Source organism: Lucilia cuprina, chromosome 5, assembly GCF_022045245.1.
Source record: "Lucilia cuprina isolate Lc7/37 chromosome 5, ASM2204524v1, whole genome shotgun sequence".
In the NCBI taxonomy this organism is placed as follows: Eukaryota; Metazoa; Arthropoda; class Insecta; order Diptera; family Calliphoridae; genus Lucilia; species Lucilia cuprina.
Window position 1 is genome coordinate 65,271,373 of NC_060953.1, and position 61,159 is coordinate 65,332,531.

Here is a 61,159-nt window from a genome sequence, read left to right on the forward strand (position 1 = left end):
AAAAGGTCCCCATCAGAAGTTACTTTAGCGATCAGTACTGGGTTAAATATTCGAGTACAACAACGAAATTCCATATAATATTCATAATTATCAATATTCATAATTATCAAAGTTACTTATAGTAGGGTGACCGAATCTAAAGCAACTATCAACTATAGAATGCTGTCTTCAAACATTACTCTTGGGTTCGATGTGAGCTAAGTCTCTAAGTAAATTGTAGCAGAATCGTGCATAAAATTTATGATCTAAGCAAAAATATTTTACAAAGTTAAAGAACTTCACATTTTTGTACAAAAATCTCTTACAATTTGTTCTTTTTTTAAGCATTAAACTTTTAAATTAAGCAAAAACTTTTGAGCGGAAGCATTATGATTTACTATTACCACATTTTAACTCCATTCAAATTATCAGATTAACTTTCATCTCTATTCATACAATTTAAGAACTTATTAGTCGATTTTGGCCGGAAAAAGAGAACAGTTTTCAAGGTCATTATTACAATTACAATTTTACATCGTTTATTTATATTCTTCATGTAACACAGTTTAATCATGGGAAGTTTTGTAATGCAAATAGACATTTATAATTTATTCAACTTTAAATTAAATATATTGTCTGTGTGGAAGTCTAAGCTATAATTTATATTAATTTATACTCGAAGCGTGTCAAAAATCTATTATATTGTTTGGCTATTAAAATTATTCAAATAAAAAATATGCTCGATTTGTTCTCAATGTTTTAATTTAGTATTAATTATCATATACAGTTTAAAAATAATTAGTTCAATCACCTTTACACCGTGTGAGTTATGGTTGGTGTTGAGTGTTATAAAATCTCAAAAAATATCTGAAAGACAAATACATAATAACCGGATGTGATCCCTAAACAAGAATGAGTTGTTTTTTTTAATTTATCTTTGAGATATAAAATTAATTTTTTATATACATACATAAATAATAAATGTATACTACACAGAAAGAAAAATCTCAACATTAATTAATCTTAATTTTACATAACTTCAGATTACAAATTGTTCAGTTATAGTTCAGTTCAGTTCAATTTCAGTTCTAGTTCAGTTTTAGTTCAGTTCTAGTTCAGTTCTAGTTCAGTTCTAGTTCAGTTCTAGTTCAGTTCTAGTTCAGTTCTAGTTCAGTTCTATTTCAGTTCTAGTGTAGCTCTAGTTGAGTTCTAGTTGAGTTCTAGTTCAGTTCTAGTTCAGTTCTAGTTCAGTTCTAGTTCAGTTCTAGTTCAGTTCTAGTTCAGTTCTAGTTCAGTTCTAGTTCAGTTCTAGTTCAGTTCTAGTTCAGTTCTAGTTCAGTTCTAGTTCAGTTCTAGTTCAGTTCTAGTTCAGTTCTAGTTCAGTTCTAGTTCAGTTCTAGTTCAGTTCTAGTTCAGTTCTAGTTCAGTTCTAGTTCAGTTCTGGTTCTATTCTAGTTAATTTCTGCTTTAGTTGTTGTTCAGTTACAATTTAAAGATTACTTTGGTATCAAAAATGGTTAAGAGCTGAATTAAAAATTGTCAATTAATGAATTGTTACGAAAATCTTTTATTTTGTAACTTGTTTCTAGAAGTTTGGATAACTTAATCATTTTTGTAGGTGTTAAAAGATCTATTGTAGCAGTTTTAAATTAGTACACCCTTACTATAAATATTTTCTGTGTAATATAGTATTTTGAAACCACCACAATGGGAATTAGTTAAAATTATTTTGAAAGTAAGGTTCATAACAACTATCTAAATCTTAACTAGGTATAAGTTAGTTGTTTGAATGGATATTCTAGATTTCTTGCACCCTCCATGATTTATTAAGTATTTTTTATGTTTAAAGAAGATTATTTAAATGATTAGAAAATAAATTTTGTATATTGTGGGAAAACTACAAATCAAACTTAGCATCGCATAAATTTCCTAAATAGCTTCTTTCGTGGAAAAACAAAACAAAGAGTTATATTATATAAATTATTTTTTAAGAACATTAGAAAGCAACAAAAAAATTAATTTACACATTTATATGCAAGAGAGTGTTAAAAATATTATTTCATCACAAAACATGTATCTATAGTATAGGAAAGTTTAAAAATGCCGTTTCCGGATCTGTTCATTTTTTTACGAATTCTTCAAAAGTTATTGAAATATTTAGCATATGCGTAATAACATTTGAAAAAAAAAGTTATTAAACAAATATTATTAAAAAATGCTAAAAAATAATCTTTATTTAATTAATTTAAAACCACTAATAAAAAAAACTGTATCATGATGCATTAAAATTATTCATCTCATCACAAAAAACACACCGCAATATAATAATAATAATAGTGATAATTGTCAAGGCTAGAAAGAACGATATGTTAAATGTATAAAAAAAACCTGTGGGTAGAGTGTTAATAATTAATATTCAAATTAATTTGTTTCCTTTCGAAAACACACACCAAAGATGATTTTAAATTAGATCACTGGGAATTCTGTATTTTTTCTTCAAATACAAAAATAGTTAAAGGAATGTTGCTAAAGACAATTATGATATTTAGTTGATGTTTATGAAAATTTAAGATTTCATTTGTCATTCTTAGATGACATTTGCAAAATGTTAAAATATAAATGTTTAAGATCAAATAAGCTGTGATGTGATTTATGATTTTGTTCGTTATACTGAGTTATGTACGAATGTACAAATATTTTAGTTGCACTATTAGGTACTTGTGTACATTAGGGATCCGACATTTAGTTTATTATTTTTTTGGTTGCCTTTTATTTATTTTAAAAATTGAATCGAAGAATTTTGAAACACTCATCTCATGTTTAAGGATTAGTCTATTAACTAATCTATGGGCTAATTTCGTCACTTTTTTATGGACTAGTCTATATACTATAAAATTGACTAGCCTACTGCTCTATCTATTGATCAATCTATAAAACTAAACGTCTATAAACTCGACTACTGACTAGTGTTTTGAATACTTAGTACATATATTGACTAGTCCATAAACTAGTATATTGGAAAAACCAATATCTATCTTATGAACGATTCTAGTCTATAATTGATAAGACTATGTAATAATCTATTGACTAGGCTATAAACTGGACTCTAGTTTAGTCTAGTATATTGACCAGCATATGGACTAGACTTTTGATCTGTTTCTGCGCAGTTTCATTTTATTAGTCCATAAGCTATTTTACTGTTTAGTCCATAAACTAGTATAATATAATCTCTATCGTAGTTTCTTAACTGTTCTTTTGTCAAGTATATTATCTATCATATGGACTGAGTATTCTACTAACTTATACATTAAAGAGTCTTTGAAATAATTAATCGACTAGTTTATTAGGAAGTCTATGAACTAGTCTACTGACTGGGCTATTCACTACAATTAAAAACAGAATACAATGAAACCAAAATGGGCTTGATTTAAGTACTATTCGTACTTGATTTTAGAATTATGATTACAATAAACTTGCACATTTAAAATCGCCCGGTGCATAACTCAAGTAACTCAAGCCTGACTCTAGTACAAACTGGTATTGATGAAATATATCATCGGCTATTCAATGTAATGAATTCACATGGGATTAAATCAGAGAGTCACATAATTTGTTGCCACACATGTTATTTGAGAGGATTCTTCGGAAAGCACGTGGCAGCAGTTTACACGGTCTCTAAATCGGTATAAGTTTGGTGCTGTTGCCGAATCAACAGATACCCCACAGGGGATTAAATGTAAGCATAGTTTTAAACTTTCACTTGTCCCTGTTTTTTGAGAGGTTTCTTCGGAAAGAACGTGGCAGCAGTTTACATGGTCTCTAATTCGGTATAAGTTTGGTGCTGTTGCCGAATCAACAGATACCCCACAGGGGATTAAATGTGAGCCTAAGCGTTTAGGGGTATGTAAAATTAGCTATCCGAATACCTAGAGTGAGTATGTTTTTCTCAATGAGAGTGTCGGATGAAAAAACTTTACTTAATCGGTATGCAGGCAAGTAATAAAGAAGCAATGTGTAAGTACTTACTTTTGGGGTAAATAACTAATTATTTTTGGTCGACAAAGTTCAAAAAACAACTGGTTACAAATGTGCTTACGCGACTCATTCGGGATTTAACCTGGCTTTACATTTATTTTTTGTATTTATAAGTTTTTTCACTTACTTAGTGCTCCATTAACAAGTAATTTTATAGTATTCTTACGAACAGTTTTAACATAAAATTATAAATCGAAGTTTATTATAAAAGATACTGATATCAACTATGATTCGAAGAACAAACATTGGATATATACTTTAGATATTTGGACTGATTCTCTAGAAAATGGGCTACAAATCCCTTTCAAAATTATATAATGTTATTGATAACGACTACCAGGTAATGTATTAAATTACTACATTATCTAGATAACTCATTACCAAAATTTTAAGATATTTGCTGGGATCTAAGGTAGCTTATACAAGTGAACCGATAGAACTACGTCTTTCCTTGTCCGGGTACGTTTAGGGTTTACTGTGTTCATTATAACTAAAGTTTATTTTTTGTGGATAAGAACAAGTCCTCGTCTTATGCCATTAGGTGCTGTTGACCACTCAACAGATCTGCGTTGCTCTAAACGAAAGTGATGTTTTTGTACATGGGAAGTTAGGCAAGGGGGCAGCAATGATCAGAGATTAGATAACTCGAGTACATGAGCAAAGTGCTTGTATATGGAAAGACAGAACTATGGGCTAAAATTGCCACCTGCGTGTAAGATACACAATAGGGCTGTGGTCAGTCGTCTAATCAACTGAAGAAGTGGTTGTAAAGGACCACCGTAAAATGACACCAACACATCAGGAGTTCACGTAAAGTACTTTGACTTCTGGCTGAATGTTGCTAAAATCAGTCCTTTTTTGTATTGCATCAGAGAAATTAATTCATCGCTGCATCACGAATTTGGATTCAAGTAAATGTTCGGTATTTGGTCTATCTACATTAAAAACTGCTGACATATAAATTACATTGCCGAATTTTCTCCATTATCCTGAGCGTAACTTTATGAATGTATTTGGCTCTTTTACAGTGCACTACGGTATTTGTCCATTTTTATATTAACCCTTTTCACATATTTGGTAGTAACTGAAAACACTCAGTTTTCTAGTTTAAGTTTCGAATATTTTTTAGAAACGTACACAACCGTTAAGAACTGCTTTAACTAATTTGATTCCGATTTACACTATTAAGCATTACCCTAATGTATTATTGTGGCACGTGTATATGCAGATTGAAGAGTAGTACTTATTTTCATCTATTCTTACTTTCAAACATAAAATGATAATTTATATTGATATAATTTGTTAAAGAAAGTCCAAAATAAATTCTAATGCTATTAAAAGATTGCCAAACAAGTTTGAGAGTAAACAGGAATATATCACAGTATATCATAGAAATATATATTGTTGCAGATACCATGACATATCGGACACTTGTTTCAACTGAGTTTAATTGAAATATCATTTGAATTTTAAACATTTATGTATGTGAAATGTGCTACTTTATAAGGATATTTATATTACATTATAAGGTGTGATATTTATTTTGTATAAAAAAATATTTTTAACATAAAGAATATTTGTTACTGTAGGTTGTTTAACTACAAAGGAATTTAACATTTAGAAGAAAAAAAAATAAAGATAATTTTTGTTAATTTATGCATTTTTGAAAAATTCGTTTTAATTTGCATTAAATTATTTAAATAAAAAGTTGTTTTTGTTTGTATTTAGTCTTAACCAGTTCTAAACTAATTAAAATGATGATGGTGTTAGTGATGATGATGATGAAAAAAGCTTTTTGTTCAATTTGTGACTGTTTAAAATTTTAAGTGATGCTGTCATCCCAGGGAAGGTAATAAAAGAGAAACCAAAAACCAACAAAAATTAGATAAATAAAGGTACTATTGAAAGCGAGAATCGTAAAAATTCTATATAGTTTAACACTGTTGCTAAAATCACTAAAGATCTATAATTTGTTTTATTCAATTTGCAAAAGCTTGATTATTTGCTTTAAAAAAATACGTTTACAAGATTCTTAAAAATGTATCTATATCTCAAAAGTTTAATTGTTAGGATGTTGGGAAGGATCTAAAATTAAAAAAAAAATTTTTGATAATTTTTTATTAATTTTAAATCAAATTGGAAACAGTGTAAGACACGTAGGAGAATGTGTTTTTCCCAACGTATGGTCATATTTAGATGTGGTAGTTAATTTCGCTCGCATTAAAATTCTAATATTATATAATATTGAAACATTTTAGATCATTTGTTTTAAGCGAATAAGAAACAAAAAATTTAAATATTTAGAATGTTAACATTAGAAATCCAATAAAACAATGTGGTTTATGAGATTTGTTTTTGATCTATATTATTATGTAATACTGTCACAAAAAGGCAAAGACAACATAAATTATATGTTGTTTTATTTTGTTGTTTTTGATTTTTTAAACTAATTTTTTATAACAGAATTTTTAATGGATTTAAATTCTTAGACAAAATGGTGATATTTTATTAGAGGAAATTAAAAACAAAAAATATGTTTAAAAAAATTGTAGAGCATGATTCAAAATATTTGTTTTTCTTGACGTCAAAGAATTTACACCTACAATATTTTAATTGTTTTCAGTCAATTTATGACTAATGCTTTTTAGAATTTATGACAAGTGACAGTGTATTGGTATTGCAAATAATTTATTTCCTAATTTAAAGCTAAATTTTTATAAAAGTAAGCTAAGGTTATATTGAAATGATGATATTTACATATATATTACTTTATATAATAAATAAGACACTTAAAGCGCTATAGGGACCATTGTGAACTACTTTCCCTGCAATATTTTAATGGAATATTATGTATACTTTTTTAATCAGAAACTCCTAGATATGCATGGCTTTGAAAAATATCACTTCCAAAATGTTTGATTCTAATTTTTACGTTCAGCATCTTCTGCACTTTGCCTGATCTATATTCGTTTAATTTCTTTAGTCGAATTATTTATATAGTAAACCCTCTAAACCTGTGTATCCACTATGATAATGTCTCATCATGCTGACCTCAGAGTTTTTCATTTTAAGCTGGCTTTTTGATTTCTTAAACATTTACCTCATGTCTCACGATTTAAAAGGTTTAACTAACCATCATTGCATCAAACGGTTTTGCATACGTCTAGTCTTTTTCTATACAATCAATTACTCCCGTGTAGTAGTAAAAAGTATTTTTTTATATCTCTCTCTTACGATTTAATATGATCTTAGATTTAAACTTATCAACTAATATTATAATAATGCTTTTCTAGCTCTCAAAAATATATAAATATCTGTTAGCATTATTTGATCAAATCCATTTTCCATAATAGAACGGACTTTCGCTTGTAAGCTATAACAACAGAGTTGTGATGAGCTCTACCATCTTATAAGTATTTGGCAACAATGTCACACAGTTTCCGTCAATTTCAGTTTCCGGTAATGGTTTAAGTATGCTTTTATTATCCTATTCCAAGCCTGTGTTTTCTCCTTTGTTGATTCTATAATAAGTGAGAATAACACATTGCCCGCAAGTTCATGTTTGGCCGCCAATGTTCTATACCCTTTGTGTTATTTATCCTTAATATTTTTCTTAAGGACTATGTATATTTCAATAGCAACCCCGAGTTTTCGCCTTGTTTGCGAATGACAATTTTTTGTTTAAATTGAGCTTATATAACTATATATCACAACAGCCCAGCCGAAAGCTGTATTCAGGATTAGTAAAGACTTCAACTGCGTAAAAATTTTAGAACTTTTTCAAAACGCTTAAGAAAATAGCACTTTTGTATTCTAAGAAGAGAATGAAGGCGAATAGACTACTTATAAGGTCATTTCATTTTGCAGCGAATTTATGTAGTTTGACAGCATCGGGTTTGAGAGAAAAAGCGAAATATACTCCGAAGAATATAATTATGGCTATGTAGGCTTTCATTAAGAGTACCGACATCGAATGAATCATGAATTGTATGAAGTATATGTTGACGCGAACATAGCCAAACGCATAAAATTACAGTGATTACATTGGCTCGAGCATTTTCTGCGAATAGATGACAATGTTCGTGCAAGAAAATCACTTCGAATATGTCCCAGAGGTTAAGGTCGAAAATGGGCCAATTTCCCATGAAAATGGGAGAATAAGTGCTGAATATTGAAGCTCATGGATACTTTACAGTTTATACGAATTCCAGTTTATGTCATTCGTTTCTTAAAGATATGGATATGGAATAAGGCTTAAACGAAGATAACTAAATATATGTTCAATTCACAATCGGTGTTGTACAGTTGTATCGTAGTACGTGGCCATTTGTTTGTTATTGATTTGTTTGAAAAAATGTTATTTGAAAATTTTTTTATGACATACAACGCTACAACGATACGACATCGATTGTGAATTGGGAAATAGTTTTTCATAAACTGTTTAAAACTTTATGATCCTTTAAAAACTACATTTAAACAATATTTTTAGGAAGCACTCAGCGAAAACTTTGTAATGGTTTGTACTTACAAAAAATGCTAATAAAGATGTAATGAAAAGCGTTTGTTTTTTGCCTTTGTAAGTTTTTGCTGGGTACATGAAGTAACTACATTGTTTAAGAACTTACAAAGCTGAACAAATATTTCGAAATATTTTTATAATTCTTTTTAAGTTTAATGAACTTTTAAATAGAGCACATATTTATAAAATGATTTATACATTGAATCAATGTAAAACTGGTTCAGCAGTAGTAAATGATTTAATTACTATTACGAAACACCGATTAAAGTTATTGCTTATTTATAGACAACATTTGAATAATATTGAACTAAAATAGAAAAAATGTTTTTTTTCAAAACTGGATGTTATGTAAAAGTCAAAGATCTTTTTTTTAGCCGATTATTTTTGGTGGACACGCATTTTGTTTTTAATTCATACATGTTCTTAGACATAAGAATTCTATTAAATATTCAATGTTCTTTTAAATCAATAATTTTTTTTTTGTTTTTCATATAAATTTTAAATAGAATATTTTGTGTTTTTTTTATCGATAAAATAAAAATAACAAGTGGATTTAGTGGTTAATCTCGTTTTTTTGTTTCAATATTTAAAAACATAGATTTAAACATAAGTATACCTATGTATGGGTGTATGTATTTGTAGAATAAATGTACATAAATAAATATGAAATTAATTGGAACTTTTAAATGGCTTATCAAAATTCCTTTTGTTTAATTTGAAAGTAGTTTTTGTTATTTTTGTTACTAATACTAGTATAATTTAAAACATATTTATTTATGTTTAAAATGTAGTTAAAATATATTTTACGACCCTAAACTAAAAACTAATCAATGATTAGTTAGAGTTCTTAATGCAAATATTATGAGTATAGATTTTAATTCGCACTAATTTAATCATTAGAGCGAGTATTGCCAAAATTGGGCAGGAAGAATGTTCACCTTCGCTAAAAATTAAAATTAATGACTTTATTTAAAAATCATTTTTTTTTAAAGATAAAATTTGTATAATTGATTTTTATAGCAATATTTTAACTAAATGGAAATTAAAACTTTTAGTTTGCATTTCCCATTATACAAAATAATCAAATATGCCTGCAGTTTTAATTTTTATAACCAAAATAAGTAATTTGATCAAGAATTTTTTAAGAATGTTTTTTTTTCTTATTAGATTAATATCAATCATTTTTGGTTCTTTATTTCTTCGTTACCTGTGTAGTAATTTAAATAATTTATACAGCTATTATATAGGAACTACTTACGTATGTTATTCTATTCTTAGTTTATCAAAAATAAAAGTTAATATATAGAAAAAAATTGTATGTTTGAAATAAAACAAGAAAATAGTTAATATAAAATATCTTTTTTGTAGTTTAACTAAATCATCGGAAGGTCGACCAGCAGCGGTCAACGACTTTGTCATTCTTCTTAATAAGAAAAGAACCAAAGACAATTCATCCTATAAATATGTGCGTTTACCATTAAAAATAATTTTAAATACGTCTGTATGTATTTGTGTTTTTATGTATATTTATTTATTAATAAAAATATGAAATAATAAATTCTTATTAAATATATTAAAACATATTTATGCATAATTAGATTAATAAATATGCAATTTCCTATTATAAAAAGAAAATTAAAGTAGCTACTACATATGTTTATATAATTATACCAAATAAGTCAATGGACTTTATTTAAATTTAGAATACATATTTTCACTTAATAAAACATGTATTTTCAATTTTAGTAAAGTTATTTTAAATGTTAAAAATGCTACTATAGTTTTAATGGAAACACTAACTTTGCACCGTCTGACAACAACACTATCAACTAATCTACGGTTATTATTTGATATCGACAAATATTTAAATACTTTGAGTAATAATGGAGTGAAGTATAAGTACTTACTTCTGAGTGAATAAATACTAATGACGATAATTGGGTAAATTATCCCTCTTTCGAGGATTCAAAACATTATTTCCTGTGTTTATTAGTATATTCAGTTATACCCCGTTCACATGATTATATTATTCGTCATTCACTCTCTCAATCTTCATTCAACATCCAATTACGAACTTATCTAGCAAAATATTTACATAAGTACGCAAGTGATGTCGGTGCAAAGCGTAAGTACTTACTTTTTGGGCGAATAATCACTTATTTTGGTTTAAAGATTACTAAAGAATAACTGGTTAATAATGTGCTTACCCCAATTTCAAGGATTTTATACCAGCTTTTTTGTTTTTTTATGTTTTTATTAGTCTATTCTCTTACGCGTCTCTCGTACACTTACTCATTCTTTATTTAACACCCAATTATTACATGTTTCGTCATACAAAATATCAGCTGCGAATTACACAAGCAGATGAAGTACGAATGAATGAGTGTCGTCTCTACTTTTTTTATCGTCTCTTATTTTTATAGTTGTAAAATAACAAAAAACTAGAAAACATCCCAGCAAAAACTTTTATTAACTTGTAAGGTGCTAACATGCTAAAATGCGCTTACACAATAGTATTTTAAGTTACCACAAGCGCTTACAAGTAATTAGAAAAAGTAGTTGCTATAAATCACACGAAAAAATTCTACAGCTAACTAACTAACTAACTAACTAACTAACTAACTAACTAACTAACTAACTAACTAACTAACTAACTAACTAACTAACTAACTAACTAACTATCTAACTAACTAACTAACTAACTAACTAACTAACTAACTAACTAACTAACTAATTACCTAACTAACTTACTAACTGACGAACTAAGTTACTAACTAAATATTGTCGAAACAAATAATAGAGACGTTCTGAACTGATGTCGTCAAAGACAAAATTATGTTTGTGAGAAAAAAATTTAAGGAAATCAAAATGCAGGAGTCACGTCATTTTCATCAAACATTTGATAGATGTGAACGTAGCTAAAGTAAGTATGACATACATGGGCGATTTCATATCAAGTAAACCAACGTTTAAAACGGCATGTTAGTTTTAAAATATCGGTCAAGAACTTTTGAGTTATAATGGGTTAATGTTTCGCATTTTTGGCAAATATGTGTCTCTATTTAAAATTGTTCCAAATAGTTCAGATACTAATTTCTTCAGTCCTCTTGAAATTTTTTTTAATTTATGCAATTTTTAAATATTTTAAAATTAAACAAAAAAATAGATTTTTTTTTGGTCGCTTGGGCAAGTTTTTCTGATAATGATAATCTTCATTCTTTGGTTAAACCTGGTTTAATATAAGTTTGCAATTTTCTGATTTGTTTTATTAGTTATTGTTTTAAATGTTTATTTAACATTTTTCCAAAATTTTCCAAAAGTATTTTATAAAAGTATTGTTTGCATAAAACAGCTGTTCATTGTTTATGTTTTTGAGTGAAAACTTGGCAGTACTAACAATGTTAACTGAGCTTAAATCTAAAACTGAAAAACATAATCATCGGTTAACAGTAAGTTAAGCCTAGTTTAACAGTAAGTTAAGCCTAGTTTAACTAATGAGTAAGAAACCCGCCCTTAGTGCGATGTAAGTAGAATATGTATCAAAATCAAGTTTAGCAATCGTTACCGCTAAAATATCTTTTTAGAACACATCAAAATACTGATAAATTATCACTATTTCGAAATAGTTGTCAACCTTGATGAAAACAAATTGTGTCTTACATTGCTGTAAATTGTATTCCAATCGGAAGACATCGATTTTAAAACTTTGTATATTTGTGCTATATAAGTTTGACATTTCGTTTTTGAAAAAATTATAAAAAAAATAGAAAATTTTAAGAATTAGAAAAAATTTTAAATTGAAAATTTAAGAAAATAATATTTTTTTTATGCAGTGAGACATCGATTTTTTAATTTATTTTTTTTTTAAGCTGGAAGTTGGTCTTGATAAACGTCATATTTTAAAGAAAATTAAATTTCTTTTGAATAACTTTATTATTAAAAAAAAAACAAGTTCAAGTCGATGATTATAGAATTTTTAAATGTTATAGTTCATATAGACTTAACAGGAAAATTTCAAATTAATACAAAAACATGTGATTTTTGCATAACAAACTGCTATATTTCGTACATTAAGTCTAAATGTTATACATAATTTGTTTCGGTTTTATTGGGTTATAAAAAATCTACTATTTTAGTATAGAACAACTAACTACTAACAGTAATGTTGAGATTACTAGATAAGCGCATATTTAATATGCTAATAAGTATCAATCAAAATCAAGATACAAATTGCAAATAAAATTCTTATTAAGCTTGAGTAATAGTTAATAAGCCCCTTAAATTATACAAATATATTTTTATGTATATGTGTGTATGAATGTTAGATATGTATGTATGAATTTTACAATATGCTCGTAAAATGTAGATTATAACTGTATACTATAGAATTTTAAACAATGTTTGTTTTTATCGATAGAATTAAATACAAATTTTAATTTATATGTTTATTTTTTTTATTAAATATCGGAAGTAAGCATTAATCAATTTGAAATAAATAATTTTATATATACTTAAAAATGAATCAAACTGGATTTAAACTTAAATAAAACACACGTCCTCAGAAAACTTATTTAGAGAAAAAAACAAACCTGCCAGATTTTTGTTAATATACATATTTGTACCTTCTTCTTCTTCTACTCATTATCTCTCTATTCTAGTATGATGTGGTTCAACCTTCGAAATATATATTTATTTTTTTATTTTTAATTATATTATAACGGTTGAAAGCAAAATAAAACAAGAAAAACAACTTGTATTTAATAAAAATATATAAAAACAAATATGTGATTTATTTAAAACAAAAGCATAAGTAAGAATGTCTCCTGTTGGTATTTTTTTTGTTTTTTGAAAAATTGTTTTTAATTTTTTTTTTTGAAAAGATTGACATGTGTATTTAAATACCATTTACACCAATTATAATGCTATTTGAAAATTATAATTTTTGTTTCCGCCTTAAATTGTATAAAACGTAAAAGATATAAAATATTTTTATATATTTTTATTTATTTAACTTACCACATGTTGTGATCAGCAAGAAGTTGATGGCTACCAATTTTTCATAAATTGTTTTAGTTGAGCTGTGTGACTGTAAATTATAAAAAAATGATTTCATGAGAACTGAATGAAATGTTAAATATACAAATAAATTCTGTAATAGTTATTTATTAGTCAAACAATTTTATATTACATCAAAGGATTAAAAGAAATATTTTTACATTTCTAGACCCCAAGGCGTATGATGGATGTTTAATTACAAATTTTTTACTAACTTTTTTGTTAATAAGCAATTTTGTTTTTTCTTAAAATTATGATATTTTATTAAAATTTTGATTTTTTCCAGAAATAAGATTTTTAACATAAAATACGATTTTCTGCAAAAATAATTTGTTTTGTTTTACATTTTTTTTATAAATTGTCAAAAAAATTAAAAATTACGCATGAGTTTTTCATGACAGTTTTCAATTTGTTATACAAATAATTTTTTCGCCAAGAACTAGTACTCAAGAATTTTCAAGAAAAAACTTTTATTACTAGGTAATTGGTTACAATGCATAACTTTGCTCACACAATAGCATTTTAAGTCATTATTTTAACATGCAGAAAGTAAGTACTTACTACAATCGCTTACAAGTAATTAAATCAAAGTAAATCATTGTAAATCGCATAAAATACGTATACAACTTTTTGTCTTTATCATGAAGCTGAATAATGAATTAACAAGTATTAATATATAGTAGGACATGAACGACCATATGATAACCTACACCAGTCAGTATGTTAAAAATGTGGATTATTTTTTAATTAATAATAAAGCATTTAATTTCAATTATTATACCCTTCACCTTCGTGAGAAGGGTATATATAAGTTTGTCATTCCGTTTGTAATGTCTGTCTGTCCGTCTGTCTGTTGAAATCAGTTTTCGGTGGTCCCCAGATGTCGGCGAGATCCGAATCTTCAATAATTCAGATAGACATGCTTTCGAGAAGATCGCTGTTTAAAATCAGCAAAATCGGTCTATAAATAACTGAGATATGAGCAAAACTCCGAGACAACTTCTGAAAATTTCATCAAAAAAGCCACATTTTTTCATGCTTTGTTATAAAAGCAACAACAACCCTGTGAATTGGATAAAGATGTACGTGTGGAGATGTATTTGGTTTTATTCAGCTGTGTATTTTTTTGTATGTTTGGATGCTGTTCTGTTCTCACGAAGGTAAGTGGTTATAACAAGAACAAGGAGATAAATCAGTAATATGTTGGTAATACATCTGATATTTGTTTGAGGATGGTAATACAGTTTGACGGTGGTATTACAGTACCACGGTTAATATTTCTTTCTGTTACAGTTTATATTTGTTTGTGTGTATGTTATGTGTGACATGTGTGCAGAGATACAAAATAAATAAATACTGTTTTTTATCACTTACTTGGTGAAGGGTATATAAGATTCGGCACAGCCTAATATAGAAATATTACTTGTTTTTAACTTAATTTCTTAATATTCATAGGAGAGTATGAGCCTATACTAAAAAATATTGGTAGAGCAATGTATGTCAACTTCTAAGATATATATAAGGGGTCAAATGAGATCTGATAATTACCAAAATTGGCAGTGTCATTTACACTTCTATCAGACTAAAAAGCGTTCGTCCTTAGGCCAAATAAGAAGTATGTCTGTGCCAGATCTCATCGAATTATCTTTGTAGAGTGCGCATAAACTTTACATGGACACTCAGTAAGTGATTCTGAGCCGATTGATAAGGTGGGTGTAGAACCAAACCCATAATACAGTAGTGGTGTAGGATATAAAAAGTATTTATATAACACATTATTTATATGATATTATTAAAGATCTTGTATGTAATCAGAATGCTATATAGTAGTCACTGAATAATATGTTAATAGGTAAGTAGTTACACTTAGTTAAGTAGTTACAAAATTTTTGCTGGGGTGGGATGGAAAATGCCAAAATTTCCCTTCCAAAATAACATTTTGAGTCATTATTTTAACACGGTGATGTCATCGGAGTCAATTTCCTAGTGAAATCAAAAGACTAGTCTATAGAGTAATCTATAAAATGGTCAAAAGTTAATATACTAACTAACTTTTGACCATTTTATAGATTACTCTATAGACTAGTCTTTTGATTTCAGTATTGACTGGGTTATTTACTAGTGACTGGTCTATTCTTTAGGGTGCTGACAAATCCTTTGAATAGTCATTTGATTAATTCATTGATTGCTTCATTGACTACTAGTCTTTTGACCAGTCACAAGTGAATAACCTAGTCAATGGTGAAGTCAAAAGACTAGTCTATAGAGTAATCTATAAAATGGTCAAAAGTTAATAGACTAACTTCTTGACCAGTCACAGGTAAATAGTCTAGTCAATAGAATTATTAATAGTCTTACATAGAGACTTATCGAGAGACTAGTTTACAGACTAATCAATAGACTAACTAGTGAATAGGCTAATCAATAGAATATAGTTTATATATAGACTGTAAAATATGAAATAGTTAATAATTTAGTCAATATATAGCATTAATTATAGTTTTATTTAAAGACTAGTCTATAGACTAATCAATATAGTGATTAATATGGAATGGTCTATAGGCTATAAAGTAGACCGGTCAGTAGACATATCAATAGACTAGTAAATGGATTAGACAAAAGACCTGCTCGTAAGAGTAGTCAATAGATTAGTAAATAGACTAGTAATGGAATAGTCAATAAACTAGTTTATAGATAAGTTAATGGACTAGTTAGTAGATAAAGCAATAGAAAATGGAATAGACTAGTCAAAAGATCATTTAATAGAATAGTCTATAGGCTAATAAATGGACTAGTTAATAGTTTAGTCGATAGAATAGTTAATAGACTAGTCAGTATACAAATCAATTGGTTGGCAAATGGAGTAGACTTCAAGACTTATCAATAATTTAATTAACTGACTAGTCTATAGATTAGTCAATGGTGTAGACAATAATATAGTCAGTAGACAAGTCCACTACTAATGGAGTAGTCAGTGCATATTTCAATAGAATAGTCTATAGACTAGTTACTGTACAAATCAATAGACTAGTCAGTATACTATTCTATAGACTTGTAAACTAGGTAATGAACTAGTCAATAAACTAGCTTATTGACAAGCCCTTTAAGTACTACATTGATTAGTCAATGAATAAATAAATAAAAGGCTACAAATTTAGTTTTTCACCTACATAATTATGACTCAATTCATAATCTCACTTTTATAAAAAAACATAAAAATTCCGGTTAGGTAAGACTGTAATTGAAAATCCTTAATAGGATTTATAATACATTTTATATATCAATTTAAGCCTACAAACAAACAAATAATCTTACTGTGTCACAAAATGTTATTTTAAGCTGTTTTGACATTGAAATCATGTAACCGAAAATAATGCAGTTACAGATAAATATACAAATTTAAATAATACATAAAAATAAAAAATAAAACAAGATTTGTACAAAAGTCAATAACTTAAAGAACTCCAAAAGAAATAACAAAGATACGTTCTCAAGCTGTGAAGTATTAAATAAAAAAATATTAATCTATATATTATATTTATTCAACTCTTATTTTAGGAAATATACAAGTACCATTCACACATTTCGCAACATTTACTTATAGGGACCAACATGCATTACCCTTTTTACCTCGAAAGTTCAGTTTCAAGGCAATAACAAAATTATAAGTTTCCTGCGTATTTTTGGTGTTTTATTTAAAAAAAAAAACATGTAAATACATATATAAGTTGTTGGAGAACACATTGTCTGTTGTTGAGAAGTTGAATGACTCACAATGTTGCAATACGTGTTCTTGAGGTGTCTTTGGAATTTTAATTTTACTTTTGTTACGAATCGAAAAGTTTGTAATTGTCCTTGATAATATGCACAATTGTAAAGTATCAACGGCTTAAAGAATTTTTAGTCAGTTATAGTTTTTTTTTTTTTAGTTTTGATACAGTTGAAGATAATATGTTGAATTACTCATGATTTTGTGTTTTTTACTTTTTTTCTTTATTAAAAGTCTTAAGGAGTGCTTTAGGAAACTTTTATATAAGAGAAGGAAAATAAATATCTTTTGCATACAATGCAATGTTTAACTAGTTGTTAAAACTACAAAAATGACGATGTTATTTATACAATTTTTTTCCTTTAAAACTGGGGAATTTTATGCGCCACAACTATTTGTCTTTAATGAGTGACAGAACAAATATTTAGGTAACTATTAACGTATTTTATAAACTAAATGGCAAAGTTAACTTATAGGAAACAGTTATAAGGCATAACAGACAAACTTTAGATAAAATATCTTAAAAAGCTATTTTCATCAAATTTTTATTAAATCTTATCGGTTGTATGGAACATCAAACAATTCTGTTTATATCTTTCTAGTGAAACTTAAATAATGTGCATTTCTTTTGATCACACTTATTTCACCAAACATTCGATCAATATGCATGTAGTTTAAGAATTCTTGTTGCCAGTTTCTTCATCTTAGTGCATAAGCTGAATCATATGATAATTTATTAGGTTTAATATTTTAAAATATTTATTATAATTAGTAAATACTTATTTCTGTTACAATGAACTTTTATCCAAAGCGTTGCGATTTATTGATTATATTCTTTTTAAAACCAGAATTTTTGTGAGCAATGACAGAAAACGTTTTTTTTTTTGTATCAATTCAAATGCAATTTTTTGTTTTCATTTGTCACAAACGTTTTTTTTGGGGTATTTTTAAAAATTAAAAAAAGTGAATTTCTATTTCTCAAATTTCAACGGGGTTCTTGAGAAGTACTCAGCAGAAACATGGTAATGATTTGAACTTACTCAACAACTTACTTATCAATAACTACTTTATGCAGTACCCAGAAAAATCTTTACTTACCCGGTAAGTAGGCAAGTCATATTGGAGAAAAGTGTTACTTTTTGGTTGATTAACTACTTACACTACATTAAAAAATAACTGATTACAAATGTGCTTACCCAATTTTAAACTGGCTTTACAGTTATTTTTATATTTACTAGTCTATGCTCTTACTCAATGCTCGATTAAAAAGTTATTTTATAATTCTATTTAAAATGGTTTCTACACATTTCTTTAAAAAACTTCTAATATCGATTAGGGTTAGAACCACAAACTAATTCCTTACTAAATACCGCTATAGACAATTGAGCACAAATCCTATTTAGAAAAATCAAATAATCTTATGCATAACGACCACTCATACCAAGTAATGTATGAAATAACTACATTCATATCGTACTGATTACATAGAAGTACATTAATAATGTCTTATATAAATACTTTCTAATTCATTAGTCAGTTTCTGATTTTTCTAATTACTTGTAAGCGGTTGTGGTAAGTAATTGCAAATACTATTTGTAAGTAAATTTTACATTTTAACCTCATACTTGATAAGTAAAATTTTTGCTGGGTAATAATAGACGCAGTGGACGTATACACTGTGCGCTCTTTAACAAATTTTATGGAGGAACAAATAATAATGCTTTGTCTGTCTAAATAAAAAAAAGAGTTTTCTAAATATTGACAACACTTGCCTTGAAAAACAGCTCAAGTATGCGCTATATATTTAATGACAATATTAAGATCATTTTTGAACACTTTTCAGAATTTATTTGACATATAAATGATGTTACAGGTTGTTTTAAATAAAATATATTCCCACGACACAGTTTTTTGACATTTGACTTGGGATACTTTTGCTTATTCGAATTAGTCATGCTTTTGGGGATATTGACTTGAAAGTTTACCTACCTGAAAATGTTAATATACTCAATTGTAGGAGACTTTTTTTGCATATGCAATATGGTGGTAGAGAAAAAACGAGACTTATTCTCAGGATATAGTACATTCTGAAAGATACTTAAAATTATATGTTCAGACATTCAAACGTATTATTTAATTAAAATTAGAAGGGAAAGCCATGTTTCATAATGGTTCTAAAGTTCTAAATGCTCTTCATAGACTTATACTCTGAATACGATTGGGCGAATATGTTAGATTTAATATAAAGGAGGCTCGAGGTAGTTAACCTGACAAATGCAAAAGAATCTAACGTAATTGCATAAGACTTCTTGAAATACATAACAAAACATAACAAAAGAAGCATTCTCAAAAATAAGGAAGTCGGAGGTTAGTGTGAAGATACATGTTGGGCACACATGATTTCGGTCACAGCTACAAAAAATAGGACATTTGAATTTATAATTTTTTTGAACTATTGGAATTCTTTCTCTTGAACTATTTCAAAAATAAAATCGCTTACGTACACTGATTGTCCATAGAACTGATTTTTTGAGCATCAGAGAATTGTACATTCAGTGAACACTGTATAGGATTATTATTTTATTAACAAACATTTTTCATGAAAAAAAAACTCATAACAATAGTAGGATACGGGCGACATTTATATAACTAGAAATAGGAGGTGTGTAACTTCCCATGTAAATACCAAAATTTGTATATCTGGGAAACCATAGTAGTTTCCCTTACTGAAGACTTTCATTAGCATGATATTTGGACGAAGGTAGAAACTAGAACGAGCCGAAGTAAATATTGACTTAAAACGCTTGTGACGATGTATAATAGGGCCTTGATTTTTTGAGTTTTCTATAATATTACATGAAGGGCCATATTGAATGGAAATCTATAAAATGGGACTTTCCGGTTTTTCAATTAGTTATTTTGTTTGTAATTTTGAAGTTGTTTAAAAGCAAATTAAACACTGATTGAATTAGAACCTAAAAGTGTGGACTGGGGAAACTTAAAATCTTTCATACAATTTCCTTATTCAATTGTCATCTTTAAGTGTAAACTTTTTGGTTTTACAACTGGTAAATTAAAGTCTATACCATTAGTCTTTTCCGAATGTTATTGTTATTCAATTATCTGCAACATTGTAGCAATTCGGTCGGATTGTCCTGAACTAACTATTTAAACGACAATTTAGGGTTACTCTTAACCAACCGCTAGTGACTAGTTATTTTAACATGTGCTTGTCCTATACGAAAGTCAATCGTCACTCAATAGATTACGAAGAGACAGACAAAAAGCTTAAGTTTGTTTTTTAAGTCTTTCTTCACTATCTGGATTACAAAGGTTACTCTTAATTGACGATTATATTCACTCTCGTTCATTCGCGACAAAAGACGAATGAGAGCCAAGCAAGTGCTTAGACGTTATAGGAAATCACTTTCTCTTTTGAATGTATTTACTCTTTGTTGATCTGCTGGGATTGATATTTGTTTTCTTTAATTTCGATGACGATAGTGAAGCAACCTGGGTAGAGCTTATAACTTTAATATATAAGGATTTTGGACACATTTTTGTTTGTTGGAAAGTTTTATATCTTTTATGTCTTCTTTTAACAAATAAATATCTAATTTCACAATTCAAACAAAAAACATTTTCCATTAATTGTTCTTCCATTCGAAAAAAAAAACATTTAATTTATTTATTGCAAAATATTAAAATTCTATAAATTCATGCAACAACATTTCTTTCAGTGTTTGCAATATATATTTCATAAGAAGCTTAAATCTTAAGTAATCTCAACTAAATCAACATTTATACTAAAAAAAATACGTGTCTTATTTTAGACTATTAAATTCCTAAATAAAATAAAGTATCAAACTCAATGTTTTTCCGGGACTTAAAAGCCTGATATGAGATTTTAGACAAATTAACTTGTTTTCAAAATTTTATGGATATAATTAAATATAGCTTAACTTAAACACACATACATATGTATATATTAAATAATACGGTTAGGACCAATGAAAAAAGTGAAATAAAATATGAAATTCTCATTCATAATTTTATTAAAATTTATACAAATATTCCCACAAAAATTATAAGTAATTAAGTACGTTAATACCTTTTCACATTTTAAGAATTTAGAGGACTTTGCTGATTTTATGGTCCATGAGTTTGATGTTTTTTTTTTTAACAAACTGTTAAGTTTAAATTTATGGCAAGTTTCAGCATTTTTTACGATCGCAGTGAAATGATACATATATTCATATGAACCTGTCCGATAACACCTTTAAAATGTTAATCGATATAAAAAAAAATTAAAAAAACAACATACATTTAAAAGTTTTCTTTCACTAAAATTAAAAACTTTTTAAACTACTTAATAGCAAATATATGCATAACGAATGTTTTGTGTTTTAACTTAATGTTGTTGTTTCAACCAGAAAAATTAAAAAAAAGTTTTTGCCAAAAAATTAAATTAAATATTAAAAAAAAAAACTAGAAAAACTTGAAGTTTTAATATCAAAATATAGAAAATTGAAATTAATATTAAAAACCTTTTAATCAACAGGTTCTTTTACTGAATATGTTTCTAATAGAAAGAAGAAATAAATAATTAATAAGAATTTAATGGAAGGAAACAATCACAGATTAAATAATAATTCAATTAACAAAGTAGAAGTATAACTTCTTACGCACATATATTCATATACGTATTTACACACATACATATAAGTCTTTGTATATATGTATGTATGTGATTCGATTTAAAAATACAAAAAGTACTGTTAACTTAAGAATTATATGGGATAATACGTCTAATGAATATGTTATTGGTAACAATTAAATATTTGTTAATACAAGTAGTACGTTAGAGTAATTTATTTGTTAAGAATTTTTAAATTTTAATAAATATTTTAACTTTCGGTTTAACTGACATCTTTTTTTTAAGAATTTTATTTTGTATTTCTTTATATTTAAAACATTAAATTAACATTTTTTAGTTCCCCTTTATGACCTTCATTAGCATTTTTTTTGTATTAGTTTTATTCTTTAATGAGGAATAGCAAACTATTAATTAATTATCAATTATACATAGTGAAAGTTCTTAATTCTTGTATCAAAGTTTTTTTTTAGAATCAAGAGATTAATTATTTGATCTTGGATCAATGAGTTCTATAGAATGTATTATCTGTATGATATTTTATTGTTTTTAAATTTCAAATAAATGAGATTTTTTCGGAGCTGATTCTTAAGAGTCCCTTGAAATTTCCACAGTACTTTCTCTTACAATATTTTGCCTCTTTTTTGGAAAGAGATTTCAGTTTAATAAATATTTAATATAAAATAAATTATTGGCATTTTTTGGGTTTTTTTTACAATATTGTTAACGGAGAAGTCAATGGACAGAGAGTAAAATGCAAAGAGTTACCAGATGTTTTTTTTGGAGGGTTTAGACCGAAAATAAAAGTGCACAATTTCTTGAACGTAATTATAGATTATGTAGATTAATATAAATCTTTGTTAATTGTGAATGTTAACCCTCCGTCATGCACATGTTCCGATAGTCACGTACGTAGCGCATGGATCTGCGAGATACACTATATATTTCAGTACATTTATATGAAAAATATGCCATTTTAGTAACAATCTAACAATATTTTTAGAGGGTATTTGGAGACTCAAACCCCTAACCAAATTAGAAATATATAAAAATCACAGTAAAATTCGTAAAATATCTGGCCAGATACATGCGCATGACGGAGGGTTAATAGAAAGAAGCAGGATATTTAGTAAAATGCACTGCATCACAGGAAAGTTGCACTAAGTGTACGGATTTTGGGACCAGATCTTTTGGAAGCGTAACATATTCTTATTACAAACAGATAACTACCTAGCTGCCTGACTAACTAATTAACTAGTTAGTGTTATAGTCTGGTAGATTGAAAGTGGTGGAATCGATACTGGTACTGGTTAATGTGTGCACAACATGGCCAATAGAGGCCCAGGTGTATTTTATCATATTTGATGGTTTTACTAACTAACCAACAAACTAACTAACTACCTAACTACTTACTTACTAACTATCCAACTACTTACTTACTAACTTACTAACTTGCTAACTTACTAACTTACTAACTTACTAACTTACTAACTTACTAACTTACTAACTTACTAACTTACTAACTTACTAACTTACTAACTTACTAACTTACTAACTTACTAACTTACTAACTTACTAACTTACTAACTTACTAACTTACTAACTTACTAACTTACTAACTTACTAACTTACTAACTTACTAACTTACTAACTTACTAACTTACTAACTAACTAACTAACTAACTTATTAACTTACTAACATACTAACTTACTAACTTGGTTGTGCTATGAACATATGCATTAAGCTGTGTATTCACGTTTGTCAGATCTTACAACGTCGGCAAATCTGGCAATACAAATATAAAGAAAATATTAAGATATGTATGCACGTTTGTCAGATCTTGCCACATTGAACATGTTCTGACAATAAAAAAATTCTTGTAAGAAAACTATACAATTTCTTTGTCAGACAACTGTGAATTCATTTGTCAACCAAAATTGTCAGTTCACAGTATTTGTCAGATTGTTTTACGTTGACACATGTTTTTAAGCTACATATGTATGTTCTTTGAATACACAGTGTTCCCATTGTCAAATGCATAAATTAGCAAATCTGACTATAAAAATTGTCAGACAATTTTCTGGCAATGACAACATAATGTTTTTACATGATTGTCCCATGGCTAACAATATTATAGAATGACTAGTAGGAAATGCTTTGTCTGACAAAGTTGCAAGACAGATTTCGTTCATGCGGTTGTAAATTTTTCTGCCAACATTGTAAGATTTGATAAACGAGATAGTAGTTAAAGGTATTTTTAACTCAAAACTTCTCTATTCTAAAATAAGGAACAAATTTAACAAAAGAGATTTATAATCCCTTATAAATTATAAAATCCCAGATAATCTGGCCACTTTAAAAAACACACACCCAAAACTCACTTTCTGCTAAATAGGTAAGCAGATGATGCTGACGGTTTATTACCGCTGTTTTGTTAAAGTTTTGCTAAAAATACTCTTGGCTAAATAAATTCATATAACGCATCTCGTGTGCGGTTCTTGTTGTTGTTTTTATTATATGACAGACAGTCGTTAAGTGAGCGTGTGTTGTATGTGTGTGAGTGTTTTAATTCTTTGTTTAAGGCACAGACGCTTGCGCATAAAACATTTGTTTATATTGCAAAGTTTTCGGCGGATCATCTTCAGTTCTCATAGATCGATCAAAACGGTACGGTCTCAGGTTTAAGCAAATAAATTGCTCTATTAAATTGTAAATCTTCTTCTTCTTCTATTTTTTTCTTAAAACATTTTTTTTAAATAATAAAAATTAAAAATATATATAAATTTTAAAAAATTAAATTTTAATAAAATAAATATAAAATTAAAGGACACAAGGAATTATTTAAAGCAAAAGAAATATAAAGACTTAAAAAAAGACATTTCTGCTTAAAAAAAAACTTTAAAAATAAAGAAAAAAGTGCTAAATAATTAATATATATTTTTTTTTTGTTTTTCTTTAAGATTTATTAATTGGATCTCTAGAACGTTAATCAAATTATATTTAAAAAAGCTGTGATTTTTTGTTCATTTTTTAAAAGAAATTGATATAAAAATGGCGCGTGCAGTGTTTTGCATGGTGAGTGTTTGAAATAAAAAGAACTATTTTTAAATAAATAATAGAAATAATTCAAAAAGTGCTAATTTTTTCTTAATTAAATAAAATACATATTTAAAGTGTTGGTTCTTTACAACTACAAGTAATGAGTTTAATTTAACTGTTAATTATTATTAGTACTTAAAACTATGAAACAACTAATAACTATTTTAAATAAATGTTTAAAAAAAAATAAAAGCTAAATAAACACTATGAAACCGGCAACAAAGTATTTGCCTTACAAATATTGTAATGATGACGTTAATTTCAAATGTCAATTACATTTATCAATTAGATTTGAAAATATTTTTTTTAATTAAGTTTTTGTAAGATGCAAATACTTTTTTTTTTGCGAAATCGAAATGAGTAATAAGTTTGCAAGGTAATACATATTAATGGAATTATGCAATGATTTCGATTTGATTTAAAAATATATATAGTTTGAAGGCACTTTTATACAAAAGTGTTTATGTTTCATTATAACCTGCAGGCACTTTCTTTATTGGGTTTCAATTGCAAACAAAATAAGTTTTGAATTGGATTTTTTTTTATTTATTTATTTATTTTTTTTTGAAGTTTTGCCAGTCAGCTATAATTATGATATTTATATAAAAATCAAATCTTGTTATTGGACCGTTTTTTTCTTAAACAGTACTTTATTTAAAACATTTATTTTGTTTAAAATTTAAAAACAACAACATTTCTTCTTTTTTTTCCATATAAATCCGGTTCCATAAACAAAAAATTTATAGTATATTGAATATTTCAGAAAGAAAAAAAAATCCACTAATAAAAAGTAAACAAATGATACTTACGACTACACGTATACATATGTGTGTGAACTGCTGCTGTATCTATGTGTTTAAAAGCATTAGACGTTTCTAATGAAGATGGGCGCGCAGTCGCGTAAAAATTCAATGTTATTGCAATACAATTTTGCCAGAGCTTTAAGTAAATGCAAACGTTTCAAAAGTTTTACACAAAAATGTCATAATATAACAAATTTGTTGCTAATAAATAATTTCTCAAAATTTGTTATATTTTTATAAATTTTTCTTCCAAAATAAGAATATTTTCTTCTACAAATTTTATCTTAAAGATATTTTTTAAAATATTTTTTTTAATTATTAAAGAATACATTACTTATTGGTTGTTTTATAAAACAAACACCTGTTTATCACAATTTTTTTAATAAATTTTATTAATAAAACAAACTTTTGTCAATAAATCTTTATTGATTTCAAAATAAAATTTCTTCAAGAACTATTAAATAAATAAATTTTTAAATAAATTTATTCAAAATCTTAAGGAAATCTTTTTTTCTAATATTAAAAATAAATCACGCATTTATAAATTATTTCAAAATGTTGTTGTATCTTTTTTCAAGGTTAGTTTTCTTAATTATTACTTATAAAAGGTGTTAATCAATAGATATAATGAAAATATTTTGCAAAAAATTTTATTAAATTGTTATTTAATAAATTCCATATAAACTATTTGATTAGAACAGATGATACATTGTATAAACAAAATCTAAAGAATCAAAACAATATAAAATTACACATTCCAATAGTTTCTCTTAAGAAAATTTTGAAATACTTTTCTAGTGTAACTAACTTTTCTGCTATCAACATGAGATATCGGTTAGATTGTAATTAGTACTAAAAAAATCTAAAGAAAATTTCCGTACTACATAATGTTTGGTATTTTTAACAATCTAAAAGATTTATCTTGTTGATATATTTCCAAAGGTCAGAGTTTGAGTTAAAACTTTAGACTAGAACTTTTCTTATATTAAATACCTTAGAAAGGACTTTCATTTTATGTATTTAAAAATTTTTTGAATAAATAAATCAATAGTAGTAATGAATCAAAACTCTCTGACTTTTGACCTTTAACCCCTATTGAACTTTAAGAGAGCTTTCAAATTTTTGGTAAATTTCTATTGTCAGCATGATCAAATCATTAGATTGTCATCAAGTATTGAAACATTTATTAAATTTCCGTACTACAAAATTTCAATACTTTTTGATCACCTAATGAATTTGATCTGTTGACATTTTTTCAAAATAAAGAGCAATTTATGAGAGCAATTTATGAGCTCTCATAAAATCTGTAGTTTAAAATCGAATCAAGATTATTGAGCTTGAAGTTTTCAAATAGAAAAATAATTTTCTATAAGTACTTTTGATCTAAATTTGTCCTTACATAACCGAAGAACCAAAATCTTATAAATTATCCGAAAGAATATCATATTTCACATGAGAGAACGTTGAAACTTATTCCAAAATTACCAATGGAAGAGAAATCAAAACAATGACCTTAAAATAGTAGAGATAGGCAAAGAGTTCTCAAGAGTATTAAAATGATCTCTTCTGACATATGTATAGAAAACAAGCAATCAAATCATTCAGAGAGCTTAGTAGTTACTCTCAACGTATTGCTAACTTAAAAAGCAGTGATAGGCAAAAAAACTCTCTTGCTCTTTTTAAAAACCATGAGAACCATTTGAAGAACAAATTTTTCACTAGTTTCAATTGAAGTTGGAAAAGTTCATTTTTATAACCTTTATCAGCTGATATTACACAATTAAAAGATTAAGAAAGTCTGTGAATATTTCGAATAGCATAAGCAAATCCTTCTCTAGGTATAAGTATCATCTGTTTTTAATTCTATTCAAAACAATCAATACTCTACAAAACAATCAAAAACCTTGAGCAATTAACTGCTATTAACAGTAATTTTTATTCGAATATTTATTAATAACAAATTTTACACAATAACTTTTATTTTTTTTCTCCTATCTATATAAAAACAAAACGTCAGCACATATCAACTCAACTGCCAAAAATTACTCTGATTATTGATGAGCCAATAGGAGATTGTTATTGACTATAAATAAATAAAACTTGTTACAAATCTTTTATTATGCAAAACTAACGCCTTATTATACTATTATTAACAAATAACTAAAAAAATATTTAAGTGGCTTTTTTTCTAAATACGTTTTTTTTATATAAAGAAAGATACAATTTATGCAAATTATCATTTGTCTTCTCGAAAAGGTGACTTGAATGTGGTTTCCCTTTTAAATATTTTTTTTATTTGTTAGAAATAAAAGCGAAATTTTGTTTTGAGATGTTAAAGAAATTAGCAAAAAAAAAGACTTTTTCTAGTTTGGTGACAATGATGTCATCATGATATTTTTAATAATATTTTTTTTTGTGAATGAAATGGTATATATTTCAAAATTTCTTTTCACTTTGGTGTTGTGCTAGTTCCCATTTTTTTCTTAAACCAAAAAAATTCTTTAAGAATTTAGTTTTAGTTTTACCCTTCACTTTATTAAATATTGGGTCAATCTTCTAGCTTTGATTAAAATTAAGGCCAAAATGTCAAAAATATGAAGAGTTCACGCATTAAGCCACTATGTGAGATCATTCTTTCTCAAGAACCTCTAATTTTGACTTGCTAGAAGTCAGAAATCATTAAAATATCCCAATTTTCTTAGACGTTTTAGAAGCAAATCAGAAGATTGTCTTCAGTACTTTACTGAAATAAAGTAGTACGGAAGTATTGTACTATTGACTATCATCTGATTGCATTTTTACCATGACTCTTCTTCTTTAAAGATTTACTCAGTTGCGATCTTTTAATCTTTGTAATTAAGCAAGAGAATCGAAATCGAAATTACATTGATAATGGGTTAATTTTGCTCTCTTGAGCAAAATTGTTTAATATCTTGTTAATCTTCTAGCTTGATAAGGATTAAGGCCAAAATGCAAGATATAAAGAGTTCACGCTTTGAGGTCACTATGAGAGATCTTTCTTTATCAAGAACCTATATTTTTGTCTTGCTGGAAGGCACATACATATTTGAAGTTCTTACCTGGTTTATGAATCCCGATTTTCTGAAACGTTTTTGAAGCAAATCACAAGATTGTCGTAGTACTTTACTAAAAGAAAGTAGTACGGAAGTATTGTACTATTGATTATCATTTGATTGCATTATTTAACGTTGCAATGACTACTCAGTTGTAATCTTCCGATCTGTATCATTAAGGAAGAAAACTAAAATCGTACTTTACAAATGCATATCATGGCCATTATGAGTTGATTTTGCTCTCTTGAGAGCGAGAGTGTTAAGCACTTTATTGTGAACACTCCTACTCTTTTGCTTTCACGCATAAGCTGTCTCATATATAAACAAACTAAACAATAAAACCAGTGAGAGAACTCTCTGCTGATGTATGATTAAGACAAATATTAGCAAGACTAGCTTTACATTAGTGCTAATATATTGTAAAGTTGTAAGAAAATGCAGTACTTTTGTAAATGCTGATCTAGTTACGATAGATCCTCCGTCTTTTCAGGTATACAAAAAATTACAACTTCTTTCACATTCTCATAATATTAATTAGATGAGAATGTTCTGTCTCTCTTTAAATTTCTTTTAAAGAAATCTTGTAATGTTCTCCGACTTTTACACTAATACAATCAAATGTCAGCAGGATAATACTAAATGTTTGCCAATAGGTACTGCAGAAATTCAATTGTTAAGCTCTATTAATTAGATTCTTTGTTAAATTTACTGATAACTGATCAGTAAGCCCAAAGAATCCTTTGAACTTTTGTTAAACCATTCAAGTCCATTTTTATATTCAATTCAGACTATTCCTCTTTAAAACAAGGGAATTACCAAAATCATTTGTTTAACTATAATTAAATCACATAAGTGATCTTTATCTCCTCCCAGAATAAAAAAAACCCAAATATTTTTTTGTGACTCACCCTCTTTCAATAATTGGTCATCTGAACAAGCTATTTCAGTCTCTTACCAAAACCACAATAATTAATAGTCAAAACCGTCTGTGGCCGGAAATAGCTTTCTACATAAATGTTTTTAAATTTGAAATTATATATCTTACACGTAAATCATTAACTACAATCTTCACAACAAAACGCATTCTTCTCGTGACCAATAAATGACAATTTAATGGGTCAGTTTGTCGAACATTAATGATCAGAATAAAAAAATAGATGTATTTTGCTAAAGGAAAAAAGAAACCCGTTAAAATTAACAACTTCTATGCATACCAAATATGCTTTCTTTTGGCTAAGAACAAAAAAAAGTTAAAAAGCACGAAATTAATTTAAATGAACTTTAACTAGAACTAGAATGTATACAAACGTTACTACAGCGACAATTATGCTGAAATAACAACGAAAAAAAACCCAAATATTTTAACCACAAGATAAATGTGGATTAGATGATTACAGCTGAAAAATAAATTAGCACATTACGTGAGCTCAAAATAAGTGGCCAACAAAATAAAAGAGTTCAACAACACCTTCTCTATTTATGGCTGTAATAAATATTGTCTTTTTTTACAATTTTTTTAACAAACAAACGGATGTATTTCAAATTATTTAAGAATTATTTGAGAACTAAAAGAAAAAAACAAGAATAAAACTTTTTAATTTCTTAAGCTAGAAGTTTTAAATAATTTGATGCCCGAAAAATGAATTTAAAACAAATTAAATTAGATTAGTTTATTTTGGCAAAATTTGTTTCTAAGTTTTTTTTTTTTTTTTTTAGAAAATGACATCATTACTAAATCTTTTATTTATTTATTCATAGATTTATCCATGTTAGTTTATATATTTGATAACTGTGTGTGAATATCTAGTTTTTAAATAATATTTTATTTTTTGTTAAACCGGCTAACTGCTTAATATTGTTTATTGTCTTATTGGCGTATCTGGTTTTATAGGTTGTTTTAAATAAAATCACAAAAACCATAATTTAAGTTTTTATATTTTTTTTACCAATGCGGATATAAAATCAATGCTTGATTTAAGAAAACAACTTAAATTATTAAAATAAAACAAGACAAAAACAGCAACAACAACAACTACATACAAAATTATTATTAACAAAAAAAAAATTTTAACAAACACAAAAAATAAAAATGTAGTATGACCAAATGCTCTTCGAGGCCTAATTTGATTAACAATTCAAATATTATAATTCGCAAGAAATATATATTTGTCATCATTGACTAATGCAAAATCAATAAATAAACAAAACTTATTAATACTTTATTGAGGTTTTGTTTTTAAAAATATATTTTTAAATTAATTATAGTCAAGAAAAAATGCACTATTTAAACTGGTCAATATCATTGTTTAGTAAAAAAAAAAAAACTTTTGAGATCAGTTCATTCATGGTTTAAATAAAACTATGATTACTTATGATTTTCTAGTTTCAAAACCGGCTGGAAGGACCATTCAACTATTGTTTATAAAAAAAAACTTGTAATGAGTTGCTTGTTGGTCATTAACATAATTTTATTTACATCTATTCATTAGTATCAAAACTTTCGAGATCAGTTCATTCACTGTTTAAATGAAATGGTTTTCTAGTTTAAAACCGGCTGGAAGGACCATATAACGTTCAACTATTCTTTATAAACAAAGAGTTTTTGGTCATTAGCATCGAATAATTTGATTCTTTTAAATCTGTTTATTCAAGGTCAAATAAAGTATATTACAATCCGCTTATCTAAGCTTAAGGACAGGCTGGAAGGACATTTTTTATATTTACTTATAATGAGCTTGAACCAAAACTGATAATTGACCTCAGACCTGTAATCAAAACAGGGAAGTAGTTTTTAAACTACTTAATTTCTTCATTGAAGTAAAAATCACATTTTCATAGACTTCTAGAACTTGTCATAATTTTGGTAAAATATCAGCTGGACAAAATCAAAAGAGCTTGTCCTTTAGTACTAAAAATAAGTAGTACGGAAATATTAGTACAATTGACAATTGTTTGAATTTGTTCTGCCGGTATTTTACTGTAATGACATCGTTCTTTTGAAATTCTAATGGAAGTATTCAATTTGACTTGAAATCATGATCAAACTGAAAAAGTACTAAAATCTTTCTTCACAACCATGTCGTTGGGTTTAAGCTCCTTAACTTCTTCTCTGAAGTAAGAATAACTTATTGAAGAACATCTAGAATTTCTTATTAATTTGTTAAAAAATATCTGCAGGACTGAATCAGCGAAGCTTGTTAGTACTAAAAATAAGTAGTACAGAAATTTTAGTACAACTGACAAGAGTTTGATTTAGTTTTGCTGGTATTTTACTTTTTACATCCTAATGGATGTATGTATTCAATTAAACTTGAAATCATGATCAGACTTTTTGACTTTTCAAATATAAAGCTCAGACAAAGTTATAAAGCTCAGACAGAGCTTATTGTTTTCTTTCTGTAATAGAACTTTTTACACCTAGATAAAGAAAGCTTAAGACAGTAGTACTGTTTTAAGAAATCATGATTAGTTCGGAAAATTCAAATATTCCTCTCTATTCCTTTGTCAGCAAGACTGGTCATTACATTCTAATAGTACTAAAATTTAGTAGTACGGAAATATTAATACTATTGGGATCAAAATGATTTTGTTTTGTATCTAATATTCTTTTACAAGATTACCACAAAAATTGAAACTAGTGAAACTACTAGTTACTGGTAATACAGGGGATATTAAGAATTAAAAGTTAATTCAATTTTACAAGAATAAATTGTAAATAATTTGTGTCATGTCACGGCCTATCTTGTTTCCAATAATTATATAAAAAATTTTTGAACATGGGACTAGCGAAATTAATAGCTACTGGTAATGCAAAACCAAGACATATTGTCATATATGTTAATATTTCTACATTAAGGCATTATGAAAGTGTTGGACTTTGTGGGATACTGAGCTGTCTATAGTACCAAATAACCTCAATTTGTGCCCCTAAACTAAAAGTTTATTCATAAGTTTTTTTTTCCATTACTGACTCAGCACTTTGTTTATAACATACAGCAAGTCATTATGTTAACAACAGGGATTTAATTACAAAACCAAATGATTTGTCTACCAAAATCCTACATAAAAATAAATGGCTTAAAACAGAAAAAAACACAATGAATCCCCCCGTTTATAAAGATAATAAAAATTATTAAAACGACATGTTAATAAATATAAAAAAAGTAAACAACCAACAACATGCAACAATTACAAGCATGTAATAGGATCCCAGAAAAAAATTTAAAATAAAACAATAAGGAAAGGACCATAAATACTACATTGTCATTTCAAGTTCATTTATTGCAACAGCTAAAACTGTTGGTTTAAATAATTTAAAGCTGAAATTTCAAAAACAAAAAAAACCTTCAAAAGTAAAGCTTACAAAATATATGGCTCAAAACGAAAAAGCGAGAGCGTATGTATATTACCAAAATGTTATTTAAAGGAAACCGGTTTAAGGTTTTCAAGACAATAAAATTTACTGCAGCAGTTACAAATAATGCAGTTCCGCCAGATAACATGAGGGGTTTATGATAGAGCAGATGCAATAGGTTTTCATTGAATGAATGAACTTTTGTTTAGAAAGTAAAATATTCAAATATCACACACTTACAACAAACAAACTTTTCTATTCAAAAAAAAAGGTTGATATGTGACCAAAGTAATTTTTGTTTTTTTAAGTGTTTGCCTTGAACTCATAAATTTACGAAAAATTCTCTATAATCGTTGAACAAAAAATGGCTAAAATATTTTAGCCTTATATATGAACACATCTCTGATGTATGTATGTTATCCAAGAAGAATGAATGAATAATAATGTTGTCTGGTTGACCTTCTCCATAAGGCACTGGCTGCCAGACACACATACACACACACACACACTCATGTAAAGGTAGTCAGTCTGTCAGTCCAGCAAACAGACAGGCGAAGATACAGTATCTGTAGTTATATGTATATATGTATATAAAATTTATACTCATAAATTTATAAGTGCGTAAAATGATGGTCAAGTTAGTTTAAATTTGCTTTTTTTACACACTAGTAAATCAACAAATATTCAAACATTTTTCATAAATTTAAAATAAGTTCTTAACTTTAAGAATAAAAAATAAAAAAAAATGATTAAAAATCAAACAAGTTATGATAATTTAATAAATTTTGTCTTACGTTTAAAAAAATATGTTAAATAATTTAGTATTTTATACTGAAACATTTACTTTTTTATATATTTAAATTGTATGTAGGCATATTTCGGTTTTTTTTAAAAGTTGACATTTTAACATTTCAAATTTTGCCTCATAACTTATGAAAATGTTGTTTTTTCCAATAATAATAATGGTCTCCTATAGTAAATTGTTGTTATGGAACCCAAAAAATATTGTTTTTTTTTCAAGAATATTCTAGTCTATTTAGCATATTGTTTATAAATAAAATAACAAAAAAAGAATATAAATGTTGCTCATCTTTATTTAAAAATTCATTAGCAATTATAAAACCAAACAACAACTTTCAAATTAGGGGTAAAATAGATAAAATAAATTTTATATATTTGTTTAAAGTAGTCTGGGTAGTTATTATAGATTGTTATCTATAACTAGAAATATTAATTAAACTAGTTTTAGTTAATTAAACAAGTTTTGAAAGGAATGTATCCTGTTTACTACATATATTAGCATATTATCTAAATGGTAGTAGAACTATAAAACAAAATCTTCATAATAAAATTCTTAAATACATAATAACATGCGTCTGAGCAAAGCAAAAAAAAAAAAAAAAAAAAAACTTAGCAACAGCTCTTTTGGTTCCCCAATACTTTCACAACAATAAAATCTGTACACTCTTCAATTTTCTCATAGCTTCATCTTTTCTTTAATGGTGCAAAATCTGTCAGTTGCCTAAAATTCTTTGACCTAGTTTATTTTAGAGTAATTAAGTCCTATAAGCATCTTTTTACACACACCTAAGCTGAAGTTTATATGATATATTGAAAGTAGTAACAAATCGGTCTGTTAATCCTATACGGATTTTAGTACCATAAATCTTCAATATGTACTACTTAAAATTTGTTGAATTAGTCCATCCGTTATTTTACCGATAATTCCTGCTTTGAAAAAGAATGTAAATTTTTCAACTTTCTCTCTCTTTATTTTACCCTTTCTGATAAGGGCTTAATGGGACAGATAATAATACTACTAAAACGTCTATAACCATTCTGTGCTAAAAGATTTTAGTACTATTAAACATTCACCGTACTAGTCCCTCCGATATTTTACCAAATTCCTCCTTAATAAACCAGCTGTCAATATTATTGAAAATTCTAGAAAACGTCTAAAAAAGTCCATCCTATATTTCATCAAATTCCTGCTTTAATGTCGAATTTTCTACAGAAATTTCTCTTAAACTAAACTTCAAAAATTTGCTCAATATTATTAGACCAAAATCTATGGGTTCTTAGAAGTACAATATTAAAACAATTCCGTACTACAATATTATTGTACTTTTGAGAATCTACTGATTTGTTTTCCTGATATACAAAACAGAGCCCCTTATAATTTTCTTACTTTCCATTTTCAGACCTTCTTTCTGTTCTTCGAAGTAATCTTGTTCAAAAATTTCATGGGATTTTTTAGAAAACGAGAGGTTTTAATGAATGATACATTTTTAAGGGCAAAGTTCCTTTAGAATAGTTCCTTCGACTTAGTAATATAATAGATCAAATAAAAACACTGGAATGAAATCAAAATGTTATCAATAGTCAAAATTTCCGTACTACGTACTATTGATAACCTTCTGATTTTGTCTAGATGTTATAAAGTCATAAAATTTTGAAGTGAACATTCAATTGGAATCTTCTAACTACACTTCTTGACATATCGTATAAAAATCCATACTATAACACTTTGGTACTATTTCCAATTTACTGGATTTACTGGCCGATATTCCATGAGAAAGTCAGAGAGACTAATAAAAGATTTCAAAAGGAATTTCAGTTTCTTTTTCATTCTCACATTTCATTGAATAAAATATTATAGATTTTGTCATAATAATGATATCAAATCAATATATGTAAACACTTTGCTTGAGTACGTTTAGTGTGACCTTCACAAGTGTCTTAATACCCACTATACGGTACATTCAGTTTATATCTGTTTGTGTGTGAAAACTTGCTAGGGTACGTTCATTTACAAACAACTTGTTTATATTTTAATTAATATAAATATCAGGGTTATTTCATTAAATATTTCAGATCAATCTTCATCTTTAGCAACTTGATTAAGAACATTCTTAACTGATATCTAAACACCGCTACAAACTAAATTATTAAAAATAATTTAACACATAATTAAGCATTTCGGAAATGCAGATTAAAGTCTGTCTAGCAGCATTTTAAATTCAACTGACAACTAACTGGTAGTATTTCAAAAGCGAAAAATCTATCAAATAAAAATAGTTAAAAATACTTAAGCTAAGATTATGTGAATAATAAAATATGTCAGTTATTTTATTACAAATACACACATAGTAGTATGTATACAACAAAAAATTTAAGAAAATGTCATGACAAATTAATGACCAGCAAACATTTATATATAAGGTAAATTTTGAAAACAAATGTATAAAATTTTAAGAAAATAAACAATAAACTAAAATATTTTAATGCATAAGGGAATGAAGATTTTTTGATCTTGATAGCAAATGTTTGCTGGGTGGCATTATATGCATTTAAGGTGCACGCATGTAACACTTTTTTCTTTTTTTGAAATGAAGCTTTTTAATATTCAATCATTATAGGTTGAATATTGCTTATATGAACAGACAGTTAAGTTACTTAAACGTTAGTTATAGTTTTTTCTGTATTTATTCATTACTATGACTCTTAACTGGTTCTGATTAAACATGATTATTGAAAAAGACAAGGGGGGTAATCAATTCATTTTCGTTGGCACATATCAAACAAATGACCTATGAATGAGAAAAAAAAAAGAATCCAAAAAGATGCTGGAAAAAAACGTGATGTTTGCTAAAGTTTAGAGCCACATTAAACACGTATATGTACATATGTATATAACTACCAATGGGGCGTTCACTTTATGCCTAAGCTTCTCAAGTAGTACGCGTAAACAAAAATTTCGTTAGCTGTAGTAAATCTGTGTGTAGTTTAATGTTTTCTTTTCAGAGCTAGTAATTTGTTATGCCTGTCAATTTGACATGTACCAAATAGTTAAAGCAAAAATTTATATAGAATGTATTAATTTTCGCCCTTAGGTGTTCAAAAAAGATCGGTTAAAGAAATAATAATAAATAACAATAGGAAAAATCTTAACAAAACATAATTATGTATGATGAAATTTAAGTAAGAAATTTGGGAATTGTTGTACAAAAATGTCTTTATATTTTGTGTGGGTGTATTTTAATTTGATGATAAATGTGTGTCAAAATGTTATATTTGTCAGTTGGAAATTTTTGTTATCTTTTGCTTTGTCATTTGTTTAAAAGAAACTGTCAATTTTAGTGAAATACTAAGAAAAAGTTAAAAAAAAAAATACTTCACTGAAACTTGAGCTATATAACCCGATTAATTTAAAGGGCTTAAGCAGTTGTTGAGTTTTAATCTTTTCAACATTTTAGAACTTCTGACCAAACCAGGTGACAGAGCGATAAAACCGGTTTAAAAGTACCGACATTGATACAAATCCTTGTTAAAAGTTTGTTAACATTTAGACAACGGATGTGTTATACAATTTAAGTATTTACAGTTATAATTTTCACAACCACCGTTGTAATTTCGACAAAGTATTGTTGTCAATTCGATTACGGCTTGTATTAGTTAAGGCAAAGCTTTATTGATATTTCGACAATGCAAAGGAAACACGTTATTATTGATTTATAGATTTGATTGAGAACTATCCATATATACTTTGACAACAGATGTTATTGAAAATTTATAACCACTTTGGTATCAATTTGGTAAAAAGCGTGTACAATTTTAAAATTTATTGTTTACCCTGTGTACTATTGTCAACTTTTCTTTGGTCAATAAACTATTGAAATATCGAGTGGTTTTCCCAATAAAACAATCAATGGAATCAATATTTAATCATATGAACTTTCTTCAGAGATCAAATATTACTGAAATTATGTCAATAGTTTATGAATAGTAAAGAGCTTCCGTACTACGTTCTTTTAGTGCTATTATTTATACTATTGATATTGTTTGCCAGATATTTGGAAAGTAAAATTTTTATTTAAATTTGAGAATAATATTGTGAACATTAGTTTTTTATAAAATGTTCGTTAATGGCTAATTTTTAGTAAAATCTTTATACAGTATAAGCATCAGAACTTTTGAAAATAGATATCTGTATAGATTTCTCTCATAATATTTCTTTTCGGCTTTTACCATTGAGCTCTCATATTCGGAGAACTAATCTTTTACTCTCTGCTCTTTGCAGTTTTACACTTACGTAAGCTTACACTTGTATAGACTACAAACATATTACTCACTCTCTATCCAAGTTAAATTTTAAAGCAGTGATACGCAATGAGCTCTCAAATGAGCTCACTTCTAAACTTTTTTCATGCATTCGTATGCTCACACATGTATAGAAACCAGCAAACCAGTCAGAGAACTATTTTTTTTCTCTCTGCCTTTCGCTGTTTTAAAACAACATTCGAGAGAGAGAGAGTAAAATACTTTATAAAGAAAGTTCTTCGCATTAGCTCTATGCCTACCACTGTTTTAAAGTTAGTTGATTACATTGTAGATGATTATTTATAGAATATGTCAGAGCATTTTTGAGAATAAATACAAAGCTATCAGCTTAGCTGAATGCCTGACTTAAAAAAGGTTTATAAAAAAAACAAGGGCTAAGCCAAAAAATTACAAATTTCCTACAGGTTTGTGGGAGCAATTAATTAACAATTAAAAGACAAATAACGATTTGTTAAACAATTTTATGTAGGCTGTCTTAAAACCCATAAAAAAATATATAAAGACAATTTTCGTTACAGACATTTCATGTACATTTTCGTTAATTAACACTTAAATGTCCCAAACAATAAAAAATATAGTTGAGTTTAAATAACAAGCTTGTTATTGAACAATAATAATACCACGAGCAAATTATGACAAATATTAAAGGCTCTGTATGTCGGTCTGTCTGTCAGTAAGTCATACATTACACAGCTGGAAGGAAAACCAATTATTGACAAACTAACCTTAACCTATACGTTTTTCATAATATTTTTTGAAGTTTTGTTTTGCTTTTGTTGATTTCTTATAAATAAATATAAAAATTTATGGTTTAATTGCATTTAAGCAACAACAGCACTTTTTTTAACACGCCCTTAACTAACAAAAACAAAAAAAAAAAAAACCAAGAAATTATAATCATAAAAAGACAAATAATTTAAAAAAAAACAACAACAATAAAACAGAAAAGAGAAAGAAAAGGGAAACAACAAGAAGAAACCAATTGTTGTATTATGGTATTATTAATAAGCCAAAAAATTAACAATAAAAGTCAACATAACAACAAACTTGGCATTTAAAAAAAATTGGTTAAAATAAGTTATCGTGTCATAAATTTTAAACTGTAGACATTGTCTATTAGAAAGAATTTTGACAGTTGATTAATTAAACAATAGCTGTCAAAAGTTTTATTTAACAAAATGTTGATAGTCTATTTGGCAAAATAATAATTAAAAAAAAATAAAATAATTTGTTTATAAAATTTAAGTTTACTTTTTTAGTTAAAGAAAATATATACATATTTAAGAAAAAAAAAAAGAAGTTTCAGTTTCAAGGTAAACATTTGTAATTTTTCAAAACTTGAAATGTCAAAAATTTGTTATAATTCTTTAAAGTAAACAGTAAATTATTAAATGAATAATAAAAAAAGTTTAATGCTTAAGAATATGTTAATAATAAAACCCAATAGGAATTTGTTTAAAGAATAGTTAAAACCCAACCTATTATGGTTATTACCTTATAGGAAAGTTAACATTACTTTGTAAGCAGTAAATCTCAAAGTTTTAATACCTTAGGGATTTATAAATTTTTAACAAATATTTCCAATTGGTTATTTGTTAGCCTTATGTTTGCTGTTAATTAAAGCCAAATATAGAAGAAAAATATTTACAAAAATTACTTGAATATTGATTGCATAATCATTATGCAGCAAAAATTTGCAATTGTATACAAAGAAACAAAAAAAAAAAAAAAATATTGAAAATTGTTTTTAATTTAGCAAATGCATCAAACTCAATGACATTTACGCAAGTGCGTTTTTCTTCTGTAGTCTTAAAGAAACTCAAATCACTCTTCAAAGACATGCAAATTAATATTGGCATACCATCCCAAAAATAATTAAAAAAAAACACAAAAAAAAAATTAAACCAAAATTGAGTGAGTGAGTGCATTTGACATTTAGAAGATGAAACGTTATTTGAACCGGATCTGTATAACTGGAAACATAATAATAAGCAGTCACAACAATAACAACAAAAGCATAATAAAATTAAGAAAAAAGAAAAAATTTCAAAGTCGAAAAAAACACCAAATTTTTTTTAACATTCAAAATAAAATGTCGTTAATTGGTTATTGTCTTACTTTTGTGGTGTTTTTATCATTTAATACCTTTTATTATATTTCTAGCTTTTGTTGAACTTCCGAATTTAGCTTTTAGAAGTATGTATTTGAAAATAATGGTTTTATTCCTTAAGTTTTATTTGCATTGACGTCTTTAATCAGATATATGTATGTCAATGTATAAGTTTGGTTGCATTTGTATTGAAATTAAACTGAAATTGGTTAAATTAAAAATATTATTTAATTTCAATGACACATATTTATTTTTGGGTTTTTAACACCAATCAGTTATTAAATAGCAATTGTTTGTCAGCAATAAGATGGTAGCAATTTCTATGGAATCGTTAAAGGTTAGGGCTAAGCCAGACTCTTAATGGTAAAGAAACGATCTTTATATTTTTGATATAAAATATCAACTTTTAATAGTTCTCTATTGTATAAAACCACCTGATAATCATAATTTTTAGTTCTCCACTATAATACAATTCCAAATGATCCTTAAAGGATTAGATCCGGTTTTAAGCGCTTAACAAGGTTTTAAAGAATCGTAAAAAGTACTGAACTCAATAAAAAGTGATTTTTTATATAATTTTTGCACTTTAAATGCCGATTTGGCACACGAATCTTAACTTCATCATTATGATCATTATTTCGTTACGATCTCTAAACTAATGATTATTCTAACTCAATTCTCAATTTTTATAGAACCAATACAACACCTTACTACTTAACTAAACTGACATGATCTAGTTTCTGTTAATACTGGCAACGCAGATATCAATTTCCGATTTCCAACTATAATTTCCAATGATTTTTCGAACTCCCAACAAACTTAACTAAAGTTAAAACTAATAAAATCATAAATTTCATTTAATTTCGGCAACACGGATCTCAATTTCATAGTACCCACTTTAATTTCGTTACGATGATCATAAAGCATGATCAAAACTAGTGACTTTTCAAACTCTCAACAAAATTCTTAATTATTAGTTGTACAAACTAATATGATACTAAATTTCTTTTAATATTTTCTATTACCAACTATAATTTCATTAGGATCACTAAAAACAAATGATAGAATTAGGAATATTATTATAATTACTATTTCTTTCATAAAACTCACAACAAAATCTCAATTTTTAGTTGTAAAGAACCACTATACCACTTAACAATAGATTAAACCAGTGAAACGCAGTGAGCTCTCTTGTACTCTTTCTTTTGTATAAAAAACTATCACTAACAGTCAGAGAACATTTTTTTACTCTCGCTGCTTTTCGCTGGATTAAAATAACATGATACTAACTCTCTCTCTCTTAATATTATTACATTATTTAAACTATATATTCTATATTTTATCTTCTTTTATCCCATCCCTACTCTAGGCCGTCGCTTGCATTTTAGTGCAATGCGCGTTCTCTGTTAAATTAGATGCAGAGAACCGACGTCTGATTCTCGATATTAAAGATCAGAAAACTACCAATAAACAGTACTACTCGTCAAACTTTGACACAAGTAAGTAATAAATTTTCCATTATTTTGCTGACTCATTACTCTCACATTTCAAAAAAAAAAAAAAAAAAAAATACAATCATTAATCAATAATCCTGTTTTCCATTTAGAAAAACCAAACCAAAATTTTGACATTTTGTTTAGTACTCTATCCCCACCACTACTACTGTTGACTACTATCTCTTTCTCTCTCTCTCACACTCTCTGTATCTCCTCTATTTACATCCGTATTTGTTGATTTTGTAAACAAAATTGAAATCATTTTAAACTCATGCAGGTTGTATGTAAATGGTTTAAATCCTAAAACCATTAACAGCCTTCAAAAATCCAACTCATATATTATACTTTTCTTTCCGTTTTCTTTACACACACACACACTCTCAATAAACTACTTTTAGAATTTGGTGCGTAATTAAAACAAAATCCAAAACAAATTTTCAATTCATCTTAAGATAATTTCAAAATCGAAACTAATTAATTTAACTAACATGTACCTCTCTCTGTAGTTAGTTGTTGTTAAATTATTATAGCAAAATAATAATATAATAATAAAACTTATTCTATTTAACTGTTTGTTTTGTATGACTACAATTTAAAAAAATATTTAAAAAAAAAGTATGTTATGTAAAAGAAAAGAAGTAAAAAATAATTAGCAACAATTATTTAATTTGAATTATTTTTTATTTTAACGTAGCGTGCTGTAGCCTAAACAAATATACCAAATAAATTTACATAAAACACACGTTTTATTAACTATTGATCTAATCTGGATAAAGTGAAATACCTAATCCATTTTGTAGCTAAATTGTAGTGTTTAGTATGCAAAAAAGCCAAAAAAAACAGTAAATTAAAAAAAATTAAAATAAATAAAAAAACCTATTATTTAAATAACCTGTAGCTTCACTACTAAAACTAAATAAAATCAGAAAACCACCAGCAAACAGCCAATCTCAACCAACCAACCAAACACAACGCAGTAGTAAACTCAGTTATCAACAGTACATCTTATAGTGATCGTCTCAAACTATATCGACCTGTAAATATTCCCTCTCTCTCAAACTCTCAAAACAAACAACCAAACAAACAAGCCACAATATCAATCCACACACTATTTTGTATGTATGTATTGTATGTTAGTGGAAGTTCGTAGTACATAATCAGCTTCGCATACTCATCCCCTCTCTTACCATCTTTTTTTTTTACAAAAATCCAAATAATTTATAGAATTAAACCAAAAAAAAAAAAAAACTAGTTAAGTAATACTGCCAACAACAACAACAAAAATCTAATCTTTAATGTGAACTTTAATCACATCATTTTAATAAATTATTTCTTTCTAACTAACGGACTTATTACGTACGTACTTATGAACTGACGGACTGACTGACTAACTGACTGCCTAACGAACTGTAATTTTTGGACATCGATAACAGCCAAACCGTAATATCCTAACATCCTCTACTTTAAACTCTAACTCCTCTCCCCTCTCTAACACCTCTTAAAAACCACCCAAACCTATAAATACTCCTTTCCTTCCCCTTCTCAAGTCCTTTGCTTTTCCCTCATTTTTCTTTCTATGCGAGCAGTGTTTCCTTGCGCGCTTCATTTTCTCTTTAATATGAAGTTTTTCCTGTATCCCTCCTCGGTTGTGTCGCTAAAAGTTCAGTTCAGTTTAGATTAGGAGACGTTGAAATTTTACCGCAGGTTATTAAGTTGTATATATATGTATATGAATCAAAACTATAAATTTTATGCAATTTCCACTACATTACAAAAAAACCAACAAACATTTAACTATTCCTTATGTAAAGACGCTTACCGTTACGGTTATGATATTGGTAAGACCGGTAATTTCCATCACGAAACTCGTGGTCCCGATGGCGTCACCTACGGCTGTTACGGTCACATCGATCCCTATAAAATTTTACGCGCCACACATTACGTTGCCGATAATCACGGTTATCGCACAGTCGAACCCGAAAAGCCAGTAGTAACATATCCCCTACCTGATGATCCCGCCACTGGCAAAAGCAACGGTGTCCTTTTGCAATGGAACGAACTTTACTTCCCCATTGGTTGCGGCAAGTTCGAAGGTGGTGTCCGCCCCAATATTCCCTTGATTTTCGTCGAAGATGTACGTTGAATTATTTTGCAAGCCCTTGTTTCCATTTTAATCTGACCACATATATTCTAGAACAAAGGAAAGGAGACAGTCGCTCTAGGACTTTCTAAATTCCCTTCTATAGTGATTAAGGGTTCGGACCAAAAGAGTCCTCAGATTCATAGATACGGTGAAAACAGTAATAAGCGTGTAACTGGTGGAACAGGTCTATTCGACACTGGTAAAGGTCATACCTTCGAAGGTTCCCCAGGTGTTCAGTCCCCATCTTCCCATTCGGTTGCAGCCTTGAGACCCAGTGGTAATGGAAAATACAATGGCAATGGAAAATACAATGGAAAAAGTGAGCGAATTGAAATCAAATAGATGGGACGAACTGGCGCTAGCCCTCAGTTTGTTTGTGTTTCAGATGATAATAACAATGGCCAATACAATCATGTTCCAAATCCCTACGGTCATGTAGTTGGTGCCCAAGGAGGACATGGTGGTTTCGGTGGTAACGGAGGTCATGGCGGTAATGGTGGTAATGGAGGTTTCGGTGGTAACGGTGGTGCCGGAGGTTTTGGACCCGCAGGAACTCCTGGTCCAAATGGACCTCCTGGTCCTAATGGACCTCCCGGACCTAATGGACCCCCTGGACCACCTGGTCCACCCGGACCTCATGGACCCACCTCCCCCGGACCTAAGGGACCTTTCGGACCACCAGGTCCTCCTGGACCAACTGGACCCGGCAGCTATGGACCACCAGGACCCCCCGGACCTGATGCTCCAGGAAAACCTGGTAAATACGTAGGAAGCGGCAGTTCTGGAAACTATAATGTCGGCGCTGGCAATGGTTATAACAACAACGATGGTCATTCCGTGTCAGGTTTTCCTGGAGCCAACGGATACACACAAGGTTAGCTCTCACACAAAATACACACACTCAATTTTTCTTTACCGGAGCTTGGACCGCGCACACAAATTGCATCGAAATCATATACAGTCTTAAGTGCTTTGCGTATTATCCGCACCAAAGAATTTTCGCAAAAAAGCAAAAACAAGTTTTAAAGCAACATGCTCTTTTAACCACACATTGAATACGTTACTCCTTTTTATATATATCTATACTCATTTATCCAATACTGGACGCAGTCTTCTTCTTCAACTATCCCACCTATTTCAAAACATTTCACAAACGCCCCACTGCACCGCACTAACAAAACTTCAGAGCAATAAAAAATATTTAAGAAATATTGCAAAATAACAATTCAATATCACAGTGACATATGATCAATAAATTATTATATCGTTTACTCTCTATCTCTCGTACATATTGCAAACACATATATCTACATATATATATGCACTTACGTATCGATCGTATCGTATCGTATCGTATGTATATTTGTGTGCATCCAAGCTCTACGATTTACACATGTATGCATTTAAATTTATTCTTGAGATCATCAAAGATCCGTTATTTTTTAAATTTATAAAATATTATTAAGTTTTTTTGTTTTCAAATTTCTTTTGAATATCTCGCAATAATATCATCATATGCTAATAATTATTTTTTTATTTATATTTCTAAGATTTAATTTTTTATTTTCAGCAGTTTATTAAAAATACAAACAAAAAAAGTTTAGAATATTGTGAGCAAATAAAATGACCGTAATCGTAACAGCACTTTAGGAGAGAACACACATTATAAAGAAATGAGATAATGAACTTTAGCTTAGGGATTGTTTTTCAAGGCACTGTAACTTTTTTTGCTCAAGTACACTTTCTCTTTTTTTCCTCTCTCTCTATCTATCTTCTTCTCAGCTCTTTCCATTTTACGTTTGACTTTATTTTCTCAAATGTTTTTTTACTCAAAAAAGAGAGAAAAATACTAGACATACCTGATATTCAGTATGTAAAATATATAATTGCTAATCGATATTGGTTCGCACTTCTCACTTGCATCCTCATTTATACCCACCCAATACAACTGCAATCAAAACAACCTTCCATCAGCATATTCGTCCATATAAACATACACACACAACCACACTCTCTCCAAAATCATTTGCTGCATAAAAAGAAATATTCAATCAATCGTATGAGATAATTGAACATTTCAGCGTGATCAACGATTTAACCAACATTTTGCATTGAGGGTGGTAAAAAGAAAAAAAAAAAATAAATAAATACATATATAATAATCGAAATATCAAATATCACATTGTTGCCTTAATCGTACTCGTACATTTGAAGTATGTTATAGATCTTAAGGCTTCTATATAACAAATTTTTGTTTTTGGTTGGCTTATGGTGAAGGGCTTTAGCTTAAAGCTTCTCTAGTTATATGTATATGTTTATGTATGTAATTATATCTGTATCTATCTGTATTATTTGAAATATATGTTTATTTATTAGTTAATACAAATTTATATTATTTAGCTAGAGTAGTTATTTCTAGTTCAAAAGTAGTTATTAGAATTAATTAAAACACAATAATCCATTGTTATTTTGATCAAGTTTCTAATCTGAATTTTTTGTTTCCAATTTACAAACAATTTCTTATTTAGGAAATGGTAAATATAATAATTATGATGATGGTAGATATAAAGGTGAGTTACACATTGCTTTTTAACGGGGATGATGATTTACTAATGGCTTCATATATTGTTGCAGGCATTCAAGAGGGTAAATACTATCATGATGATTCTGGAAAATATGTTCATATTGAAGGTCCAACTGGTCCCCCAGCACCACCATACGTCCACATTGTAGGACCCAACGGCGGTTTTGGCGGCGAAGGCGGTTTCGGAGGCAATGGTAATGGTGGCGGTGTCGGACCCGGCGGCCCTAAAGGACCCGGTGGCCCCAAAGGACCCGGTGGCCCTAAAGGTAATTTCAGTAAACATATTTTAAGTGTATAAAGCTCTAATCTATTATATATATATATAAAAGAGTAGCGTTACTGACTGACTGATTCATCATCGCACAGCCCAAACGGCTGAACCTAGAATCATGAAACTTTGAGAGTAGATGTGTTTTTGGTTATGTAGATCCACTAAGGAAGGATTTTTGGAAATTTGCACATTTACGGGTAAAAAGGGGAAAAAACGGGTAAAACAGGTTTTCTTAATTATCTTACACAATAGTAATGATACCAGTAAAATTTTAAATGCACCTGTATATACTCTTAAAATTAGCAGATGGGTGTCCGCTACTTTTTTGAAATTCGTACTTTTAAGGGGTAAAAATGTGTAACAAAGGTGATTTTGGTACCTTTCTTGGCCCTTTATAACTTTTGAACTAATTAACATAATAAATTTTTCTAAATATTTCAGATACATCTCTCATAATTATGTGACACCTGTTTCGTACTTTTTTAAAATTCAGTCCTTTTTCGGTGTAAAAGGGAGAAAACTGTATTTATGGTACTTTTTTATCACATTAAGAAAAATTATTCCTATTAAATTACGGACTAAGTCTGTAATATTTATTGAAATAAAATGTTTGCTATTTCACTGGGGAAAAAAGTACCAAAATGAATAAAGACGGGAAATTAAATTTTATTCAAACTCATTGGGCCATTTTTTATAAAATATGAAAAAGTAGTTTATTTACTCACATAAAATAAGCTGTTGGTATATTATTATTATTATTATTATTATTATTATTATTATTATTATTATTTTGGAATTCGAGTACTAAGGCCTATATAGGACCAAATTCAAGTTAATTGTTTGGTACTTTTTGAAAGCACTATTTTTCTGGAACAAATGAATACAGATTTGAATCGTTCAATCTTTATCTGTGCTATATATATTTAAATACGGAACATTTTGTAAACTTAATTCTCGAAAAAGTATATTTCTACTAAGTAAAATAATTCTACTTAAGTAAAATTTATTCCATTTTTGGTACTTTTTCTTCCTTTAAATGATACTCTTTGTTTGTTCTTTAATATGAACTCAAAACACATGATTAATAAACATACACAGTCCTCATTGAATAAGATTCTTTCAGAGACAAATTTTTAGTACATTTTATCTCATAAATAGACTAGACTGTAGCGAAGCACACAGGGTATGCTAGTATTAATATAAATTTGTTTAATATTTTAGGTCCTCCCGGACCTCCTGGCCCACCCGGACCTCCTGGACCTAAAGGACCAACTGCTCCCGGACCCAAAGGACCATATGGCCCTCCTGGACCTCCCGGCCCACCCGGACCAACTGCTCCTGGACCAAAGGGACCCTATGGCCCACCCGGACCTAGCGCTCCTGGACCAAAGGGACCCCCTGGACCTCCCGGCCCTCATTCTCCCGGTCCATACGGACCTCCCGGCCCACCTGCCCCTGGTCCATATGGTCCTCCCGGCCCACCTGCTCCTGGTCCATATGGTCCACCCGGACCCAGTCGTCCAGGTCCACCAGGTCCCGCTCCTCCAAGTCCACCCAACTCTAACGGAAGACCACCAAAGAAACCTAAAGATCCCAGAGAATCCGATTTGTCTGTTCCTGGCTACTTGCCTCCTCATCAGAAAAATGGTAAAATAACTCAAACTAATAATACTTTTTCATACCAAGTAGATAGAGTTCCACCAACGAATACCAATACGCAGACATCTTTTGTGTCCAATTATCCCCAAAATAATGACTACACACAAAAGAAGGTCACCACAACAACTACCACAACTTCCACTTCCACAAACACAATCAATAGCAATAAGAATAATTTAGAAATTAATAATCTTAATGATAAAACTGTTAATACTAAACTAACCTATATTCCTCCTTCTTCTTCCTCCCCCGCTCCCAAACCCCAACAACCCAACAATCAACAACAACAAAAAATCCCACCAAACACATATATCCTTACAAATACCGCAAATCTCCAGGTCCCGGATACCACTATTGAGAAGGACAAGCCCCATACGACCTACACCACAACGACGACAACTAATCAAAATTATGGTAATAATAAATCAGATTTGAATAAAGAGAAGACAGTTGTAACGACTCAAACGAATAAAAATACATACACAAATACGAACACAAATACAAATACCAATACTTATAGTAGACCTCAGGTAGTTGAAAAGATTACAACGACAACAAATACGTATTCTAGACCTCAAACCGATAAGGTGACCACAGTAGAGAAGGTAACCACAACCAATACATATTTACCTCCCCAAAAAGTGGTGACCACTAACACATATGAGAGTGGCAAACCCATAACTGTTGAAAAAGTAATAACTACAGCTTATAAAACACCCGAAAAGGTGGTAACTACACAGACAGGATCCTACGTTGAATCTCATGGTAAAGATACGACTACTACCGTATACAAAACACCTGAAAAGGTAGTGACTACAGGTTCATACATTGAATCCCATGACAATGATAAGACCTCGACCGTTTATAAAACTCCCGAGAAGGTTGTAACAACAGGATCCTATATACAGACCCATGACAATGAAAAGACAACAACGACCTACAAACAACCAGAAAAGGTTGTAACAACAGGCTCCTACATTCAGTCCCATGGCAATGATAAGACAACGACGACCTTCAAACAACCTGAAAAGGTTGTAACAACCCAAACAGGAAATTACAATGACAAAACGGTCACTACTACTTATAAACAACCGCAGCCTTTCAATCAAGTCAACAAGGAAAAGGTTACCGAAAAGGTTACTAGTACGTATGTGAGCAACAATGAGTATCAGAAGAGAAAACCCGAACAACCACAACAACAATTTACGACTGTGACAAAAACCGAAACTTATACACAACAACAAAATAAACAAAATGTAACTCCCCGTCCCTCTTCCCCCTTCCCTACACAGAATACTGACAACTTTTGCCCGTGTCTAGCTGATAAGGCTCATTCATCCAAAACTTCAACTTCCTCAACCTCTTCCTTTTCCACCAATGGTTTTTCCACATCACAAAACAGCAATCCTTCCTCTTCCTCCTACCTAAACAGCAACAATTATCAACAACAATTCACGACTAATGGCGGCTTCACAGGTCAAGCACACTTTGGTAGCATAATGAGTTCAATGGCTTTGTTGCAACAGATTCCCGTAGTTCCTCAAGTACCCGGTTATCCAGCATTCTATCCCCCCGACAAAATTCCCAAGGGAGCCATTGTCGCTTTTATGCCTGTCATTATACTGCCCGAAGCTGCCTATACTAAATGCGATGAGAACTCCAAACAGTTTTCTAGCGAACATATTCAAAACCCATTGGGAGTGCAACCCGCTTCAATTCCCTTCGGATTTAACTCCATCTTCCCCAATAGTGCTAAGAAAGACCAGTGCATGTGCCCCTGCTCATGCACCCAAAACATACCAGAACATCTTCACACAAAACGTGAAGTAGAGAAAGATGATGCAAATACTGCTTCTAGCACCACTGACCACTTGACCGAAGAGACAAAAGTTGATAGCAAAGTGAGTGAAAACAATGACTCGCAGATTGCAGCTGAGACCAAGGAAATCGATACGACTGCAACGAAAACGACCGCTGAAGCCGAACCTGAAAAGGCGGCTGTAGTAGTCGAAGACGAGAAAAAAGAATAAATTAACGACGTTTGAGTGAATATTCCCGTTCCAAATGAAACAAAATATCAATCCCGATTTCCAATTCCCGTCTCCCAATTCCTGCTTCCTGTACGTCTAATGATCCCGCTCCCGATCCTCAAATCCCAATGCGATTATATACTAACTCAAATGATAACAAACAATGACAAATTAAAATGTGTTCGCTTTTTTTATTATTATTTCTTTATCACTACCTAATGTATTGTATTATTATGTATGATGTATTTGTTACTAAAAAAAAAATTGTTAAAAAGTTCTCCTCTCCACCACCAAAACACCCACATACCAATCTATACTCTAAAACAAAAAAAAAAGAAAAAAATTTTTGAATGAATGAAATAATAATGATATTAACGATATAATCCTGTCTACACCTGTCTATTGATTAATATTGTTTTATTATTTTATAATTTGTGAAATGTTGTTCATTATTGTCTACTTTTATGTATTTTTAAATATTATTTTTATTTTGTTTTATTATGATCATTATCATTTTTTTAATTTCTAGTTAATAGTTTTTATTTAATACAAAAAAAAGAAAAACAAAAAAATTGTTTTATTAATAAATGAAAATGGAATAAGCTCTGTTAAACTATATTTAAAAGTAATTCCAATTTCAAATTTAAACGAAAAATTAAAAAAAAAAAAAAATTAATAATAAAATTGAATTTTATCAAATTTGAAAAATAATTAAGAAAATGTGTTTTTATTTAATATTATCAAGTAATAAAAAGCAAGTAATAAATATGAACTTTATTTTATTTCTTCATAACTGGTGTACGGTATTATATGGATGTTCGAGTACGACTATACATTTTTACTTCCTTTTTATATCCTACACCACTATAGTGGGGAGGGTTTTATGTGTTTGTGATGATGTTTGTAACACCGACAAAAATATTGGCCCAACAACCACCTTAAAGTATACCAAACGGCTCAAAATCGATTTTGCTATGTCCGTCCGTCCGTCTGTCTGTGTGTTCATGTAAATCTTCTGCGAACGCTACAGGTCGCAATTTTCAAGATCATTTGACAAAATTTGGCACATACACTTCCAATTGGTCCAAGGATGAACTCTATTTAAAATAGTTAATATCGGTCCATTATTTCGACTAGCCCCCATACAACCGTACCATCAAATAGGGCCATTGAGCTTATAATTTAGAAATGTTCTATTATGTCAACAAAAATCGGCAAAACTTAGTTTTATAGAGCTTTAAACGACACTACCGATTTTTGTAATGATCGGTCCTCATTTGACCCTAGCCCCCATACAAACTCCCTTTCAGAAAATGAATTGAAGGTCAAAATTCACTTACAAACACTAATAATACTTTTAAATTCTACATAAATAACTTTGAATTAGACTAAACTTCCCCTACAAACATGTATAAGGATAGGGCGATATTTTCCCCTACTCCCCTTTGAGTCTACTTGAAAAAATGTAAAAATATTTCGGAATAAAGTTAAAAAACAAATCAATTGCTTTATTTATTAAATAATCCCCATTTTTAACATACATGGTGTAGGGTATCATAAGACGGCTATGCCCGACTATACATTCATATTTGTTTTCTCTTAAAATTGTAACAAATACGTAAGTACATAATTTCACGAGATTCTTTTTATTACTTTAAATAGCTGGCGACCGACACAATAAGATCAAATGCTCTTGGAGTCAAGAGAATTGCATATAGAATGAATTATGACCTTGAACCTACACTTGCTTTATACTACAGATCTTCACAGCGAAAAAGTTTTTTAAACACTTTCAATTTAAATCGAAAGAAACCAAATTCTATCTGCCCCAAAGCTTATCATAAGACTTTGAAAAAAAGGTATTTATAAACGCACACAAATATTTATTTTAGTTTAAATCCCAAACGAAATGCTTTAGCTAAAAGTGGTAAAGATGTTGTTTATATTTTAAACTTAATTGCTTAAAGTAAATATTAATTATGTCGGGCATATAGAGTTTGTTAGGTAAATAAAGATTACTAAATATATTTGACTGAAAAATGCCGCCTTCGCACCAATATGCTACAGTTTTTCTTTTATTGAAATTCTCACAAAGTCAGCGTTAATGAAAATGTTTGCTTTGACAGTGTAAACCAATAGCAAAGAAACAGTAATTTTATACAAAATCTATATAATACTTGTTGGAATTATTATATGTCACCTTGTTATTCGTACCCTGATATTCATATAGATTTCAATGTTATTAAAACATTTAAGTATTTTCCCAAAATATGTACATACATAAATATGTGTGTATTTTAAAGTCACCTCTTTTAAACTACAAAAACTTTTATTTAAACTTAACACCTTAGCTTATCTTATTACCTTAATATTTATATCTATAATTTGTAATACAAAATTTTAGCAACAATTTGAAACTCTTTAAATATTTATGTACTTAAATATTATGTATTTTTAATAACTAATAATACACCCAATTTTGAGAAGTAATTCATTGATGAATTTGTTTAAAAAAATGTGAGTAATGTAGCAATTTAACTAAACTCATCGTCCAAAAAAAAAACTCTGTAATCACTCACCAACTCATCCGAAAAATAACTACAAAATATAAATACAACTCCACTCTGAAAATTAGCATTATTATTGTTCTGAACGTCTCTAAGTTTAGCCGTTTCTCAAAGTTTTATTTCATAAAAAAAGAAACAATTGTATTTTATTTCATTTTACTTAGTTTTTGTTTTTGTGTGTAAATTTCAAATAATGAGTTTCAATTTAATTTTGTTCAAATTAATGGTTTGTACTATTGTATGAAATTATTCAAGTAGACAAATTTATAATTAAATTTTTATTCTTTGTTCTTTATGTAAACTCGTCATTAGTTGTTTGTGTGGTTGACATGTTCCTGGGCTGCTGTAATAAATAAGGATAATGCAGAAGATAAGTCAAATGTTTCAGATTTGGAAACATCTGCCACTTCGGCAAAATGTAAGTAGAATTTTTGAATTAAACTGTTTTCAATTTAAAATTTTTGTAGAATTCTCTAACAGTTATTAGACTAGTTTATAGGAGGAACTAAAAACAAGTTTAATATCGGGATAATAATAAAATCGAAAGTCGGCGATATAAACTACTATTTCATTGTCCGAACTGTAAACCGTCCTGGACTAAAATGTAAACTATAGTATTGACTATAGTCTGGACTAAAAAGTAGACTAAAGTTTGGAATATAAACTGCTCTAAAACCTGGACTATAAACTAGTCTATAGATTGAACTATAAATATAGTCTTTAAATAAGTCTTTAAACTAAAAACAACTTACACTATAGTCTGAACTATAAACTGGTCTACAGTGGGAACTAAAAACTTGTCTATTGTCTTAATTACAGTGGGAACTATAAATTTGTCTCTTGTCTCAATTACAATCTACAGTTTAAACTAAAAACTAGATAATAGTCTGGACTATAAACTGTTCAATAGTCTGGACTATAAACCAATTAAAGCCCGGACCATATATATTAAAAACTGGACTATATTCTGGATTATTAGCTAGTCTATATTTAGTCTAATTTGGACTAAAAACTAAACTAAAGTCTAGTCTAGTCTAATTCTGACTGAAATCCAGATTATAGTATGTACTTTATACTCGTCTATAGTATGGACCATAAACTAGTCTATAGTCTGGACTACAAACTAGTCTTGTTTAAATTAAAAACTAAATTATAGTCTGCACTCAAAACTCGTCTATAGTCTGGACTTAAACCTTCACTAAAGTCTGGACTACAAACTAAAAACTAGATTATTGTCTGGACTATAAACTTATTTATAGTCTGGAAACTAAGTATAGTCCCTAAAATCTAGACTGGAACCTGTGTTATAAACTGATCTATAGAATCTTGTCTTTAGTCTATAGTTTAGACTAGAAACTAAATTATACTCTAAACTAAAAACTAGTCTATAGTCTAACTGAATATATTCTGGACTATCAAATAGCCTTTTGTCTAACTATAAACTATAGTCTGCTCTATTAGATAAATAGACTTAAGTCACTTGACACTTAATCGAAGTTTTGACTATAAACAAGTCTTAATATTAAATATAAACTTGTCTATAGTCTAGACTATAATCTAGACTACTGTCTCAAACATAAACTATTCCAAAATCTTTCTTGAATATAAAATTACAGTTTGAAATATAAACTATTTTTATAAAACTATAAACTAATATATAGAACTAAATATTGGTCTGTAACCTTAATAATACTCTAGTCTATAGTCCGAACTTAATATTAGTATATAATCCGGATTATAAACTATAATTTTGACACTAAACTATTTGGGATATAAAACTGTAATCTATGAAAACTAGTCAATGGTCTGAACAGAATACTAAACTATTATCAGGATTTTTAACTAATTTATGGTTTAAACAACAAACTAGATCTCTATTCTAGACTGAAGTCTACTATAAATGTTATCGTATTAGATCGCAACTATTTTTTAATTAACATAAAACAATCAAAATTATTTGTTAATTAAACTCATTTTTAATATTTTCAGTGCTAAATCTTGGTGGTTTATTTGGTTACGGTAACAGTGGATATTATCCCAACTATAATAGACCTGGTTATTACCCCAACTATAATACGAATGGCGGTTTCTATCCCAACTACAATACAAATGGTGGTTTCTATCCCAGTACCGGAAAATATCCCATAACAAATACGGGTGGTTATTATCCCAATAACAATTATTATCCAAACACCGGTACTGGAACCAATATTCTAGGCGGTGGTTATGGGGGATATGGCGGCTATGGAGGTAATGGTGGTTTGCAACAATATAGTGGCTATTGGGATCCCAACTATAGTGGCAGACGTAATCTAGGTTATGGTTACTACCGAAACACCGATATCTATGGTTTGCCAAAAGCTACCAGTGATCAGTACGGTAGCAGAGAAAGAGATCGTGTTTCCTATAGCTATAGAGGTTATGAGTGAATATAAAAAAGCTGTTAAATTGTTCACAGAGTCTTTAATGTTTAAGTTAATTGTGCGTTTTTGTTAGAATTTAATACTTGTATATTATTGTATCTTTTTTGTTTTTTTAATCACTTGAAGTCTCAAAGCATGTTGTTTGAGTTTCCTTAAGATTGATTACTTCTATTCAGTGAGTCATTTTGCATGCCTAATTTAATTAATTTCAATTCAATTGTCAAACAATCATACGTTTTAGACACATTTAAATTTGTTGATGTTTTATGGATGAGAAAAACGAAGAAAAAAATAAAAATAAATTTAATCAACAAATTAATGTGTCAACTTTTGTTAAGAATATTCATATGAAAATAAAAGTTGTGATTTTCTTGTTAAATTTGTAAATATTAGAACTCTTTTTGTGAAAATTTTATACGATGGGAATTTGTTGTTATTATTACTTATTTAATAGCAAATTAATTAAGCTATTGTTTAATAAAAAAAAAACGATTAAGTTTGACAATATTAAATTCATTTTTGAAACATTAGTGAAATTAGTTGCTTTGATCAGCCTCAAAATATGCCTTTGTTTATATACAAATTTTAAAAATTTAACACTATTAAGACCTTTAGCTATTTTCACGATTAAACAAGCAAATTTTATGCGGTTATTTGTGTAAACATTTCGGATAATTTGTCTTTATTAAGAATTTATTAAGAATTTCTAACAGATGTTTGTGGGCAACATTTTTATTATATATTAAAAAATATCTATTAATTATTCATTGTTTATTACTGGATACAAAATTAATAATAAAACTAAATATTTTTATTTGGGTTAATTATCATCAAATGTTGGGAAATTCTTGCGTTTCTAGGATAAACAATATTTTCAATAAATTCGTGTATGAATTGTACTAACTAACTAAGACTAGACTATAAACTAGACTATAGACTAGACTATAGACTAGACTATAGACTAGACTATAGACTAGACTATAGACTAGACTATAGGCCAGACTATAGACTAGACTAGACTATAGACTAGACTATAGACTAGACTATAGACCAGACTATAGACTAGACTATAGACTAGACTATAGACTAGACTATAGACTAGACTATAGACTAGACTATAGACTAGACTATAGACTAGACTATAGACTAGACTATAGACTAGACTATAGACTAGACTATAGACTAGACTATAGACTAGACTATAGACTAGACTATAGACTAGACTATAGACTAGACTATATGTTTTGTTACTCATTTGTACAACTACAAAATTGCAATTTTCCATGCCTGTACAGGTGTACACGTCCACTACATTTTTAATGACCCACTCAATAGTTTACATACTTTCAGATCAAAGAGTATTATGCAGTAAACATACACATATTAACCGAATAATTTATGATGCCTTAAACAAAAGCACATGATTTACACACTATTTATTCGTTTGTATATTTACATAAGTAAAGCATTCCTAAACGGTTATAGCTCTGTTATGGGTTTTTAGGTATTTTTTCCTGGCTTTAATTTCGTTTTTTATTAGAACAAACATTTAAAATGATTAATGCTTATCATTCACATGATTTTTCTATATTTATGTGCCATTAATTGATTCACGTCACTTTATTATGGGGCCCAACAATATACAATTAACTTTTACTGTCAATAATCATTGTATAAACAAACAGCCTTCATCGACAACGGGCTTTGAGAAAATCATAAAAAGTGGGTGTTCTTTCGCATTAAATATTTATACACCCGCACACACACATATATACAAACACAGGTATTTTAATTTATTATTCATTTCTTATTTTACTTTATTTCCAGCCAACAGTCGCCCGTTTGGTTTATTCTTTACTTTGGATAACTTCAGTATTTTCTAGATAATGTTGTTTTTAAGTTATTTACATACCTGTTATTTTGATAATAAATTAATTGCGATTTTTATTTACATTGTTGAATTGTGTTTTTTCTTCTTTTCTTTCTTGGGGAAAAAGAGGCACTCGCCATTCGTAAATAAACACTGTTTGTAGCGATTATTTACATTTTAGTTGGAAGAATAATGCTAATGAAAAATCTTAAAAAATGTGCAAGAAACAAAAAATCTTTATGATTTAACAAGATTTAATCTTGACTCTTCAGATGATAGGGGTCATGAACTTCTACAGTTTGGCTTACATATAGTGTCATGCAAACGTACTTGCGACATTGCTCTTTAAAAATTAAAAATATTTTAATTATATTCGAATCTAACATTGAGCAGTTGCGGGTGAATATTAGATAAGATTTCATTCTATATACATGATTCGAACATCAGTAAATGTCAAAATTTACTTCACTTTATGGAATTGGTCTTAAATCCATATGCAATTATAAAATATTTTACTAAATTTTCTAAAAAATGGTAGTTTAGTTGTACAATTCTGCCTTTCATACGTATTAATAGTCAAGATCAAGAGCTCAAGAATTATTCTTAACTAAGTTATGAACTCTTAGTATATGTTAGGTTAGGTTGATAGGAGGATGTATAATACATCAAATCCGAAGAGAAACACCTAGGCCACTATCGGGCCTGTTGTTCGTCTATGTTAGAATTCACTGAACTCTTCTTGACTTTAACGTACCTCAAGCGAAAGCTCCTAAATCCTACTTGACTTTTTAGTTCAGATCAAGAGCGCCCGCATTACTCTTGACTTCATGATTAGTTTATAAGTGTATAACTTCCGAGAGTTCTTGTTCAATTGCTTTTCATTCATATTCTTAGTTGAGATGAAGATTATGTCTTAATTTCTTTGCAGCTTAGCTTATAGTAATGCTGAAGAAGTTCTTCTGAAAGTAGAAATTCTCCAATTAACAAATATTTCATAATCCTACCGATTATGCCGTTAATTTTTCGTTTACTCCATAAAAATGCAAGTTGCAGTTCAACAGTCAACTCCTAAAAATTATAGTCATCACTAAACCAATAATTCAATTTCATTAACACAATGAAATGTATTCATTAAATTAATCTTTTTCAATTATACTATGAAAAAAACATTATTTTAACAATTTCGTATTAATGAACAATGAATGCTGACACTATTATATCTTACATTAATGGAACGAAATTTTGTAACAACAACGAAATTTTTCATGGACTTCCTTATATTCGTAATGTATCCAGAAAAAAAAGTATTTCCAAAGAAGCCAAAAAGGAAGTAGAATTTACTCCATGGAAGTACTAAAAAAGTCCTGAAAAGGTTATGTTTTTAAAACAAGCTTGTCATAGGAAGGATATCCTTTTTATTTGATTCCAAATTCACTAACTCATTAAAAAAATGTCAGTACAATATACCTTAAATTAAAAAAATGGATTCTTTTCGCGGTTGGACGTCAATAAACATCATTTCCACAGAAGGTAAACAAAATTCTGAAAGTGCTACTTTTGAAGTTGTGATAAATGTTATTCTTTTGTAAGTACTTCGTTTTATTTTTGCTGGGTATACATTGTTTGAAAACGCGATCTAGCATCATGTCCTGCTTTTTGTTAAGCTGGTATAATCACCATTTCTTATATTATTAACACATATTTACCGCGTATAAACAATAATCTGCTCCCAAATAAATTCCAAATTTGAATTTAAAAGAGCAATAAATAATTTTAAGAATTTCAAGAACAGCACTGAGCAATAAAAATTGTCAATAAATTAGCTGCTTAATATTAAAATTTCGATCCTCTTATTGTATTTCAAATAACAACAGATGATCAACCTTTAAATTAAGTCATTAAATTATTACTTTAAATCGTATAAATCAATTATTACACGTTTCATTCATTCATCATACATACACAAACAGTAGTAAATTATTTGCATAAATAATGAGGAAAAATTGTTTAACATTATCAATAAATATTCGGCAGACAATCAAACCGTTATCAATCTTAATAATTCGCACAACTAAATATAAAAATAAATTTGAATGTTCTCTCAACTAATAATAGAAAAGAAGAAAAAACCTTTAAACCAATTATTAACCATATAATAGGGCTTGTAAATTTGTTTCTTCGTTTTTCATTGACATTTATGGAAAAACCTGGTAATAAAGAGAAATTTTAAAATGAAAAATAATCTATTTTATTATTGCTAACTTTTAGCCAATTTTTTAATTCCTGGAATATCCAAAATAAACATACTAACAACCTACCCATCCATTTTTATTTATTTATTTTTTTCGGATGTTTAACTTGAAACATTTTTATATTGTTAGACAAGATAATAAAAACGCAACAATAAATGCGTTCAATAAAATAAAATTTTGTAATACGATCACTTTTCAGATGTTATAGAAAATATTTTTTGTTTTTATTCTGTTACCTAAATCAATTGTGTTAATGCCAAAACAAATAACAAAAGAATCGGCAAAAGAAAAATAAAACAACAAACAAACTGCCAAAACATGATACAAATATTTCTGTTTTTATAAACGTGTTCGATATTCACACAACAATACATGCAGAAGTATGTAGGAATGTACATACATATACCTTCATAAAAATCATAAAAATTAATATGACGGCGAAACGTTCAACGCACTTGTTGTCGGAACTAAACAATTTTAGTTCTTTCTGTCTAGTTTTCATTTCAGGCGACCAGTGTTGCCAGTGGAGATATATGATAGAGGAAAATTTCCTTTACAAACTACTTTACAAAAAGAAAAAGAAAGAAACATTACAACTCAAAAGCAAATTTCCCCACTCCAAACGATTAAATTTAATCTGCTTCTATAGATATAGACTAGGTATGGGACCACTTCAATACGTCTTAGAAATAGCATGTGTAAAATCTTTGTTTAACAGAATTTAGAATTGAAATCCCTCGTCTTTCAATATTTTCGTTTTTTTTTTTCTTATCTTTAGTTGCTACTCTCTTCCTTTAATTGATCATTCTTATCCTCTTTTGTTTCTCTTCAATAAAATTTCAAATTGAACTCTGTTTTTTAGTTAGAGACAATAGCTTCTTTAATTTAACATCAAGAACTTCCAGTACTCTATAATGGGATCATTGTTTAGGAAAAATACTCTCCCTCTCACTGTTTCTAATAGAATTTATAAACTATCTCACAAAAACTCACTATTGACAAAAAATAGTTTGTCAATAGTGAGCTTACCACGTGTGTTAACAATTAGACAACAAATGTGCATAAAATTAATATTTCGACAATGTTGACAACGGGTGTTATTAGAAATCATTAACACTTTGATGTCGATTTGGTACCAGGCATGTACTTTACCTTTTTCCTCTGTACATCTTTCATTCATTACCTCTCAACCCTGCACTCAATGAGTGTGTCGGATGAATGAAGCAATATCACCGAAATTATCCCGAAATATAGACTTTACCGTGCATCAGTATTTTAACCAGAACTCACT

General features: G+C 28.5%; 2 protein-coding genes across 10 annotated transcripts; both read left to right on the forward strand.

Annotated features, from left to right (window-relative positions):
* The first annotated feature begins 24,540 nt into the window (after positions 1 to 24,540).
* Positions 24,541 to 51,139, forward strand: LOC111681945 (collagen alpha-1(I) chain). 9 transcript variants are annotated; one of them, XR_006941018.1, is made up of 11 exons: positions 24,543 to 24,679; positions 24,973 to 25,087; positions 41,943 to 42,072; positions 43,881 to 44,203; positions 44,264 to 44,531; positions 44,598 to 45,086; positions 46,741 to 46,782; positions 46,847 to 47,062; positions 48,289 to 48,714; positions 49,065 to 49,140; positions 50,019 to 50,223. XR_006941018.1 is itself a non-coding variant. In XM_046951856.1 (10 exons), exons 2-10 carry the CDS (start codon positions 25,064 to 25,066, stop codon positions 50,024 to 50,026), a joined length of 2,352 nt encoding a protein of 783 aa, XP_046807812.1. In that variant the 5' UTR covers positions 24,541 to 24,679; positions 24,973 to 25,063; the 3' UTR covers positions 50,027 to 50,223. The 9 variants fall into 9 exon arrangements, 8 of the variants coding, with proteins under 8 accessions (XP_046807812.1, XP_046807814.1, XP_046807813.1 ...); XM_046951856.1 differs by having other exon boundaries at positions 24,541 to 24,679; positions 48,289 to 49,140; XM_046951858.1 differs by lacking the exon at positions 49,065 to 49,140 and having other exon boundaries at positions 24,542 to 24,679.
* Positions 51,140 to 53,414: 2,275 nt separating this feature from the next.
* Positions 53,415 to 56,165, forward strand: LOC111681943 (glycine-rich protein HC1). The gene is made up of 3 exons (XM_046951865.1): positions 53,415 to 53,549; positions 53,636 to 53,741; positions 55,313 to 56,165. Exons 1-3 carry the CDS (start codon positions 53,517 to 53,519, stop codon positions 55,750 to 55,752), a joined length of 579 nt encoding a protein of 192 aa, XP_046807821.1. The 5' UTR covers positions 53,415 to 53,516; the 3' UTR covers positions 55,753 to 56,165.
* Positions 56,166 to 61,159: the final 4,994 nt, after the last annotated feature.

What these genes read in the sequence shown, in the direction of transcription:
- LOC111681945 (XM_046951851.1), top strand. Translation starts at nt 25,064, where the DNA reads ATGGCGCGTGCAGTGTTTTGCATG. An exon ending in CGCGTGCAGTGTTTTGCATG is followed by an intron (nt 25,088 to 41,942) that starts GTGAGTGTTTGA and finishes TCCCTACTCTAG; the next exon opens with GCCGTCGCTTGCATTTTAGT. An exon ending in TGGAAAATACAATGGAAAAA is followed by an intron (nt 44,532 to 44,597) that starts GTGAGCGAATTG and finishes TTTGTGTTTCAG; the next exon opens with ATGATAATAACAATGGCCAA.
- LOC111681943 (XM_046951865.1), top strand. Translation starts at nt 53,517, where the DNA reads ATGAGTTTCAATTTAATTTTGTTCAAATTAATG. An exon ending in TAATTTTGTTCAAATTAATG is followed by an intron (nt 53,550 to 53,635) that starts GTTTGTACTATT and finishes ACTCGTCATTAG; the next exon opens with TTGTTTGTGTGGTTGACATG. An exon ending in ATCTGCCACTTCGGCAAAAT is followed by an intron (nt 53,742 to 55,312) that starts GTAAGTAGAATT and finishes TAATATTTTCAG; the next exon opens with TGCTAAATCTTGGTGGTTTA.